This window comes from Mytilus californianus, unplaced genomic scaffold (genome assembly GCF_021869535.1).
Source record: "Mytilus californianus isolate M0D057914Y unplaced genomic scaffold, xbMytCali1.0.p SCAF_9, whole genome shotgun sequence".
NCBI lineage: Eukaryota > Metazoa > Mollusca > Bivalvia > Mytilida > Mytilidae > Mytilus > Mytilus californianus.
Genome location: NW_026262745.1, coordinates 48959134 through 49031222, shown reverse-complemented (window position 1 = coordinate 49031222; position 72089 = coordinate 48959134). Strand labels below are relative to the sequence as shown.

General features: G+C 31.1%; 1 protein-coding gene across 1 annotated transcript; it reads right to left on the bottom strand.

The window, feature by feature from the left end:
• Positions 1–17803: 17803 nt before the first annotated feature.
• LOC127714596 (protein crumbs homolog 2-like) lies at positions 17804–43590 on the bottom strand. The gene is made up of 5 exons (XM_052220672.1): positions 43375–43590; positions 24838–24951; positions 24464–24506; positions 20083–20174; positions 17804–18016 (listed from the first exon to the last, which is right to left on the bottom strand). The coding sequence occupies exons 1-5, from the start codon at positions 43448–43450 to the stop codon at positions 17997–17999; spliced, it is 345 nt and encodes a 114-aa protein (XP_052076632.1). The 5' UTR covers positions 43451–43590; the 3' UTR covers positions 17804–17996.
• Between the last annotated feature and the right edge of the window lie 28499 nt (positions 43591–72089).

Here is a 72089-nt window from a genome sequence, read left to right as displayed (position 1 = left end):
TCTGTATATCTACTACCACTCTGCATATCTATCACAACTTTATATATCTATCACAACTTTGTTTATCTATCACCACTCTGTATATCTACCACCACCCTGTATATCTATCACCACTCTGTATATCTATCACCACTCTATATATCTACCACTACTCTGCATATATATCACCACTCTGTATATCTATCACTACTATGTATATATATCACCACTCTGTATATTTTTCAACACTCTGTATATCTACCACCACTCTGCATATCTATCACCAATTTATATATCTATCACCATTTTGTATATCTATCACCACTCTGTATATCTACCACCACTCTGTATATCTACCCCCACTCTGTATATCTATCGCCACTCTGTATATTTATCACCACTCTGTATATCTATCACCACTCTGCATATCTATCTCCACTCTGTATATCTATCACCACTGTGTATATATATCAAAACTCTGTATATCTATCCCCATCCTGTATATCTACCACCACCCTGTATATCTATCACCTTTCTGTATATCTGTCACCACTTCGTTTATATATCACCATTCTGTATATCTATCACCACTTTGTATAGATATCACCACTCTATATATCTATCACCACTCTGTATATCTACCACCTTTCTGCATATCTATCTCCACTATGTATATATATCACCACTCTGTATATCTATCAGCACTCTGTATATCTACCACCACTCTTTATATCTACCACCACTCTGCATATCTATCACTAATTTATATATCTATCACCATTTTGTATATCTATCACCACTCTGTATATCTACCACCACTCTGTATATCTACCCCCACTCTGTATATCTATCACCACTCTGTATATCTATCACCACTCAGTATATCACTACTCTGTATATCTATCACCACTCTGTATATCTATCACCACTCTGTATATCTATCACCACTCCGCATATCTATCACCAATCTGTATATATCTTCCATCATTCTGTATATCTACTACCACTCTGTATATCTATTTCCGAAATATCTATCTCTCGTTTGTATATTTATCAATACTCTGTATATATATCGCCACTCTGTTAATCTACCACTACTCTGTATATCTATCATCACTCTGTATATCTATCACCACTTTGTATATCTATCACCACTCTGTATATCTACCATCCCTCTTTATATCTACCACCACTCTGTATATCTACAACCACTCTGTATATCTATCACCACTCTGTATACCTATCACTACTCTGTATATCTATCACCCCTCTGTATATCTTCCACCACTCTGTATATCTACCACCACTCTGCATATCTATCACAACTTTATATATCTATCACCACTTTGTTTATCTATCACCACTCTGTATATCTACTACCACTCTGTATATCTATCACCACTCTGTATATCTATCACCACTCTATATATCTACCACTACTTTGCATATCTATCACCACTCTGTATATCTATCACTACTGTGTATATATATCACCACTCTGTATATTTTTCAACACTTTGTATATCTACCACCACTCTGCATATCTATCACCAATTTATATATCTATCACCATTTTGTATATCTATCACCACTCTGTATATCTACCACCACTCTGTATATCTACCCCCACTCTGTATATCTATCGCCACTCTGTATATTTATCACCATTCTGTATATCTATCACCACTCTGCATATCTATCTCCACTCTGTATATCTATCACCACTGTGTATATATATCAAAACTCTGTATATCTATCCCCATCCTGTATATCTACCACCACCCTGTATATATATCACCACTCTGTATATCTATCACCTTTCTGTATATCTGTCACCACTTCGTTTATATATCACCATTCTGTATATCTATCACCACTTTGTATAGATATCACCACTCTGTATATCTATCACCACTCTGTATATCTACCACCTTTCTGCATATGTATCTCCACTATGTATATATATCACCACTCTGTATATCTATCACCACTCTGTATATCTACCACCACTCTTTATATAAACCACCACTCTGCATATCTATCACTAATTTATATATCTATCACCATTTTGTATATCTATCACCACTCTGTATATCTACCACCACTCTGTATATCTACCCCCACTCTGTATATCTATCACCACTCTGTATATCTATCACCACTCAGTATATCACTACTCTGTATATCTATCACCACTCTGTATATCTATCACCACTCTGTATATCTATAACCACTCCGCATATCTATCACCAATCTGTATATATCTTCCATCACTCTGTATATCTACCACCACTCTGTATATCTATTTCCGAAATATCTATCTCTCGTTTGTATATTTATCAATACTCTGTATATATATCGCCACTCTGTTAATCTACCACTACTCTGTATATCTATCATCACTCTGTATATCTATCACCACTTTGTATATCTATCATCACTCTGTATATCTACCATCCCTCTTTATATCTACCACCACTCTGTATATCTACCACCACTCTGTATATCTATCACCACTCTGTATACCTATCACTACTCTGTATATCTATCACCCCTCTGTATATCTTCCACCACTCTGTATATCTACCACCACTCTGCATATCTATCACAACTTTATATATCTATCACCACTTTGTTTATCTATCACCACTCTGTATATCTACTACCACTCTGTATATCTATCACCACTCTGTATATCTATCACCACTCTATATATCTACCACTACTTTGCATATCTATCACCACTCTGTATATCTATCACTACTGTGTATATATATCACCACTCTGTATATTTTTCAACACTTTGTATATCTACCACCACTCTGCATATCTATCACCAATTTATATATCTATCACCATTTTGTATATCTATCACCACTCTGTATATCTACCACCACTCTGTATATCTACCCCCACTCTGTATATCTATCGCCACTCTGTATATTTATCACCATTCTGTATATCTATCACCACTCTGCATATCTATCTCCACTCTGTATATCTATCACCACTGTGTATATATATCAAAACTCTGTATATCTATCCCCATCCTGTATATCTACCACCACCCTGTATATATATCACCACTCTGTATATCTATCACCTTTCTGTATATCTGTCACCACTTCGTTTATATATCACCATTCTGTATATCTATCACCACTTTGTATAGATATCACCACTCTGTATATCTATCACCACTCTGTATATCTACCACCTTTCTGCATATGTATCTCCACTATGTATATATATCACCACTCTGTATATCTATCACCACTCTGTATATCTACCACCACTCTTTATATAAACCACCACTCTGCATATCTATCACTAATTTATATATCTATCACCATTTTGTATATCTATCACCACTCTGTATATCTACCACCACTCTGTATATCTACCCCCACTCTGTATATCTATCACCACTCTGTATATCTATCACCACTCAGTATATCACTACTCTGTATATCTATCACCACTCTGTATATCTATCACCACTCTGTATATCTATAACCACTCCGCATATCTATCACCAATCTGTATATATCTTCCATCACTCTGTATATCTACCACCACTCTGTATATCTATTTCCGAAATATCTATCTCTCGTTTGTATATTTATCAATACTCTGTATATATATCGCCACTCTGTTAATCTACCACTACTCTGTATATCTATCATCACTCTGTATATCTATCACCACTTTGTATATCTATCATCACTCTGTATATCTACCATCCCTCTTTATATCTACCACCACTCTGTATATCTACCACCACTCTGTATATCTATCACCACTCTGTATACCTATCACTACTCTGTATATCTATCACCCCTCTGTATATCTTCCACCACTCTGTATATCTACCACCACTCTGCATATCTATCACAACTTTATATATCTATCACCACTTTGTTTATCTATCACCACTCTGTATATCTACTACCACTCTGTATATCTATCACCACTCTGTATATCTATTACCACTCTATATATCTACCACTACTTTGCATATGTATCACCACTCTGTATATCTATCACTACTCTGTATATATATGACCACTCTGTATATCTTTCAACACTCTGTATATCTACCACCACTCTGCATATATATCACCAATTTATATATCTATCACCATTTTGTATATCTATCACCACACTGTATATCTACCAACACTCTGTATATATAACCCCACTCTGTATATCTATCACCACTCTGTATATTTGTCACCACTCTGTATATCTATCACCACTATGCATATCTATCTCCACTCTGTATATCTATCACCACTGTGTATATATATCACAACTCTGTGTATCTATTCCCATCCTGCATATCTACCACCACCCTGTATATATATATATCACCACTCTGTATATCTATCACCTTTCTGTATATCTATCACCACTTCGTTTATATATCACCATTCTGTATATCTATCACCACTTTGTATAGATATCACCACTCTGTATATCTACCACTTTTCTGCATATCTATCTCCAATATGTATATCTATCACCACTCTGTATATATACCACCACTCTTTATATCTATCAACACTCTGTATATCTACTACCACTCTGTATATCTATCACCGTTCTGTATATCTATCACCACTTCGTTTATATATCACCATTCTGTACATCTACCACCACTCTGCATATCTATCACCACTCTGTATGATCTATCAAAGTTTACTGACTTTGAACATGTTGAACTAGGTTATAAAATGCTAGTACTATCAGATCGTTCTTTTGTGTCCTATTTATTGGTATACTTTTTTTTGTCTGTATTGTGTTGATCTGGCCACCGTTTCACAAAACCTTCTTAACTTACGATCACCGTATCATTTTACGATCCGTTTACGTGTGGTTCTACGTTCCCGTTACGTGTGTTTCACAAAGGCATCGTAAAGGACTACTAAGTTGATCGCAAGTTACGCACTGTGTATCATCGTAAGTGTATCGTAAAACGGAACTCTAGCTGTAAACAGGAGGTGTGAATCGTAGTTTATTTACATCGGAATATGACACACTCTTCTTTCACAGATCGATGAGTCGAGCATGCCGATGAGAGCGGACGTGAAAATGTTTGCAGAGAGAATCCTTCAACATCATTGAAATTGTTTTGCCAAATTGGTTTCATGGATAAATATTGTTATCCTTACATCTTATATTTTATGTTTTGGATTATATTTTTTTGTTGAGGAAAGTTTCTGCAGATATTTTCAGGTTTGTTTGAGACATGTGGTCAGATGGAATCCATAAGAAGTTTCCATGTGGGAAACTATCAGACCAATCTATTTGATGTCTGAGGGTTTTAGCTGTTGTTCCCCTAATGGATCGGTAGTTTCTTTCCGAGATGCTTTATTGTAGGATTTTCGGCTTTCCTCTACCAGGAATACAGCTGGGCATTTAGCGGTATCGGTTTGGAATCCAAGTATGTCCTTTCCGGTTTCTAGTTTGTTGCCTTGACATTTGTGCGGCATCCGGGGTGACCTTATCCTTTATTTTGTATATACAACAAATGTAATTGTTTCTTTATTTTGATTTTTTTATATTTGTGAGGACGAGCGAATCAGGTGAGTGGGTGTGTTCGTATGTTTTTCATTTGTAGACGAAACACAAGCCTTGTATCTTTGATGGGTTACTTCCTTTGATATTCAATAATACTTTTTTTCTTTTGGAAATTTGAAATAATATATAGGAGAGTGACGAGACGTGTTTATATCTGATCAAAGAATTAAACGAATTTTTTAACAATTATTTGATAATATCTAAAGTTATTATAGTACTGCAATTTTAGAGGAGATATGATTGATTGATTGCTGTTTTCTGAACGTACAGTGGCAAATATTTCATGCAGATTTATGAGCAAGAGAATAATTTTCAAACAAGAAATAAGAAGTTGCATGCGTTGTCGTTGAAAAGAATTAAATGAAAGTCCAATAAAAAAAAACAAAACCAGTGTATATAATGTGCGAATCCTGAAATACCATTTTCACTGTATCCGTTATGAATTTCTAATGTAGAATGATAAATAAACAGACGACAAATTCATGATTTTTGAATAGAATAAGAAATAAGATATAATGTGTACTGTTTTTATAAATTCATGATATAGGTATGAGATGCGGACGGGTTTTCATCGCGCCTACAGCCATACAGGTGTAAAATTGATACACAAATAGATAAATATTAAGAATAGTTCACGAACAGAGCGCGCAAGAGATTTAAAAGCAGCAGTTAAGTTTCATTTGCAGAAAAATGTACCTTTTAACATAATTATTAATGTTGTATAACTTAAAACAGGTTTTGTTATTCAGCTTGTTGATATTGAATTAAATTCCACTATGCTGTTTTCATTATGCGATTCATGTTTACTGTCGAATAATGATACTAGACTTTAATTTTCACTGTAGGGGCGATTCATTTCTACTGTACATGCGATGCATTTTCACGGAAGGAAATTAATTAATTTTCATCATATAACGTCTTAATTCAGCCGACTCTCTAACAAAATTTATGAAGTCAGAAGGATTGATTATATGTGACCCGCCGCGACATTTCCAGGCTTATGGAGGTAGAACATCATTGTGAGAAAAACGCTGTTAACTATATGTGACTAGCCACTTCCAGGCTTATGAGGGTACATTGTCTAAACTTTGCTTTTTGTATATTTATCTAGAACATTCTGAAGCAAAAAAAACTCTGTCATGTTATTATGAACTATTTTTTGTAATAACAATGAAACGAGTCATTTCGAATACCGACATGATAATGAGACTGTTCGATGAAGAATTTTTCATTATCGAAGACACAAATTTATAAAATACAAAATTATTGTATTCTATTGGCGCTTAGTAATCTTCAACAGCGTATTTGAATAAAAATTTCAAGCGAATTAAATTTACAACATTACAAACAGTTCTTGGCTCTATTTTAAAAAATGTAATTTAAACTTGTTAAAATGAAGTTAGTATAAAATTTGTCAAAGAAAGCTTTTAAAATTCCTTTTTTTCAATTTGTCTTTTAACTTAGATTTATGATGCATGTCTCTATACATAGTATGCGACGCGTAGCAGTTTATAAGTAGTTGTTCTCATATATGCATTTGATACAGTGCATTTATTATGGATATATTTTAGACTCCATTTATGAAAATCTATAGATCAGAGAATTTTAATTTTTTGTATCAATTTAAAATGTAGATTCAAATATTTATATGTCGTTGATACAGACAAAAAGATCTTATCATGTCAAAATCATGATACAACAGGAAATTTTCATATGCACGGTCTGAACACAAGAATTTACAGAATAAGCATATTTCTTACAGAATAGAGAAAAATGGCCAAAAGAATTACAGAATACAGAAATGTAAAGCCCCCCCCCCCCTCCCCCCCCTAATCCAGACCCTCATATATCATTGTGACGGATAGTTTTGTTTGTTCTATTTAACTGTTTTTATTTTCGAAAAGAATATTTGTACAAGGTGTTGTTAATAAATGTAACGGACAATATATACCATGCCCTCTCAGCCGACGTCGTAATTTCATTTTTAATGAAAGAAAGTATTTAAAAGCTTCTCTCCCTGTGCAATATGATTTATTAAACTCATTAGGCAGAGCATTTTTTATGACTACTTGCATAATTGTTTAATCGTATTAAATTCTGTATCAAATTTATATCAATAATAAAAGTTTCAGATCTTTAATATTGAAAACGGGTTAAAATTATTTACTTGCATTAATATTGATATAAAAACATCCAGTGCGTTTTTTTTGTGTTTTTTTGTAGATCTAAGAAAAAAGCAACTCTGTTACACTAAAACAATTGACTAATTAAAATTGTCACATGGTGTCTTCTTATGTCGTGATCTGTAATTTATATATTCGCCATCCGTAATTATTATCTAAAATGTTTATTTGGCATGCCATACTCGATAGAAGTGCGGACGTGAAAGAAAGCACTCTTCTTCTTCTTCTTCTTCGTACTTCCTTCCAATTAGGAACACCAAGTAGAAACGGAGTTGTTTTCACTTGTATTATTTAAGATTATTTTTACAGTACTATATACATCGGATAGTTTTAAAATGTAAAAATTTGTTGAACAACTCCAACCCCCATGTACAAGATAAAAAGTGTCATCCACTAATATATATACAACTCTATCGTGCAAAGCATGTGCAACATATATACATCCAGACCATATCCTTGGGTTATGCTACAGGAAGGTTAAAATGTTTATAAGAGTAAGCACATTGTCTAAAAGATAGCTCATGTTCAAAGCTAGCAAAATTCTTCTTTCCTTCGGATAAGATTTTGTACAGTTAAAATGTTATTCTTATTTCATGCGGTTCACCATAAAATAAAATTATATTTCAAAAGCACTATTTGGTTTCCTCACAAGTACGTTATGAATGTGGAGAATAGTTAAAACATAGAACAGTTACTTTCATGCAGCATTCAAATATTTAGAAGGATAAGTTGATATTATACTGTTTGTTAAAAAGTAGTATCTTTAATAATGATGTTTTTTAATCGTAATAGATGTGTTTTTCTGACATCATGTAGCAGTATGCAACTTGTGAGCATGTGTATCATATCTTCCTCTTCTAGACCACATAATGGACATGTTGCAGTTTCTTTATTGTTACTGAATTTAGCTATGTTGGTTTGTAGTAGGTATGTTCCTGTTGCTGTACGACAGTGGTTGATAGACCTTTTCACCTCAGTGACTGATGACCCAATAGATTGCCAAATTTGATGCGGTTTTCATATTTCCACTTGATCTACACAGAGATGTTTTAGTGTTGATTTATTGGCTGATTGGTCTTTATAGGTTTTTGACCAGTAGTTATTAATCGCTATCTTATATTGATGTTTCCACTGTAATTTGTTCATTTGATTATTTAGTAAGAATTCTAGATTCGGTAGGTTATACAATTCCAACGTTTTGGATACTATGTTATAAAAACTTCCTGGGTTGTTGATGTTGATAGAGATCTGTCTTTGATTAAGTTGTTGTATACTATCATTTTCATTGTTTAGAAGGCTATATAAAAAACTCAGTTGACGTTTGTGGAGCTCTGCTTCTATGGGTAGTGCACCAATAAGTAGATAGACGGCACAGACGGCTGTTCTTTGAGACAGTGATTGGAATTTTCTTAGGCAGTTTATGTGGAACTTTCTAAGGCGGTCAATATCTATTTGTTTTAGTGGTAGTATTTCAAGTCCAAAAAGAAGTTTAGGTATTACATAGCTCCGATATATTTGGTAAGAGGTGATGGGATTTAAGCCATTTGATCCATGAAGTCCGCTGTTAATTAAAGAGTAGAGTGTCCTGCGGGCTAGGGACAGTCTGTCCTCTACATTTATGTTATTTTCTTTAATTTCAGCTCTTATTATACCTAGATGTTTAGTTTGGTTGGTTGGTGTTATACAAGTGGTGCCGAGATTCCATTGTAGGTTTTTTCTTACAGTTTTGCCTTTATTGATGATAATAGCATTTGCTTTTGTTGGATGAATTGTGACCCTGTCCTGTTTGGCATTTCGTAGAACAGTGTTTAGCATAATTTGTAATTCTTCACAATCATCAGACAGAAGTGCTATATCATCTGCACAAGTTGGTGTGCCAGTGTAAATATTTCCAATTTTCATTCCTACACGGCTTTTCATTAGTTCATTCAGTACGTTGTTAATTTAAACCTTATATAGGTGAGTGGAAAGGACTCCACCTTGTCGCACTCCTTGTTGTTTTGGAAATTTGTCACTTATTTCACCTTTCCATTTTATTTTTGAGGACATGTCTGTATATAGATCTTTGACTATGGACCAAAGCTTTGGATGTATGCCACATAAGAATGATCTGAGAAACCACGTCAAATGCAGTTTGGCTGTCTACTGCAATCATATATAAGGGTTTTAAAGTTACGTGTTTCGATTCTGATTTACATTCTGATACGAGAAAGGCAGCTATTAGCATAGAGAGACCTTCTGTAAAACCAAATTGCATGTCTGCTTGGATAAAGTTTTTGGTAAGACGTGGTAACAGAACATATTCAAATAGTTTGGTGATTGTTGGTGTCACTGTGATACCTCTGTAACTTTCTACTAATGTTGGATCCTTCAGCTTTTTTAGTACTGGGTTAGTAATTCCAGTCTTAAAGAAAAGCGGTATTTGTTTTGTAGCTATGATTTGATTAAAGATGGAGGTGAAAATTGCAGTTTTGAGATGTTCTGCGGAGATGCCAAATTCATCCGTAGCTTTGCCAGTGTTTAGTTTTCCTATTGCTTCAAAAATTTCGGTTTCTGATAGTGGTTCTAAATCAATGTTCATGTTGTCATAAATGAGATCTATGGCATTTGTTCTGACTGTACTTAATTCTAGAAATGTATTGTCGTAGTTGTTATCTTTTGGTGCAAATAAGTCTTCCATATATTGTGAAAAGCGTTTAGCTTGGTTTTTCGGATCAGAAATATCACAAAAACGTGAACGGAGATTATATTATCTGAAGATCTGTATTAAAATTGAATGTTGACACCGATGTCGATCTGTTGGATGTAGAATTTATTTTCAAAAAAGGTGTTTGTTTAGGATATACCATTCCACGGAGATTACATGCTTAACAAATTTCTGCAGTTTTCAACTTTGTTTAGTTTTCAAGATTGATATGATTTGGAATAAATGTCGATTTAACAAAATTATTTATGGTAACCTTATAAACAAAATTATTTATGGTAACCTTATAAACAAAATTATTTATGGTAACCTTATAAACAAAATTATTTATGGTAACCTTATAATCAAATATAACTCATATGACACTCTATGTTGTGCTAAATATTTATTCTTGCTTGGTCTTCTATCCGTTAACGGGAATTACAGGTTTACGAAGAAAACATTATGACGGCCGGTACGATCACTATCGTTGTGCAATATGTAGATAATAAAGAAATATAAAAATCTCAGATATAAGTATAACAAGCTACGGGTATATAACTCGAAGTCGTTAGTTTTGCTTTGTTACGGTGGGACAAAATAAAATGGGCGCTTTACCGGAGAACCAGTGAGTAGCGCAAAGCTAACAAAACCTGCGTTTCAGGAGTAAGTGCATGGGACCTATTTGTATCATGTTTTATATCTGGTTCTATTGCCAATGTTATTTAATTGATACTGTGTCTATCCAGTCTGTATCTGGATATAATATCCATTTCATTTTCAAAATGATCAAACGAAGAAAGTGTGGTTCTAATATTGAAGATTCTTCTTCGTCTTCTAACATTTGCGGCATCTTGATCGAGAATAAAGCCATCTTAGATATGGTTTAATTCATATTCGCGGACAAACTATGATCGAGATACGACTGGGTATAGCTGTAGTAAGTTACGCCAGGATTTACGTATTATTTACGCTCATCTTAACTTACGACGGCTTTGTGAAACGGCTGTAAAACCTACGATTTATTTACGATGAACGTACGTTGACACGTAGACTTACGAAGGCTTTGTGAAACGGTACCCTGGACCTTTTTCAACAAATGTTTACTTTAAGTTCTGACTTCGGTCTTATCCCATGTGTACAGTTTCAGTTTAAGGTATGGTTTGGCACTAGACCTTTTTTTAGCCCCTTCCAAATATGCATGTGCCTTCCTCCGTCATGACATATTGTGTCATTGAGTCTTTGTTCCTGTATTTCATTTTGTTTTTGTTGTAAATATAAATCAGGCTGTATGTTTGCATATTTGCTTTTTTTTTTACACTCGTCGTTTTGGAAATTAAAAAGAAGATGTGGTATGATTGCCAATGAGACAACTCTCCACAAGAGACCATATGACACAGAAATTGACAACAATAGGAGAAGACGTTACTAAGTTGAAAAACTTGTGTCTAATCCATTTGTCATTTTTGAACAATAAAATATGTTTAAACTAACAACTATAGGTCACCGTACGGCCTTCGAAGCTAGAATACAGTGTTGCTGTTTACTGAAGTTACTCTTAGACTAGTAGCTCTGTACTGTTTTCTTGATGTTGGAGGTCCATAATATTTTTTTGACGGTGTTGTCCATGTACCATTTTGTAGATCGTACTTCTTGGGCATATGTTTTATAGCGACACGCAACTAGAACTTTGGCTATTTTTCAGTTTAAGTTGTCGTCAGCTAGCAATTTATCTATTCTTTTTTCGGGCTGATTACAGATGTTGTTCCATAGTCCAAGTACTCGGATATGTAGTTGGGCTTCTACTGGTAGTATTCCGTTTAGGATGTTGATAGTAACATCTGCTACATAAGTTGGTAATGAGAGTATAAGCTTATTAGTAGCTTTTTCTGGAAGTTTTCGATTAATTCTGGTGAACTTGTTTTTGGTAGTTTTAGCTCTTATCCATAGAGAAGTACTGGAGATACGTAACACGAATGACCGAATGACACTTGGAATGACCGTATGACACATGAAATTTTAATCTTAGTTTAAACAGTATTTATTAATGAAAAATTTTACAAGAATAAAGTATTAAAATATTACATGAAGTTTTAATCTAAGCACATATATGTGAATTTTAAACATTGATTTATAAATAATAGTACATTAAAAGTATATGTTATAACTAAAACATGATTTATTTAAGCAGGCAAGTTCATAAAATGTTAATATAATTTCGTGGATACATCTGTTCCTGATTGCATATATACGATCGCTCAATGTGTTCAAGTTGGACTACCAAGGTGGGGCCCTCATTTGTAAAATATATTATAACTCACTAACACTCCATGAATTGAAATGTATTTCATTTAACAGTCAACAAAAATTATTTTAAGTAATAATTTTGCGGTACGTTTAAAAACTGCTCAGGGCCTCCTGAGTGCACTCAGGACATGTAATAGATATTTTAGTGGGCGTTGAGGGTATGCGTCCGATAAATTATTTATTTTTTTATCTTAATATTTTTGTTTGAATAAAATTAATTGAATATTTCAGAAGTTAATGAAGTGTTTATTAACACGCGCCGTTATTTGGAATATGTCATGCATGACCGATGATCATATTCGATACCAATTATCATGTTGATTAGGTCTATACAAATACTTAATTAGGTCGTCTGATCTTTAGTCATTAGTATATGTAAGAGAATGATAATCCCTTTCTTCATGAATAAGTACGAGCGTTAGCGAGTACTTATCATGAAGTAAGGGATTATCATTCTCTTACAAACTTAGAATATTGTAAAGTGCTCAAGGCTCAAATGATCTATTCACTGAGAATTAGTTTCGTTGTCAGTGCAATGTTTATAATTGATGCATGACTTCCTGTTTCGGCATGTCATTTATGGATAAGTTTTAGTGATGTGAGGACTTTCTTATCATTTGGGAAATATTTTTAAAAAAAATGCGTTATAGAACAGTAGAAAGAAAAGGTATGAATTGTATGTTTCCTGATTGTGAGTATGAATGTAAATCATGTAATATTTTAGTGAGGAATTATCCTGTTTTATTTACAGTTTAAATCAATTAATATATTAGAGTTACAACTAAATTTTATTTCACAGCCAATAATTTGGTCCGGCTTTTCACATCAAATACTGTTTCATTATGTCAGGGAAATGCTAAAAAATAATGCCCTTAAAAGTTTTTAATATGTTTAAAATTTAATTCCTGTTTTTTATCGGAATAATTGTATTGGAAATAACTATTCTCCCCAACCACTGATCAAGTAATCAAAATTTTGGAAAGCTAAAGATTTAGGTTATTTTTTATCTGAAAGATTTTTTTCCTTTTTTTTTTTGCATTGCTTTGGTAATGTTTAATTTTATAGTAATTTGAAGTTATTAATATTTTCATAATAAAATTCACGGTACCAATTTTACTGCACCAGTAAACTTCAACTTATTTTGAGATTTTTGTTTGTTTCACAATTCAACTTTTAGTCAGTTTCAATCACTCTGTGATAAATCCTTTCAATCTGATAAATGTGCTTCGGGGCAGTTGTAACTCATTTATAGAAACTCTTTGTTTTGAACTGTAAATAGACCCAAATAATAGGATAATCCCTTACTAAGAACATGATTTACATTCATTCTTCACAATTAAGAGGCATCCAATTCTACAATTTCATTGGTCGAGAGTACTTTGCTATATTCTAAGTGAAGGTAATCAACACATACTAGTTAACCAAGCAAGAAAGGTTTTCTTAGAACAAAAATAAAGATAAAAGTTGCAAAAAATGTTAAATAAACGTTTCGTTTTGTTTGTAATAATATTAAAGCCATTTGAGAATTTTAAGAAATCCATTCAGTTTATTTAATTTGAAAACGTTAACAAATATAGATCTAATTCATTGCAAAGTGTGGCGTCCTTCAGGGATCAAAACCACGTTTTAACAGCGTTTGTCTAAAGGTTAATTATGCATTGGCCACGTGTCGTTAAAAAACAAACTGATTAACAATATAATAGAGTTGTAAGGTAATAAATATTTCAGGTATTGGGCATTTGTCATTATCATGATTAGATTATCTAATTGACAACAAACACTTTATACAACTTACCAAGTAAGTACTAAAATGTAACACAGGTTCATTCCTCCTATTCCCACTTTTTATAAATCTGGTGAGAAAAGTTAAAATTTCATGTGGGAATAGGAGGAAAACTTGTGCAAACAAAGGATTATACTGTATAAACATTGTTTAATCAACTTTTAATTGACCAGTGTTTTTTATGATAGGTAATAGGTTATTTTTGTTTGTGTATGAAATCTGTGTTTTTAATTCAAATAAATATGAAAGAAATGTTAATTATTTAATTTCTTGTATAACACAAATTCAACAGTAGAGTCAAGCAAGCATTATAATATGAAACAAACAATACAAGTTAACAGCACTAAAACAAACCACACATTGTAGCACACACATTAGAAATTCACTGTATATTAGTTTATCATAGTTTATTAATCTATTCAACGTGAATAAGGTGGGAGGCTGCATCACCAAACTGTACTGTTGTGACTTCCTGGTTGAAGTATCTATCCATAAGCTCTTCTAACCTGTTGTTGATTTCGACATACTTTCGTTTTTGGGTCACTCTCTTCCCACCGGCTACATACTGGATCATAGTCAGGGCGTAGCTTCCTCATGTTTCGGTAGTTTTATGATGTTTGGATGTGGAATGTTTCTTCCGCTTGCTTTGCTTTGCCTTTAGATGATGTGTAGTCCGCAGTCCATGTGTTTTGTAATAGTCCCACCAGTATTTTGTTACTTTGTCTGTAAACGGCGTGTAGTTGATTTTAGTATAAATCTGATCTATGTTGGTTAGGGCATTAAATCACACATCTTCGACCTCAGCAGTAGGCATAAGTGGAATGACAGCGGCACGGCGTACTAGTTGATGAATGTTGTTGTCTTTCTTGTATGGACCCTAAATTTGAGTAAAGTCAAGAACCTTGTGTATACTAGTTCGCTCTTGACTGGAAGTAAACTGTGTACCAGTGGATACATTGCGCCGTCAACCATTGCGTGAAATGTATAAAGTGTGAAAAATAGTCTTGGAAAGGAGTAAAATGTACCTTTACCATACTAGTATAAGATATCTGCTGCTGCTAATGTGTTAGATTCTTTTGAGTACTGAAATTAACATACACCCAACTGTGTTGTCGTCCGTTAGCAAGAATTGGTCACCTTTGGTAGTACGTGCCCAAATACCCTCTATGTTGATATCATAAACGTTTTTTTTTGTTCGTTTTAGGTTCGTTTTGCGTTTGTGGTACTTTGAAATCTTGCAAGATGGGAAAGTTTGTTTTTATATTATCTATCATCAATTTATGTGTTCGGATGACCATTTTTTAGGTTTACAAATTCAATGATTTTTTAATCTTATATTACTTATATTTATCTGACTAATATTCTTATTTTAAGGTAATTCTTTGCAGAAGAAAAAACATTTTACAAATAAATTGTATTAATTTTTATTTTTCTTAAATAATATACTTAAACAGTGTAAGAAATATGTTTGTTTTTAAAAAATACAGGTAAAACTAAGTAAATTTTTAATTAACCTTGATTGTTATAAAAAACAAATTATTTATCAAAACATCTATTGTTATTTACATGTGGGAATAGAAGGAATAGTGATTTTTTAAAAGTGGGAATAGGAGGAAGACACCGTAACACTTTGCAATAAATGGATGATAAATTCCTGCACCATATTTTACTCTTTTAATAGGGAAATTTAAGGAAAGAAAAACGGCGCGTGATATTTTTTTTTTTAACGATTATAACTTTCTAAAAGAAAACTCATTAGAACTTCGAAATGGTGTATTTCAACTTTGCTTAACTTATTTCAACATTTTAGTTATTTGTCCTAGTTGATTATGCGGATACCAGATTTATGTAACATATTTCACTATCTTCATAAAGACAAATACGGATATAACATTCAAATTCTCTTAAAAAAAACCTCTCAAGACAAACTTCTAAATTCTAGATCCCTCTGATCTTCATTATTATCGATACACTTGTCATACATGTACATCCTGAATAAATCAATTGTTATTTTTATAAAATTTGGAAATTTAAAACTTCATAAACGTTTCCCGTAAGAGCGTAATCTTTCATTCTTCTCTATCTGTATAGAAGCACCATTGTATCTATATCTTATCCCTTATGACCATGAAATTTTCCTCCAATGTGTCGTGGCTTTCTATTGGCTACTTTTTTTTCAGTTAATCGATTTTCTCAAAATTCTCAGATAATCCCGGATTATCTCAGAATTTTCAGATAATCCCGGATTTTCTCCAGTTAATTATTTATCTAATTTTGTGAGGAATATAATGAATTATCTCAAATATGCATTAAGCCGAGAAAATCCCGGTTTATCTTAAAATTCTGAGATAAACCGGGATTATCTGAAAAAAATCGAGATAATCCCGGTTTATCTGAGCTTAATGTAAAATAGTGAGATAATGCTAGTTTATCTGAGATAATCCTAGTTTATCTGAGATAATCTAGGATTATCTATAAAAGTAGTTCAGGCGTGCCAAAGGCGTGCCATAAGGAATATAATGAATTATCTCAATTTTGCATTAAGCTGAGAAAATCCCGGTTTATCTTAAAATTCTGAGATAAACCGGGATTATCTGAAAAAAAAATCGAGATAATCCCGGTTTATCTGAGCTTAATGTAAAATAGTGAGATAATCCTAGTTTATCTGAGATAATCCTAGTTTATCTGAGATAATCTAGGATTATATCTAAAAAAGTATGTCAGGCGTGCCATATCTGGTTGTATATTAATTTAGATGATTCGAAATCTCATAGAACAGTTGAAATGAATAATCAGACTGATTAAAATGTTAAAAACACAATGTCATGTGCATTGTTGTTTATGTTTGCGCATTCGATAGTTTATAATAACCTCCATTTCGTTTCACAGCTATCCACGAACTAATAAAAGAGGGGCGAAAGATACCAGAGGGACATTCAAACTCATAAATCGAAAATAAACTGACAACGCCATGGCTAAAAAAGAAAAAGACAAACAGACAAACAATAGTACACAAAACACAACATAGAAAACTAACGACTTAGCAACACGAACCCCACCAAAAACTGGGGGTGATCTCAGGTGCTCCGGAAGGGTAAGCAGATCCTGCTCCACATGTGGCACCCGTCGTGTTGCTCATGTTAGTATAAACCCGGTAAACAGTCTAATTCGGTAGGTCACATTCGTGAAGAGGGAACGGGATTGTAGTTACGACCTTAGGAACATATCCGCTATCATCTGTTAAACGGATATGCCATAACGGTCAATTTTATCACACTACAACAATAAGATGTAACAATTTTAAATCAATCATACCAGTACACCATTTTTGTTTGATAATGTATATAACAAATTAAAATGAATAATCAAAATATTAAGAATCTCATATTACGATCACTATATTATTTGCCACGGACGGAATAAGATTTCTTTGACTTGATGACGGGTTATATTGAATTAACATGGAATTGCTGTATCATTACATGGCAACATTTTCCGCTGAAAAAAAAAACAAAACAAATTTGTCAACCATATAATATTTGTTTTTCGTTTATTGTTTTGTACATAAATCAAGCCGTTACTTTTCACTTTTCAATTGTTTTGCATTTGTTATTTCGGGACATTTCGTAGCTTGCTATGCGTTATGGGTTTTGCTCATTGCTGAAGGTCGTACGGTGACCTATAGTTGCTAACCTTCTACGTCATTTATTCTCTGGTAAATAGTTGTCTCATTGTCAATCATGCCACATCTTCTTATTTTTAAATTATCTCCGAAAAAAAAATTCATTGATGCTCTATATATCAGATATTTTTTTGTTTCGGATCCTTACATTGTCAGTAAGATTGTGTCACTTATTTTTATATCTGGTGAATGTTTTTGTCATGCAAAAAGAAATAATTGCAAAACATCATACGTTTCTATATCTCGCCTTCCTCAACGTGTTTGTATACTCTCAAAGTTCTCACTGAACTAAAAGTTGCATTTTATTCTTTCATATATATCCAAAGTAGTTGCTTAATCCTATTAAAACGGAATTTTGGGCCACATGCAAAAAATGAGAAAATAATATTTAAAGATATGGAATTGGATTAAATGCCAATGAGACGGTAACCCAACCGCACAATAAAAACAAAACGACATGTGACTAGCCATGAGATTCTAATGCTTATGGGGTACCGTGTCTAAAATTGGCCTTTTGCATTTTAATCCAGTACACACTGAAACAAAACACTCTGTCATGATATTATGACATATTTGTTGATATAACAATGGAATGAGTCTTTTTGAGTATCGGCATAATGAGACTGTATTCTATGACGACTTTTTATCAACTGCTTGTGCAATTTAACACACAAGAAAGATGTTCATAATAAAAAATATAAATAATGGCAATAATAAGCATGAATAAAATTGACAATTATGTTAATGATTTTTAAATAATACTGATCACAAAAAGAACAAAAAGAAAAATACTATGTGAATCTCTAAATTTCGAAAGATAGTGTTATGACAACACAACAAGATAGATAAAAACAACCCTTTTAAAGCATTTTTTTTATTAAAAAGATTTTATTTGTTTTTGAAACAACCTTTAAATGATGAGTTAAAGTGCCTCCCACACAACCGGATGAATAAAACACCCTTTGAAAACTTGGAATGTGTATAATTGTACTCTTACTATTGGCTGTTCCTATATATCACATATATTCTATATTGAATACATGGTGAGATTGTATTGATCATAAAAATGTTTGCATACAAAATATTTAGCAGAAAATACACCAATGGAAAGCATACGAAAGAAAAAAACAGTACTTTACACAAATATTATGTTTTTGATACAAAGATTTTAAATTATGGTAAAATATACACACTATCTCATCTTCTTTTTAAAGTTCATGGTTCTCTCGTGTTAGCTAAAAGTTTTATAATTATATCAATTTCATATGCAAGTTGAATACTTAAAAGCATGCAAAACAAATAAAATTAATGATTTATTATAGAAATAAACGTGTATGTCCCCATACAACATGTTAGTTTGGTTAAGATCACTTGCATTGATAGGAGGATTTAAAAGTAACGCCTAAAGGGTCTCATTTGTCTAGAAAAAATAAACTATTTATTGACCAATAATGAGTATTTATGATTAACATTAAGGATGTAGTCATGTCAGGTTAAGGAACTTTTTGTCGGATGTTCGGACTCCTTGATTTTTGTTCCTACGATACAGGGTAAAATATTAGGCCCCATATCACCGACTTTTATTTTCTTAGAAGACTTCAATAGCTCATAAAAAAGGTCATTACCAAAATGTAAGCAGATTCTAGATTTCTTTTCTTCCGATTTGAGACCCAAATAATGCCAATGCTAAATATAAGGTAAAAGTCCGAGTCAGCCTTTTCCCGCCACGTTTTAAAAATCAAATATCTCGAAAAGGAGTTCCATAACCTATCAAAAATTTTAGCTTATTTTGCTCCTTAACTAATGCCCTTCTGATTTATAGTATCAATTTTTAAATTCCAGATTTCCCCCTGACTACATCCTTAAACAATTGTATACCTACATTTTTGACAACAAAATTTCCAAATAATTATAGCAATGACAACTATAAGTACTAGTAACACCACACTTCCAACTACGATACCAGCTATTTCTCTACAAGAGAAAACAAAAATGAAATGATTGTTTATACATGTATATACTAGGAATACATGTACAAGCTTAATAAAGACGTGATAAAATATGAATAAAAGCAGATTTGTTATCGTTTTCCTAGATATTTCTATATCATTTCGTGCAATTCATAACCACATTTATTAATATAAACTCTAAGCCGGTTAAATTTTCCCAGGCCGGTTGATGTTTGTTCTCATATTCAACGTGTGGTTCGCTAGATCTCTGTTCTTCATTGGTCAAAATTCAATTGTAACGTCAAATCTTGCATTTCTCTGATTACGCTTTTGAGACATTATGAAAAAGGCGATCGAGCCTGGTGACGTTGAACAAAAAGAACACGGTCTTTTTGAAGATCAGTGAAAAAGAAAGATAAAATTTGCTTCATACCGTATCGTCTAAAATCGTTAGAGAAAACAGATTCCACAACTGTATTTCTTATTTTTCGCCATTTTTTTTTAAATATTTAAAACGTTTTGCAAGCTTATTTTTGAAAATGTTACTGTCTCGAGCGGAGGAATATCATCGATGCTGTAGTTAAATCCATATTAAGGTAGATTAACTGTATACCGCCATCTTGGATTTAAAATAGCAGTTCACAATAGGTCTAGTTCTTTGCTTAAATCTTCAAGTTTTGAGACACATTTGCAATAAAGGGGTTAGACTGTTTATTGGAATAAAGAAAAATAAGTGATTTATTGCATTATTCAGACTGATTTATCAAATAATAAATATTTGTGTTTGTTCGAATCAAATTGTCAACTTAGCAATTTAAGGGGAGGTAGCTCAAATAGTATAACTTTTATAAAGGAATGATAGAGACATTTTCAATTTTTACTTGTAGCAAGAAAACAAGGTATTTCTTTTTAATTCTTAAAGCATATGTTAAAACCTATCTTTTCATATTTTATTTCAAAATTCTATGTCATAGATTACCTTTTATTCACAAAAAAGTGATTTTTCATGAACAATCTATGCATATTTGGGCAATTTTGCACGACTCGTAGCTTGAAAAATAGCACGATAACTCATACTTTTTATTATATTTTTGAAAAAAGCATGAAAAAAATCTTCATTCCGGCAAAGTAAAAGAAAATTCTATCTTATGAACAGAGCAGAACTTCAGAGCGACGTCTCAATGCGAGAATACATTTAGCACAAATTGAAAGCAGAAATAATCCTGCTTACTTCATGTAGGAAAATTTATTTTAGAATAAATAATTGAGGACGGAAAATGACCAGAATCCGTATACGATAAACACATTTTCGAGTTTTCGACACGTTGATATATCAAATACCAACCGCGACTTGCAATACGAGCCTATTTTTGTGAGTTATGACATCTATACTAACAGTACACGACGCTGCAAGGCCTTTTAACAATAGAATTAGTTCAAACTTTATGTAGATAATAAGATACAAATATTAACTGCGTGCGAATTTATTAATCAAGCCATAGCCTAAAGCAGAAAAAAAATCGAAATTGAAAATTTATGTATAACATGAAATAACTTCAATTTTAGTGTTAAGGAAATAATGCTCATAAATACCGGCCATTTTATAGATTGATTGTTGGTGTTTTAACGCCACTTTTAAGCGCCACATTTTGGCTATTTCGTGGCGGCCAGTTTTTATTGGTGGAGGAAGCCGGAGTGCCCGGAGAAAACCACCGACCTTCGATAGGAAAACTGACAATTCTAGTCAATTAAGATTGGAGCCGAGTGCACCCGCACGAGCGGGGTTCGAACTCACAACCTCAGTGTTGACTGGCTAGTGATTACAGTAGTAGAACTACTTAGACCACTTGGCCACCGAGCCCCCCCCCACCCATTTTATAGAAAAAAAGTTTTAACGATGATCATTCACACACTGGCAATGGATTGTTAGGAGTTGAACCAAATTTTACCGACACTCTCTGTTTGACAGTCATTTAGAGTTCCGATTTAGTCATGCAACTTCAATATCACACATGATACTACACGATAATATGGAAGAACTTCATACAAAAATAAGAAATAGTACTATCATAGTTCCATATTCATTTATTGGTTTTAATCTCATACTAACTGATTTTTCTTTCAAATGCAAATGGCCTGACATACCCGAACATACGTCTCGGTTTAAACGTTTACATGTACATTTCTATATTATATATATATGATTTTACTTTAGTTTTATTAAAATCCCAGAGTCAACAAGTGGACGGATATGATCATGCACCTCTGTTATTATGTAGCACAAGGAAGAAAATTGTTCATTTTTCATATTTTCATTTCTTCAATGAAAACAAGATGTTTTAAAAATTTGTTCAGTTTAATAAATATTGTTGAAATAACTCAACATATTTCACGATAAAATACATTTCCTAAGATTTATACCGTTTATCTCTCTTGAAGCTACAACAATGATTTTAAATCAAAAATATTAAGCCTACTTAACTTCTTAGGTTTCAATGAAAGCATTCTAAATATGGAAAATCTTATAGTAGGATATAAAATAAACGATGAAGCTTACAATGAAATTAACTACCTTTTGACTCTAATATTTTTTTCTATCTATAAATCATATTATATCTCTGAATCAAAAAGAAAAAAAAATAGATATCTTTAAAATATTTAAGGCAGAAATACAGTATATTGTTGAAGTCAATAATGTAATTAAAGGAAAAAATAGCAAAATAATTATAAAAACCCTCAACTACATAAAACAATCATAAATTTTTTTAAACGGTTCACAATCCTAAATGAGGCTCTAATGCGACAACTTAACACAGGAGCTTCTCAGAAAGACACCGCAAAGGGTCCCTTGGGAATAGAAATACGGTCACATAGTCTTCTTCGGACTGCAGTAAAAACCCTTGCCAAAGTGGGGCATCCAATTGACTGTGCGGGATGTACAATTACGCAGCCACGTCCGGTCAGAATAGGGACGTTAAATTCGATGCCTCGTGTAAAGAGAGTGCCATTCTCTCTGCACGTATAATATATAGAACCTTTGCAACAACTGTTTGTGGGGTCCGTAAGTGCCCTATTGCAAGGCGAAGTTTCTGTTTCTATCCATTGTACCCTCATTTTCCAGTGGCAGTCCAAATCTCCCAGACTTACTCCTGGGAGGTCTACATTACAAGACCTACCTGTTGTATTAAATGTTCTCGTCCTGAACATGCATGAAATATTTGCCACTGAACATGAAGCAACTGACAATCAATCAATCAATCTCAGGAAGACCAAAAAGAAGTAAGCATTTTCCTTAAACTTCATGTTCCTCTAAATAAGTGATGACTTTGTTAAACGGTTCTATCCCATTGACTTTTAAATAAATGACATCTCAGATAAAATGTACAGTTACATTTAAGTCTGCCTCGAATCCTGAATTTTACATTGAAACACTTACAATGATGGTCGGTTGGAGCACCTTATAAGATCCCCGGTTTATAGTGATGTTCGTGTTGCTCAATCTACAGTTATTTATGCAGTGGTTTTTCTTTTCGTCGCTTGTGTTTTGCCATGGCGTTGTCAGTACTTCGACTTATGAGTTATGGATGTCCCCTTGGTCTCTTCAGCCTCTCTTTTAAAACTAGTTTATACTAAAAGAAACTTATCCGTAGATTGTATGTGTACTTTTCAGGATAAAAATGCAGTAATTATGATTAGGGAAATAAATTTTACGAAAGACCCCTTGAATGAAAATGATTCACATGTGATCACGGTATCCAAATTCTCCGTATGAATTTTAAATAAAACAAAAACAGAAAAGGAATCGCAATGATTTTGCTACGGTCAGGTAAATTAAAACTCTCATATATCGAATACTTGCAATCTTAAATCTTCACCGGTTTCTGAAAAAGGACGATAAAAATATCCCACTGACTCACTAAACCAACCCATTTTGACTAAGCATAGTATTATAAAACTGTTTTAACTCCGATTAATTTAAGAAATTGTAATTTGGAGAAAATTAATTTAAATACACACCGACTTCCTTATTCGCTCCTCAATAATACAGCGTTGTGGGTTCGTATTCGTCGGATGTTGAACAAACGATTTAGTCCGGTTGTATGATGTGTCTTCTCAAAGTTAAATTAAGTTGTTATGTGGTTCTTCATAGAACGGCGAATGTTTAAATACGTCTAGATGGAACGTTAAACATACCTGTGAATATTTTAATTTGAATATTTGCCATTGACAGTACCAAGGTTAAACTTCTCGTTTGCAAATTATACATTTAGACAAGATCCTTAAAATATGTAAGAAAAAATACTTTTAACTTACCCGTCGGACAAGCCTGGGTCAGTTGAGTCAGTTATCTCCTGATCTGCAATTTAAGAAACATTTCTTTAACGTTATTCATGAAAATGTAGAAATTATTAATTTCGTTTGTTCTATCTAAGCCAATGATTGATAATTAAAATAAACTGAAAGCAACATTATTGTAAAAGGAATATGATATCAATATAATTCTACTCTTTAGTAAAAAAACAATAAATGGTTATGACCAAAATAAAATAAAAGTACTTGTTATTTTCCTGTAAATTATAAAAGAAATGTCTTTGAGTATGCTGTTTTGCGTTTGTATTGACACTCAGTATATCGTTAATAGTCTTTTCTTTACAATCAGATTTATAATTTATTTATAAATATCTTACCACACGTTGCTCCGGTATAATTTGCAGTACACGTGCAACTAAATGTGGACTTGTCACCGCCTGACAGGTCCTGGCATGTGCCACTGTTTAAACAAGGATTCGGATAACATGCAGCTGAAATGCATAATTATATACATTAAAAGAAATCATACATGTATATCGATCGATCGAGAATCATGAAAAATGTGATTCATCAGTTGAAAGTCTACAAATGACATTTTTTGATATCTTATTTACATGTAGGATATAAAAGGATCCATCTATACCAGGTGGGATATAAATTATATAGAATGCGTTATAAAACTAATAATGAGGAAGATATTGAAATGCATAAATACCTATTTCAACATATTTTGAAGAAAGCCATGTGATCCTGAATTCCTAGACGTTCGAACATACCCAATCAAGGATTTGTTATGGAACGTAGTCTTTTTTCACTATTGAAATCTCAAAATCTCACGTGATCCCAAGATTTTGTTTAAGTAGAAAAATTGCACAAGCGATCCCGAGGTTTTTTTTCAGTAGAAACACTGCCTCGGGATCCACACCAATCTATTATGGAACGATGGAAAGATTTTGAAACTACATTCAATTAATTTCGTGAGTTCTTTTCTGGATTTACCTTCAGGACCCATAAACCCGAACATTTGAAGGTCAATGATATTTATGACCTAAACATACAAAGAGCTTTATGACCAAAAGAACTTTAAAAACAATAGCTTAATTTATATAAGGTCAACTTTGAATTTATATGCGTTATCGTGTTCGGTTTTATATTTTATTTTCTATATATGCTTATCATAATAAAAAGATGAAGGGCGATTGCAAGTGAGATGAAAACCATCATATGATCTGTTATAGAGAGGATGGTAAAGGGTTATTTTCGTGCAACGTGTTTGCAATTTTTTTTAATATCAAGCTTAATAACTCCGTGAATAAATTATTCCCTCTAAGAGTGGTATTTTAAGAATGACCTTGACAATGGCTCCATCTAAGAGCACCTTTAAACCCAAAAGATAGAGAACAAAACAAAATACTACCGATCTAGACTTACTCTCATTTACAACACACTTCGCACAGCGTACATGTACTGGTATATTTATTAATTCTATGATTAAATAGGAAAATTTAAATATGAAGTTTGCCCAATCAGAGTGTCCTGCACTTTATAACAACTGGGAGTATACCAGTAATGTATAGTTTCAATAATTTGCAATACTTTATAACTAAAAAAATTGCATTACAAAATCATTTTTTTTAACTGTAATATTAACATACACATTTCATAAGAAATTTAATTAAGCGTAAAAAGTAATAAGATACTTCAAAACCAATGATTACTATTAAAAGGCATTAAATTTGCATGCTCTAAACACATTATATGTAGAAAAATGTAAAAATAGACTTTTAATGAACTGTTTAAAGTTATGGTGAATAAACCTTTTTAAAGATATGTTATCGAAATCAAAAGGTAGAAAAATATCTGATAGTCATGATTGTGAACAAACCCCTTTTTATAATAAATGTAACATTGCTATATCACGGCTGTCATTCGTTATATCGAGAAAAATTATCGTGAAAGAATAAGTAATGGTGGTCAAGCATTTCGATCAGATCATGAAAGCAATTAAATAAAATTCAACTGCAACATCTGTGAAAATGTATCCGTTGTATTATCAACAGTCGGAAAAATCAGAAAAAAAAAATTTCTGTCAAATTGGTTCAATTTCCGTAATAATACTGTGCACTAAGGTAAACAAAAAATGCAGTGCTTTTTAAGAAAATTCAAAGGCGCCACATAACCTTATGCAAATGATTAAAGAAGAAGAAAAAAAAAACACATTTAAGATCTACAATGGTCACATTCCAATAAATCATGATATATTTAAAAAATAAAATGTAAGTGATATTTCCTAAAAAAGGTTACATTTTTTTTTTAAGAAGAATTTTATTGATTTTTAATCAAAATTGATCGTGAAAGATCAGGCAACGCGTGATTTTGATCATAAAGCAATGTGTGACCAGAAAAGACTGTAGAGGTTTCGCTAATCGTTGAAGGCCATACGGTGACATATAAATGCTTACATCTACGTAAATTGATCTCTGTTGGATAGTTGTCTCATTGGCAATTATACCACATCGTTTTTTGCGTAAACCCCTTCAGGAGATCACGCTTATATATTGGCGAGTTTTGGAAGCTTCTATGGGGCATTCGATATCCTCGGAAACAAGATTCTCGGAACGTCTCGAAAATGTTCGATCATTTGTACAGGTAGTTATCTATGTCTCTGATACGGTCCCTCTATTGATATGTTACCACGTTACATTGTATTAATATTTTGACAACCAAATTAAAGTTCATTTGTAGATCGGAAAAATGAAAAATTAAAGAATAGATTGTAGTAAGAAAGCCATTTATATATAACAACCTATTTACTTTTGTCTACATATGCGTTTTTATTTGAAAGTGTTTATAATTCATGTTTGAGACGGTCCCTGTACGCATTGTTTTTGTATGTACAATACACATGGGAATAATATACTGACATTAAATTATGTCCCAGAATAAACTGAATATTTATGAACGTTTAACATGTCATATTTGTAATTCCACCATAGCCTGAGCAAATGTCGGAATACAAGAAGAAAATGAACAAAACGATATTGCTGTTAAAAATATTTATCTTAGGTCGGAAAACAGAAAGATAATTTAACAAAACGGTATTGTGTCTAAAATAGTTATTTTCATTAATCGATACTAACAGACCAAAATTATAAAACATTCATTAAAATTATTAAAGTTTAACATGAAACTAAATTCATCATTAATAGAATATAATTAATGTTATATTATCATACCGCGGGTTTTAACAGTGAATACATTTATGAAAATCATATGCAACATATGAGTGCCAATTATCAGGAATGAACACAAATAAATTATAGTATCTAATGTTTAAACTGTAGGGAATGAAAAAAATAGTTGCATGGCTATAATTCACAAGAATTTTGAATCCTTGCATTTCACAATAAACGTAATTAATATTTTACAGTAATCATAATTACTACGTATACGTTACTAATTTTATACCATTCACGTATCATGGTTTGATAAGTCTCTGCTTATATTAAGTTAGAATTGAAAAAGAGATTGATTCGATAAAAAAATTGCCATTAGTATAAATACTTGACGTTTGTGTTTATTGATAGTATATTTTAAATTTCTGGAAAAGATTTATTAACAGTTAGGAATGTATGTTAATTGAATTTTAATTCTTTTTATGTTTTTAATAGTTCAAACTTATAGCACCTAAATCTTTGCAATGATTGTGCGATTTTGAAAATTGTATGCATTGTGTTGACCAGCTACTCTACAAACGTCTGGTCGTTTATTTACATAATATTACTTATTATTACACACTATTCACACGACACAATAACTCGGATTTAAAATCTGGTTTGACAACAATATTGGTTTGCGTTGACACAAATTCCGGATTTAATGGCAAAGAATCCGGAGTCAAACCACTTGCGGTAGGCGGTTTGACACCCGAATTCAACTAACATTAGATTTAAACCTAGAATAAACATACGTGATGACTCAAAAATGCATATTCTTATTCAGAATATCAGTGCGTATGCTTGCCATTTACTATTTCTTGCGCAGGAAAACTACGTGCATGCGTAAACATTGATTTCACACTTGGTAGGTGATTTTTGCATTTCTTAACAAAATCTAGGACACGGCAATAAGAGCTTAACGTTATTTAGTAGCATGCTCATCATTGAGGTACTCCGAAATCTAGTTGTTTTTCTAATCTATTTCTTTCTTTTTGAGTGACAGTCCTATTATAAACTTTGTGAAATTTTCGAAATATTAAGGATAACCCGAGGAATAGATTACCTTGGCTGTATTTGGCAAAACCTTTCTGAATTTTGGTTCCTCAATGCTCCTAATCTTTGTTCTATATTTGGCCTTTTATAATGTTTTGTAGTCGTAACGCATGAGTGCATGTTCGGGTATTCACAAGACTTATGAAAACAAGATATTTTTCAAAACTAAGTTTTCCTGTCGAATTTTTGAATTGATTTAAGTTACTTCAGGAAATCCTTAAAATTTGAAATGTTTTATCTGACCAAATAATTATCAGTATATAAGAGGTCTTAATAAAGCTGGTGTGTTACTCTCAAGAACAAAATACGAAATATTCTTTTATAATGTGTGTCACAGAGTTACACTTCGCATGGAAATTGGACTTTCAATTTCTCTATACAACCTCTTCCATGAGTACAGACAGCTTCAATGAGTATAAGAATAATTTAAAGCATTCAGGAAACAAAATATGAACATATGAAAAATAAAATAAACGCATCCAGATTATGAAGCAAACTGAGTGCTGAACTTTATATCATGATCGGTCTGTACAATTTGCTTTAGACATCCGGTTTGCAGAAATTGAGAATTGCAATCGGATTAGGTCTTTTTACATAAAACACGGAGAAAAAATGATGTACACTCCCAAGTAATAAATAAAATAGTCAAGCCTTAACAGATAATTTCAAATTGTAGCTGTATACAATTTTCTATTTACAACTAAAGTCCAACGGTGCTTTAAATTGAATTGTGCAAGAATCTACACACAATAACATATTTTCATTATAAAAGGTGTTTTAATATCTTCACTACCTCATTCTATTAACAGTCAATTATTTCAAATCAAAAGCAAAAATAAATTCAGCAAAGAATATTTGGTGACCAGTCAGCGCTCTCGGGTTCACGTATTGCTTTTCTTTTTTTTTTTAAAGAAAGCAACTTGTTTTTATATTGATCATCAGAAAGTTAGATTTATTATCCTATTGACGTACTTTAATTGATTTAAATGTTTGGTATCTTGATGAAAACGTAATATTTTGGTGTAATTGACCACCACCTCATTTTCTACAAAATCATTTAAAAACCCCAACTAAATAATAGTACTTCCATGGTAATTCACAGAGAAAAAAAAAATCATTTAATCTGTAAAAATTATAGTGCTTACTTTCATAACTTAAAAACAAACATTTTCATTTACAATACATGATATATAACTAGTCCTATAATATAAGACTTCGTAGGTCAATTTCGTTTGCTTTCAACGTTTTTTATCGGATATTTTTTTTTAATGTTGAAAGCAAACGATATGGACCTACGAAGTCTTATATTATAGGACTAGATATATAACCACATATTATGAACTGTTTTCACTTAAGAGACAAACAGTACTTGACATCATAGATATAGAATAATAGGGCCACAAGGAGCCTCACTTGTCAAAAATAAGTATGTTTGTATTCATAATGTTAATGCATTTGCGAATGTGCGGAGCAATAGAGGGTATTCCCTAAAAATACATTGAATGTGTGCGCATTGATATACGCCATAGTATCCAACTACATGATCTTACATGTAAGTGGTGCACATTTCAACGTACGTACCTCGAGTGTGGTGGGATCGATTTCCTAGTTTGGTCTGTAAATTTATAAATTGTATTCTATTCCCGATCGTAACAGTCTGGATTCGTTTGGATGGTGATGCAAACATAAAGGAGACGATTATCTTGTGCACACATCCGGTCATGTTCGGTTTGGACATAATAAGTTACCAGAAGGTTTTTTCTCATGGTATGTATCTTCAAAAAATGTGTTTACTAAAGGGATAGTCATTAAATTTACACTAAGCACACAGTACTAGTAATAATTATAGCTTAAACTGTCCAACTCTAAGTCAAACTCATATGTCCAGATTAAAATTTAATAATCCTACGAACAATTAACGCCCTTTTCAGCTTGAACGTAAATAACTTAGCTCGGCGTATCTAATACAATACGTGTAAATGGTAATATGACTGAATGTTTTAATGTTGATTCTGGGTTGAAACAAGGTTGTGTTTTATCATCTATAATGTTTAATATATATATAAATAATTTGGTTGATGAAATTAATGCGTTGAATATTGGTATGAACATAGATGAAGACAAATTAGCTATACTGGTATATGCTGATGATGTAATTTTAATGGCACAGAACGAAGAAGATTTACAAAAAATGTTGAATGTGCTTAATACATGGTGTCTCAATAATGAGCTGACAGTTAATATAAATAAATTTAAGATCATACTTTTTAGAAATCCAGCTGTTTTACAAACTAAATGTATTTTTTTCTATTGGTGGTAATGTTATAGAATGTGTAAATTGTATTCTATTCCCGATCGTAACAGTCTGGATTCGTTTGGATGGTGATGCATACATAAAGGAGACGATTATCTTGTGCACACATCCGGTCATGTTCGGTTTGGACATAATAAGTTACCAGTAGGTTTTTTCTCATGGTATGTATCTTCAAAAATGTGTTTACTAAAGGGATAGTCATTAAATTTACACTAAGCACACAGTACTAGTAATAATTATAGCTTAAACTGTCCAACTCTTAAGTCAAACTCATATGTCCAGATTAAAATTTAATAATCCTACGAACAATTAACGCCCTTTTCAGCTTGAACGTAAATAACTTAGCTCGGCGTATCTAATACAATACGTGTAAATGGTAAGATGACTGAATGTTTTAATGTTGATTCTGGGTTGAAACAAGGTTGTGTTTTATCATCTATAATGTTTAATATATATATAAATAATTTGGTTGATGAAATTAATGCGTTGAATATTGGTATGAACATAGATGAAGACAAATTAGCTATACTGGTATATGCTGATGATGTAATTTTAATGGCACAGAACGAAGAAGATTTACAAAAAATGTTGAATGTGCTTAATGCACATGTGTCTCAATAATGAGCTGACAGTTAATATAAATAAATTTAAGATCATACTTTTTAGAAATCCAGCTGTTTTACAAACTATATGTATTTTTCTATTGGTGGTAATGTTATAGAATGTGTAAAAAGTTATCAATACTTAGGCTTGCTACTGACTGAATTTTTAGATTATCAGTTAATGGCTAAAGCAGTAGCAAAGTGAGCCAGTAGAGCTTTAGGATTGTTAATTGTGAAGAGCAAAACACACGATGGTTTCCAGCACACAATTTGTTCAAAACTGTACGATACAATGGTATAATTAGTTATTGGTTATGGTGCAGGTATTTGGGGAACCAGGGACTTTTCATGCATAAATGCAGTCCAAAACAGGGCCATGAGATTTTTCATGGGAGTTGGCAAATACACACCAAATGATGCCATAGCTGGTGATATGGGCTGGAAACCACCATGCGTTAAATAATGGTCAAGTGTCTTGAGACATTGGGCTAGGTGTTCCATAATGGACCCACACAGGATGAATTTAAAATTTTTTAAGTGGTCCATACGAAAGTGTAATACTAGAATTAAGAACTGGAGCTTTAGAGTTATAGAGATGTTTAAATTGTATAATTATGAGCAATATTGTAATTTTGAATTAAATTTATTGAACAAAAATTGTATTAAACAAATTGAGGAAAATGTATTTAATAAGTTTAAGTCAAACTGGTGTACAAGAGTTGCTGCATATGCAGAGGGAAGTAAATTGAGGACTTACAAATTGTTTAAACATAACTATTGTACTAAAAATTATTTGAAAAATATTCTGTCAATAAAAAAACAGAAGTTCTTTTGCAAGATTAAGATGTGGGGTAGCTCCACTAAAAATAGAAACTGGAAGGTATGAAATAAAAGAAGTCCACGAGAGGACATGTTTTAACTGTAGCTCTATTATTGAAGATGAACTTCATATCATTTTAAAATGCCCATTATATGTAGATGTAAGAAAAATCATGATACATGAAGCTATACATTTTAATGAACGTTTTAACCTATTATCAGATAGCGAAAAGTTTATATTTTCATTTAATAACGACAATGTTGCTGCTATAGTTGCCAAAACCTGCAACAATATTTTATTGAGATGAAACAGTATTTTATTTTACTAGTTCTTAAAGAAACAAATGTTTTACTTTCATTTAGTATAAATGTATACTGTAAATTTTAAATGTAAATTTGTAAAAATATGTTTATATGTATATATATATAGTGTGTTAAAAGTCTCTCATAAATCTTTTTAAGATCGGTGCATACAATGCAAATGTTTTAATGTTTTATGTTTATTTCTGTGAATCTCATTTTATGTTTGTATATGGTGAGACTAAAATAAAATATTGAATCTTGAATCTACAATAAAAGCAGGGCTGTCTTTTAATTATTTCCACCGCCGCTATTTAAAAATTGCGTGGCATTGAAACGTTTGAACACAACAAATTAAAACCAGGAATTTTAACGGGATATGAGTAGTTATAAACTGCCTGTCCCAGAACAAAAGAATTTTTTTTACAGAACAAAAGAATCCACTTTGAATCCACCATTATATTTTCCAGAACAAAAGAATCCACCCTAAATCCACCCTATTTTTTTCAGAACAAAAAAATCCACCCTAAACCCACTTTCAAGGTAGAATGAACGTAATCCATCCTATTCTAACACACAAAGAATCCACCCTGAAAAGTTAAGGTATAAAATCCACTTTCATTTAAAACATACACGAAATGCATACTTCTTTACCCGGCCACGTCCACTCTGTGTTTTTGTTAGATGTATTTCTATTTGTATACATCTGATGAGTTAAGATTTTTTCAACTGATTTTTATAGAATGTTCTTATTTTGTACTGTTACACCACTGTCCCAGGTTAGGGAGAGGGTTTGGATCCCGCTTACATGTTTAACCCCACCACAATCTGTATATATGTGCCTGTCCTAAGTCAGAAGCCTGCAATGCTGTGGTTGTCGTTTGTTGATGTGTTACATATTTGTTTTTCGTTCATTTTTTGTACATAAATTAGGCCTTTAGTTTTCTTGTTTGAATTGTTTTACATTTCGAGGCCTTTTATAGTTGACTTTGCGGTATGGGCCTTGCTCATTGTTGAAGGCCGTTCGATTACCTATAGTTGTTAATTTCTGTGTCATTTGGTCTCTTGTGGAGAGTTGTCTCATTGGCAATCATACCACGTCTTCTTTTTTATATATTCTTTAATCCACTCATACATTACTTATGTATAATCGATACACTTGTAAAAGTAAATCATTTCACAAATTTCTACCAATGCAACGTGTCACTTCCACACATAAATTCTATTGAATATATACCTGAAAATGCAAGATTTTAAGACTTATCTTTATCTTCAAGTTATCTAACTTCTATCAATACTACAACAACATTCATATATTAAATATCTTAAAATAGATTAGTGCCATATCTGTATTAGTATTGATAGCATCTACTCTTACTGTTTCTAATATATAACTTTGAAAAATCTCTACCTGATTCATCTAATAGCATAGATGCTTATAATCTACCAAGTTTTAATGTCACCATATGAAGCTACATGAAATTGTTTAGAGATCTTTAAACTTTCTGGTGAATATTTTGTGACCGTCTGCAAATATGATAACAATATTCTTCTATACATTAGACAGCTGCTCAATAACAAACCGACAATCAAAGAAGTGACTCTAACAATGGATCAATTGAAATACTTACAATCTATAAGACAATATATAAATAGAGCCACTGAAGAAGCAATACATCAATAGTTAAATCATTGAAATATTGCATTCATAGTTTGTGTAGGTAAAGATATCATTGGGTTTTTTTTATTAAGTGTTAAAAGTTATAAAAGAGTGTCAATAACATCCACTTATCATAAGAAATATTACCTAACATTTAATGAATGCCAACATACATTTATCTATCATCATTGCAGGTACTTCTGTTACAACACCAAAGGCCTTTGTTAAAATTATAATCTTCTAAGAGATAATAGTAATACATTAGTATTTATTTACCAACTATTATAATATTAATCTCCTTTGCCTTATACTGGAAGCAATCACCCTTTTATTTATCAATAACTAACACTTTCAAATAGGATGCAAGTGTGAGGATTATAATAAACCAAAACCAACACTAACCAACTACATTACTCAACAGGAAACTCATAAAACAATACCTTTATGCATTGTCAAAAAAAAGACTGATTAACCAGTTTTTTTTCACTAACTATTTCTTCTTTTTATCAAAATAACAAACAACAAAATTCAAATTTTAATTTTAACAACATAAAAACATATATACATAACAATGTATTGTAGCACCATATATTACATCTTTTTTGAACACTTCATGCAAATATAAATAAAGTTAACATTTTCTTGCTGCACATTACAAAACAGTTAAAATAAAAACACCAATTGTTTTTGCCTCATTTTAAACATAAATATTCACTCAATTTTTCTTCCTACATATTATTAAAATATATGAATTAAGTTAAGAAAAAACTTCAACATTTGAGAAAGATAAATTTGTAAATAAAAACTTTACTTGAAAGTACTACATACATGACATATAATATGTTAGATAAAAAATAAACTGTATTGAGACAGTAAAACATCTCGTCTAATGAACTATATTGAAGTAGTACTGTACACGTCTGAGATGATATGATAGTACTATAATATAAAAGTATAAATGGAATGATTTGAAACATTATAACCTCATTTAAAAAAAATGCGCATATTAAAATTTATCACCTGAGATATATAGTTTTAACATAAAATTCAAACATTAAAAAGATAATTTAAACATAATAAAAAAAAAGGAATGAAATCATATAATCTTTCCATATGATAATAGAAAGAAAAACAACAACATATAAACATTATATACATATTATTGAATCATCTTTAAAAAGTTTCTTTTGCTTTCAGCTGTTTGTAGTTTCTATTCACAATCATAAATTACAGTGTATAAAAAATAATATCAGATATTTTCTTTTAAATTCATCAAAATCAGACCTAAACATTAACAGGTTTTTATCATCATAAAATTCAAAAATAATGACATAACTATGAAAATAATTATACTATCATTATCTACTAAATATTGGATAAAAATAATCTTTATTGTTCTTCACTGTAATATATCCAACAACAACAAAAATAATAATAACAATATCTATATACCTTATACAAAATTGTATAATTTATACTTTTCTCATTCTCTCTAACTATATAAAATTTCTTATTTAACCATGTAAATTGATTATGATAAAAACGGTTATACATGTACTTGAAAAAAAAAAACTGTTATTATTTTGCACACCTATTTTAATCTTTTAGCCTAGAGCTGGGTTTTTTTAACCAACCCTTTTCAAACATTTTCAATCTAAATAAACAAATCAAGATATGATTTTTACCATATAGAGAGCAACATTTCATGTATTGAGTGAGTTATTTCCAGCGTTATAAGTCTTAAGATTATTTATACATATTTAGTGTGCTTTTTGTACTTTTTCTTTCTGAAAGTACATTTAATATACACAGAAGGATTATTTTCAACAAATACTTCATAAATTTTTATTTGTACAAAATATTTTCAGTTTTATTTCAATTTCATTTTATTTATTTGTTTGTATTTTCCATTATTTGATAAACACTCATTTTCAGGCGCAAACTCATATGGATTAATTGACTTAAAAGAAATCTTATACATCAAATGATTATCTTTTCCTCTCTGTTTTCTATTGTTACATTGATTATGTGGTCAATGCATGGTAGCTTATGTTAAGAACATTTCAAAAATTATTTACATAAAGTATAAATGTCTTTACTCATAGTTGAATATATATTAACATTGTTAACTCCATTATTTTAAAAGGACAATATTCATTCTTTTGATTGCAATTTTGTACCAGTATTAAAAACCAATGAATTTGGAAAATAAGCATTTCTTAGGATAAATTGTATCTCGTATGTTATGTTTTAGATATCTGTATAATATGTCAAGTTCTAAATCTTTTCTGCATATTTAAGGAATGCCAATATCTTCCAATGCTTTTAATTAGAAATCTTAAAGATAGTATATTAAACTTGGTTTCTCAACTATATTACTCAAGATTTGAGCAAAATAAAATTTCCAGTTATTGTTTTTTTTCACAGACAGAAAAAAAAATAACACATTTTCTTATCCTTCAGAAATGCTAAGGATCTTTTAGTCCCACTTTAGTTGTAATTGGGCCTGACCAGTGGATTTCGAAAGGATGATTTAAAAACGTTTATGACCACTTAAACAAACAACAAGTTTAACAATAACTCACGTGTCTAGTATGGTCAGTCAAGATTAAAGATCAAAGTTAACAGTAACCATTATAAAAAGAAATGAGGTTTTGGCTGATTAAAGTTAATAAAAAAGAAAACTTTTAAACCAAAAATTATAAAAAACTGCTATCTTTTTTTTTTCAAGAAAAATCATTTATAAACTTAAGTATAATATATATATACATCGTATGACATCTTCTTAAAATCAGTCATATTAAAAAGAAAGAAAAAGCCTCCAAGATTCTTACATGAAAATGAATATTTAATAGAGAATAAAAATTCATCACAAAATACTTTAATCATAAACGAGTTAACCCCATTAAATGCTATAATCTTTTTTTTTCATACTTAAGTAAAACATTACTCGAAAAATAAAATATCAGTCACTTCAAATTCCTCTCATTTATTTTACATTAACTTATGAACTATTTTGTAAGGAATGTTTTTACCATAATTTTTAATTCAACATAAACATTTATAAAAATATATACATGCATGCATCAAAAATTAAAGAAGCTTCTTAAATACTTACAATGTAAAATGTAAAACCTTTAGATGTTTTTGTAAATGAGATCTGGCTTTGTTGAACGAAAATAAATGTTTAACAGAGATAAAAAAATCATCGCAAAAAATGTTTACTATGAAATTTGAGCAAAATAAAATGTTCAGTTATTGTTATTTTCATAGAAAGGAACAAAATAAAATAGCATACTTTTCTAAACTTCAGATATTCTAAAAATCTTTTAGTCCAACTTTGGTTGAAATTGGATCTGACCAGGGGATTTAGAAGAGATGATTTAAAAAAGTTTATGACCACTTCAACAAACAATAAGTTATACATGTAGCAATATCTCACGTGTCCATATAAAAAAGAAGATGTGGTATGATTGCCAATGAGACAACTCTCCACAAGAGACCAAATGAGACATAACATTTCTAGTATGGTCAGACAAGCTAAAAGATCAAAGTAAACAGTAACCATTATAAAAAGAAATGAGGTTTTGGCTGATTAAAGTTAGAAAAAAAGAAAACTTTTAAACAGAAAATTATTGGCAAATTAATGTCTAATAACACCTTTGGTATTATAGTACGGCATTCGATTTGACAATCAATAAGGCAAAATAATAACAGTTTTTTTTCAAGTACATGTATAACCGTTTTTATCATAATCAATTTACATGGTTTAATAAGAAATTTTATATAGTTAGAGAGAAAGAGAAAAGTATAAATTATACAATTTTGTATAAATGTATATAGATATTGTTATTATTATTTTTGTTGTTGTTGGATATATTACAGTGAAGAACAATAAAGATTAATTTTATGCAATATTTAGTAGATGATAGTATGAATTATTTCCATAGTTATGTCATTATTTTTGAATATTATGATGATAACAACCTGTTAATGTTTAGGTCTGATTTTGATGAATTTCAAAGAAGAAAATATCTGATATTATTTTTTATACACTATAATTTATGATTGTGAATAGAAACTACAAACAGCTGAAAGTAAAAGAAACTTTTGAAAGATGATTCAATTATATGTATATTATGTTTATATGTTGTTGTTTTTCTTTCTATTATCATATGGAAAGATTATATGATTTCATTCCTTTTTTTATTATGTTTAAATTATCTTTTTAATGTTTGAATTTTATGTTAAAACTATATATCTCAGGTGATAAATTTTAATATGCGCATTTTTATTTAAATGAGGTTATAATGTTTCAAATCATTCCATTTATACTTTTATATTATAGTAATATCATATCATCTCAGACGTGTACAGTACTCCCTCAATATAGTTTCGTCATTAGACGAGATGTTTTACTGTCTCAATACAGTTTATGTTTTATTTAACATATTATATGTCATGTATGTAGTACTTTCAAGTAAAGTTTTTATTTACAAATTTATCTTTCTCAAATGTTGAAATTTTTTCTTAACTTAATTCATATATTTTAATAATATGTAGGACGAAAATTTGAATGAATATTTATGTTTAAAATGAGGCAAAAACAATTTGTGTTTTTATTTTAACTGTTTTGTAATGTGCAACAAGAAAATGTTAACTTTATTTATATTTGCATGCAGTGTTCAAAAAAGATGTTATATATGGTGCTACAATAAATTGTTATGTATATATGTTTTTATGTTGTTAAAATTAAAATTTGAATTTTGTTGTTTGTTATTTTGATAAAAAGAAGAAATAGTTAGTGAAAAAAAAATTGGTTGATCAGTCTTTTTTTTGACAATGCATAAAGGTGTTGTTTTATGAGTTTCCTGTTGAGTAATGTAGTTGGTTAGTGTTGGTTTATTATAATCATCACACTTGGATCCTATTTGAAAGTGTTAGTTATTGATAAATAAAAGAGTGATTGCTTCCAGTATAAGGCAAAGGAGATTAATATTACAATAGTTGGTAAATAAATACTAATGTATTACTATTATCTCTTACAAGATTATAATTTGAACAAAGGTCTTTGATGTTGTAACAGAAGTACCTGCAATGATGATAGATAAATGTATGTTGGCATTCATTAAATGTTAGGTAATATTTCTTATGATAAGTGGATGTTATTGACACTCTTTTATAACTTTTAACATATAATAAAAAGAAAACAATGATATATTTACCTACACAAACTATGAATGCAAAATTTCAATGATTTAACTATTGATGTATTGCTTCTTCAGTGGCTCTATTTATATATTGTCTTATAGATTGTAAGTATTTCAATTGATCCATTGTTAGAGTCACTCCTTTGATTGTTGGTTTGTTATTGAGCAGCTGTCTAATGTCTAGAATAATATTGTTATCATATTTGCAGACGGTCACAAAATATTCACCATAAAGTCTAAAGATCTCTAAACAATTTCATGTAGCTTCATATGGTAACATTAAAACTTGGTAGATTATGAGCATCTATGCTATTAGATGAATCAGATAGAGATTTTTCAAAGTTATATATTAGAAACAGTAAGAGTAGATGCTATCAATACTAATATAGATATGGCACTAATCCATTTTAAGATATTTGATATATGAATGTTGTTGTAGTATTGATAGAGGTTAGATAACTTGAAGATAAAGATTAGTCTTAAAATCTTGCATTTTCAGGTATATATTCATTAGAATTTATGTGTGAAAGTGACACGTTGCATTGGTAGAAATTTGTGAAATGATTTACTTTTACAAGTGAAATCGATTATACATGAGTAGTTTATGAGTGGATTAAAGAATATATAAAAAAGAAGATGTGGTATGATTGCCAATGAGACAACTCTCCACAAGAGACCAAATGACACAGAAATTAACAACTATAGGTCATCGAACGGCCTTCAACAATGAGCAAGGCCCATACCGCAAATTCAACTATAAAAGGCCTCGAAATGTAAAACAATTCAAACAAGAAAACTAACGGCCTAATTTATGTACAAAAAAAATGAACGAAAAACAAATATGTAACACATGAACAAACGACAACCACAGCATTGCAGGCTTCTGACTTAGGACAGGCACATATATACAGAATGTGGTGGGGTTAAACATGTTAGCGGGATCCAAACCCTCCCCCTAACCTGGGACAGTGGTGTAACAGTACAACATAAGAACAAACTATAAAAATCAGTTGAAAAAAGCTTAACTCATCAGATGGATACAAATAGAAATACATCTAACAAAATCACAGAGTGGACATGGCCGGGTAAAGAAGTATGCATTTCGTGTATGTTTTAAATGAGAGTGGATTTCATACCTTAACTTTTCAGGGTTGATTCTTTGTGTGTTAGAATAGGGTGGATTACGTTCATTCTACCGTGAAAGTGGGTTTAGGGTGGATTCTTTTGTTCTGAAAAACATAGGGTGGATGTAGGGTGGATTCTTTTGTTCTAGAAAATATAGGGTGGATTCAGGGTGGATTCTTTTGTTCTGGAAAATATAAGGGTGGATTCAAAGTGGATTCTTTTGTTCTGTAAAAAAATTCTTTTGTTCTGGGACAGGCAGTTTATAACTACTGATATGTTTTATTTATATATAAAATTCTTTCAATGAAATATGTTCATACATTTTAACGTCATTTCGAAAATGGCAGCTAACGGATTATTTTTGACAACGGGAATCAATTCAATAACACAAAAAAATGTTTCTCAAATTTTTTGTATTTTTTTTTGTATAAAAGCTCATCTTTTGTTGCAATTTGGACACCGTTAATCAATTTAGAATAGCATAATACACTTAATTTAATTCGATTAAAGTTCTTAAATGAAAGCGTTTCTTCAAATTTGTGATTTTGTTTGGATTGAAAACTATTTCTGCTAAAAAAATTTGCAGAAACGTTTCCCTTTTTTTAATAACAAATCGAAAAAGATCTTCCTCTTATAGATATAAATACTGTTCATACACATTATTGACATCAGATGAGAAATTCGTGACTTTTAATTACGACATAAAAATGTTTACGGACGGATAGTCATACAGTAATTGCTTTAGAGCCCACGGACTAATCGGTATGGTGTTATCTGTAATAGTTATCCTATGAGGACGCGGTGTGTCAGTGTAAGATCACCCGACGGCCGGAGGGTGATCATACACTGACACACCAAGTCTGAGTGGGATAACTATTTTACATCCCAGCTCTTCTACACTAGATGAAAATACATTCACGCTTCATAACATCAAGTTCAGAATGCCATACAATAATTATAATATACTTTATATATTACTATATAGTATATATCCTTTATGAGCCCCGGTTACAACGTTTAAATACGTTAAATTAACAATGAGTTTGTATCCAGTTGTCCCGGTGTAAGGGTATGAATCGTGGCTTCATATGCTAAAGGCCTTGAGTTCGATCCCCTGCTTAGACACTGGAAATTTAGTGGATTTTTCCTACATAATTTTGAAAGTTAGTCTTTATTTCGCTTAAATATTTCTAAGTTTTATTGTGTGTTTGACATTCCCGCCAAAATGTTACAGACCAAAAGAAAGCATGCAGAACAAAGAAACTCAAGGTAGGGTGATCTGGTAGATCCGACTCAGATCACCCCTGTTAGAACAAAGGAGTTGGGATTTAGGACTAAATAACATGATTATTCCCCAACTAAAAGTGAACCGGGAAAAGTCATGGAAGTCCAGTCTCTTGCTATACCAATTACTTAATAAAATTTTAATGTTCATATAATTACAAAATGAATTGAAAAATAAGCGACACCGGATCTTTCACGATCCTTTACACGATCTCATAAAAGTGGTACCCGATCTTTTTAAGCTACTTCAAAATTATTTTTAGAGCCATTGAAACATTAATATACGACATGGTTCAGAGAAAAGAAATTAATTCATTTCTATAATGAAAACACATGTTTGTTTACATTTTGTTTTGTCATTAAAATGTTGGTGAACAATCTGACTATTGTAGATGTTTTAAAAACAGTGATAATTAAACCTGGATTTTCTAAGATGTTGATCATGATGTGTAACCATTTGTACAGACAATGTATTTCCTTCTTCAACATTTGTCCTCATAATTCAATAAATTTGATTATATATTGACCTTGCATGTGTCTTTCCGATAAGATTTCCTTCACGATCCCTTACCAGATCTTTTATGATCCTATCGCAATACTTGACCACCGTTACTTATAAATTCTTTCACGATAATTTTTCTCGAAATACCGAATGACAGCCGTGTATATTGTACCGTTCCGGAGCAACTGATATCAATGCGGTGATAATTTTTTATCAATGTTATTTTATTTAATATTTTGTATTTTATTCTACGTTTAATTTTTAAATTTTATACTTCTCTTTTTAACAATTGGAGAATAAGCCTTGTCGATAATGTAATGAAAAATGTATTAAAAATGATGATATCTATATATTATTCCAAATACTATCTCACGTTCTTCCTTTGTTGACCAGTTGTATAGAAATATGGTCATCTTTGTTAAATCGGAACGTGCATTTGGCTGTGCGGGATGTATATATACGCAGTCACGCCCATTCGAAATGTGGATATTAATTATATCCGATGCTGTATGTTTAAGACCCCTTGTAACATCTATTTGAGGGTCTGTACATGGTGATGGCCTTGTAAAAGGCAAAACTGGTTCCCCTCATCCAAAATATTTTTTTTCCAGTTACAGACAGACTGAGTCCTGACCTTTCCCCGGTAGATACACTTGGCAGAACCTAGTTATTTAAAATATTTGTTAATTCAATGTGTTCTTTTCCTGAATATGAATGAATTATATGCCACAGCAATACTATTTTAATTGAAACATAAAGCTTAATACTTACACGATTCCGCGAATAATGTTAAACAATGTTAAAATAATATAAATAAAGTTCCTTACATATAACACCATTACCAGCATATACCAATGTCAGCGAAATTGAAGCGATTAAACACGTCCAGAATGTTTCATTCATTTTCAGTACTGCAACAACTATCAATGGAATGAAGATGATTAAAAGTGATTAGATTTACTTAATAGCACTATTTTTAAAGTGTTTTTCTGAGGTACTGATTTCTTTCACTTGAAGTAATAAGATTTAAAAAGTGGCATATGCATTATCAAAAAGAACGCCCCAATCTTCTTGATTGATTACAATTTGTTTATGTTCATTTAAATAGTGAAGGCGGAGTGTGTATCTACTAATATATATATTTCTTTTTTTTTGTGCTAATGTGCCGTTTCAAAAAATAAAACGGCGACACGCATGTGAAGGGACTTTAGCTATAGCAAGCCGTTTTATATTTATTCCATTTTCAAGGTATCTTATAAAATAAATAAGTTATCTGATAAACAATTGATATATCCTATAAATAAAATAAGCTATCTTATATTTTACGTTGCCACTGTGGTCTTCGTTTGCTCATGTGTGTCCATGGTTGAACTACAGGTAGAAGTTATTGCATCCGGTTTTTTTTTATATCAACGGAATGAAGTCGTGCAATTATCGTGGCTAGGACGTAGAAGTAACGTAGTAAGGTCGTACTGAGGACGACAATCGCGTAGTAGCATTGTACTATTGTCTTCCTCATCGTAGTATAATCCTATCACTATCGTAGTAGAAGCGTAATAAAGACGTAGTGAAATCGGATAAGTCGCAGTGAAATCGTAGTAAGGTCGCACGAAATCTTTTCCTTTGTCTTTCCGATTGCACCACGTTTCTAATACGATGCTTTTACGCCCATCCCGAACTTACTACGACCTTCCTACGTACGCTTCTACAACGACTAGTTTTGGCCACGACTGCACTACAAATGTTTTGAGCATGTTCAAAGTTGGGCGTGGACCTTCACGACCATAAAGACCTTGGCACGTCCTTACTACGACCACCACAGTTTTACTACGACTTCCAATTTTTTTCATAATTTCTAAGGTCGTAGCGGGATCGTGGTCCTAGTGTGATGGATAAAAGTATGACATATAGTGAGTTTTTTAATAAGGAAAGACATGGTCCTAATCGATTAAAATTATTAAGCTGCTACAGAAATTACTAATATGTAACTGGTAACTAGTAGTCAATATCTATGCCCTACACTTTTACCACATTTTTGCAAGAACAAATAGAAATTTGAATATGTATTGATGATCTCTACTTGAAAGTCTTTTATGCCAACTGCTTACACATGGGATTTGTCAGAATTAGCTTGCATTTTATTAAAATAAAACCAGTCAATTAATTTGGTTGGATTTCCCCACAAAGGTGACTTGGGAATAGAAATATGGTCACCATTGGTCGTTCTCCGACCGGTAGTAAAACCCTCGTCAAAGTGTGGCGTCCGTTCGGCTGTGTAAATCTACATAGTTTTCAAGAACAATATATTGAATTTGTTTCGCAAAGATGGCACAACCTATTATTTCTTGATATGTTGTTCCACCTTCCGTCTCAATAGGTAACCGGTGACTTCCACATCTAAATTTATACAATAAAAATTTACTTTTCAAATTAGCACCAGTTATAAAAATTATATAACATATTAAACATATAGGAGAAGTGTTAATTCAGCTCAGGCAATTCTGCAAAAAGTGGTCTTAAAGTGTAAATTCAATACCTTTAACTGCCCATTTATTTAACAATTGGTTCAACCAGATATTTGACATTCCAAAATTACCAAAAACATGATATCTATTGACATTTAAGACCATAGTATAAAAATTAACCTATATTATTATACTTCATGTCAAAATGCCACATTTTGATTGGTTAATACGAGGGAGACAGTTTACTCTATCCCATGGCAAATACTCTATTACCCTTCACGGAGACGCTTGCTCAAGTGTCCGCTTTAATAAATACGGATGGTTGTTATGTACAAGACGACATAGTTTATTACTTTGAATTTGAAATTTAATAGATAGTAATAACATAACATTCAGTATAAAAAATTAAATAACACATATCTGAGAGGGTGATAGAGCAGGTTGTTACCCCTCGAAAAGACATTGTCAACCTTGGCTTCGCCTCAGTTGACAATGTTTTCTCGGGGTAACAATCTGCTCTATCACCCTCAAAGCTATGGGTTATTTATATACTAGTAATATTTTTATAGTAAATATAAAAATATGAAATGTTACTTTCTTCACCACACAGTAATATGCTTAAGAAACTAACCATAAAAAGATGTGGTATAATTGTCAACGAGACAACTCTCCACAAGAGACCAAATGACACAGAAATTAACAACTATAGGTCACCGTACGGCCTTCAACAATGAGCATACACACTTTGGCATTAAAAATTACAGTATATCTACCCAATTTTGCATAAACTATACAGATAGGCGTAGTCTGTTTTAAGTGTAAAACAAGCTTACAAGATTTTATATGAACACAAATTTCCGAACCATACAGAAGAATAGGTAAAACTATCCTATCAAATGTAGAAATTTAATTTAGCTTGTCAAAATCGATCAGGAATACAGAACAATAATGTGTTGCATCTGCGTAGTTATACAATGAGCTCTGCTCAATAGATTATCTAATATATTTTATCAAAACGTTAAACAAAAGAGGTCCAAGAATACAACCCTGTTCGTGGTACACCTTTCTGGATGTCAGCCCAACTGCTTGGTATGTTGCCGACTTTTATTTGTTGTTTTGTTTTTGATAAATATGAATTTAAAAGGAACGCTGAATGAAAAGCAACACCTTTAAAGTACAATTTGTCAAGTAAATTTCATGAGATAAGCAACCAAAAGCTTCAAAGAGGTGCTTTAAAACTGCGGCAATGCAATGATTTTTATCAAGGGCCTCTCTCCAATCCTTTAAAAGTCTTAGTAGTGTTCTTTGACATCCTTGATCTTGTCTAAACGCATACAAATATGGATTAAAAATAAGGCAGAACAAATCTGACAGTTGAGTTTCTAAAAGTACACCTTTTCGTATAACTTAGAAAAATTGGTAGAACACTTACTGGTATATAATTAGTTTATATTAAAGGATAATTTTTTTTTAAGTGTAGTAACTTGTGTATGTTTTAGTCTATCAGCAAATACACCAGAGTCAACAGATAAATCTATTGAGATAAGAGAAAACTTCATGACTAGACGGTTTCGGTTATAGAAAAAAGTAAAATAACGAAAATACCGAACTTCAAGGAAAATTCAAAACGGAAAGTCCCTTTTAAATGGCAAAATCAAAAGTTCAAACACATCAAACGAATGGAAAATAACTGTCATATTCCTGACTTGGTACAGGCATTTCCTTATGTAGAAAATGGTGGATTAAACCTGGTTTTATAGCTAGCTAAACCTCTCACTTGTATGACAGTCGCATAATTTAGCGGATGTCTTACTATTGGCAGTTACATGTATGCTGTATTTATGTACATTTAGCACAAATTCTTTATATTTATTTTAATGGAAATGGGTTATTTATTTCCCTATATATTTCATAAGTATGAGTAGGCAGATATTTTGTTAAGTTTTTTTTAAATCTATTGTAAACAACCCTTGAAATTTATCATTTTTGTCGCAAGAAAAAAAAGTTAAGATTTTTTGTAAAATTGAAAATTCAAAACGGAAAGTCCCTTTTAAATGGCAAAATCAAAAGTTCAAACACATCAAACGAATGGAAAATAACTGTCATATTCCTGACTTGGTACAGGCATTTCCTTATGTAGAAAATGGATTAAACCTGGTTTTATAGCTAGTTAAACCTCTCACTTGTATGACAGTCGCATAATTTAGCGGATGTCTTACTATTGGCAGTTACATGTATGCTGCATTTATGTACATTTAGCACAAATTCTTTATATTTATTTTAATGTAAATGGGTTATTTATTTCCCTATATATTTCATAAGTATGAGTAGGCAGATATGTTGTTAAGTTTTTTTTAAATCTATTGTAAACAACCCTTGAAATTTATCATTTTTGTCGCAAGAAAAAAAAGTTAAGATTTTTTGTAATGTTAAATTCTCTCTTATTATAAGTAATAGGATAACTATATTTGGTATGTGCGTACCTTGCAAGGTCCTCATACCCGTCAGGCAGTTTTCACTTGACCTCAACCTCATTTCATGGATCAGTGAACAAGGTTAAGTTTTGGTGGTTAAGTCCATATCTCAGATACTATAAGCAATAGGTCTAGTATATTCGGTGTATGGAAGGACTGTAAGGTGTACATGTCCAACTGGCAGGTGTCATCTGACCTTGACCTCACTTTCATGGTTCAGTGGTTATAGTTAAGTTTTGTGTTTTGGTCTGTTTTTCTTATACTGTAGGCAATAGGTCTACTATATTTGGTGTATGGAATGATTGTAAGGTGTACATGTCTAGCTGACAGGTGTCATCTGACCTTGACCTCATTTTCATGGTTCAGTGTTCAAAGTTAAGTTTTTGAGTTTTGGTCTTTTTTTCTAATACTATATGCAATAGATCAACTATATTTGGTGTATGGAAATATTTATGATCTATATGTCAGTCAAGCAGATTTTATTTGACCTTGACCTCATTTTCAGGGTTCATTGCTCAGTATTAAGTTTTTGTGTTTTGTTCTGTTTTTCTTAAACTATAAGCAATAGGTCAACTATATTTGTTGTATGGAAGAATTGTTAGCTGTACATGCCTGTCTAGCATGGTTCATCTGACCTTGACCTCATTATCATGTTGACTATTGGTCAATGTTTAGTTAACTTGGTTAATGTTAAGTTTATGTGACAGTTGTAATAAAGCTTTATATTTAGGACTTTCAACATAATATCAATGATTAGTAAAGAAGGCGAGACATTTCAGCGTGTGCACTCTTTTTTATTTTTATTTCAGAATAAATGTGCATTTAAACTTCAAAGTTTACATTTGTATAGCATAAATTTCATAAAGTTATATGAACTTTTCTTTATTAGATATTAGAGTATGGTTGGGTAGTTATTAAGTGAGGTCTTTTGTCAATATTTAAAAACAACTCTAAAAGTACAATTTTTTATTTCAGAACTAATTGCTAATTTTAAGCTTTAAAGTTAAAACCCTGAATATCATCAATTCGTTTTTATTATGATATTTAAACAAGTATTGCAATTCATTTAATTCACTTGGTTTTTTTTAAATTTCATTCAAGAAGGAAACAGTTTATTTAAAGCTTGAAAGTACAAATATTGTATTATTGACGTCACATTTTGTTAAAAAGAAAATCAACACCTTTACAGATTAAAATATTTTAACCTCAAACTTTCAAGGTTTTATGCTTTCTATATTCTGCTGATGACTCAATTTATTAAAACAAATATTTATTAACTAAATCATAATATAATAAATTTAATTTGTTGACAAATATATCATATAAAATGTAGGCTTTCCAGAAAATGTAATGTACAATAGTTGTAAAAAAAAATTGAGAATGGAAATGGGGAATATGTCAAAGAGACAACAACCCGACCAAAGAGCACACAACAGCTGAAGGCCACCAATGGGTCTTCAACACAGCGAGAAAATCCCGCACCCGGAGGTGGTCCTCAGCTCGCCCCTAAATAAAATTGTGTATTAGTTCAGTGAAGATGGACGTCACCCTAAACTCCAAAACATATAAATGAACTAAAATTTAAAAACATACAAGACTAACAAAAGCCAGAGGCTCCTGACTTGGGACAAGTTAGTCCCCATGGGAATTCCGATAACCTAACGATATACGGAATCTCTATTGCGAACAAAAATGTTATCTAGTAAAAATTCAAGGGCAGTTATAGTATCAAAGCAGGTCCAATTGACATAGTTCTTTTGTTTGTTGTTACTAAAAAATGACCAAAAAAAGTTCGAATGTCATGTCTTGGTAAGAGCTTAAAATAATATTATGAAAGCCTGTGTCGGGAAACCTTCCATACTTCTACAAAGAGTCTTAAGTACAATATGCCATTATTGATAACACGGGGATTGCTCTAAAGTGTTTATAAAAAGAAAGATCATAAAATAATTCTACTGAAGTGTTATAGCAATTAAGTACATACAATAAGAAATAAGCAGTTATCTTTTGATAAAATTATTTCATGTCCGGTCGAAAATCCAAGCTTAAACAAAGTTATTTTGAAAAAAAATATGTTTTTTTCCAGTATGATCATGTTTTTTTTAAATGGTACGGGTGTATTTCAAGCTTGGCTATGTGTTATTAATAATTTTTTATTTAAATTGACTTTCATTTTGTAATGATGCATGTCATTCCTAAAATATATCATGCGAAGCATAACCGTTATCAATCGTTTACAGCATGACATCTAATATAGACATTTTATACGATGAGTTTATTTACATGACAAGGTAAATCTATTTAAAATCCATAGAGCAGAGCATAATTTTCCATCTTTATAAACCACTTAACCTAAAACCCTAATTTAAAATTTAAAGGAGTAGGGGCTATAAGGGCCTAAAATGGCCCCAGATTTACAAAATAATAAAAATTCAAACAGAGCAGATCTTTCTCCATAAATTATTAGAATATGAGTCTATGATTAAAAAAAAACTGTTTTCATCTAACAAAAAAAGGTTCAATGACGTCACAATGGTATGTGCAAATGACGTCATAAACGGGAAAATAAGCAAAAATATAGAAATTGGGATGGTTTTTCTACATTTTGACCACCGCACCATGCTTGCACCAATTAGAAATTTTAACATTTTGACTAGTTCATACATATCAAACTTCAGATAAACAATCTTTTTGGTTTAAGGTTGGTGCGATAGTTTATTATATATTTTTCATAGCCAAGCGGAGCAATAAAAAGCTGAAATTTGCCGTCAAAATTAGACCTGTTTCTCTGACAAAGTTTAATTTATACATTCTTATATCCATAGGAATTTTACTTTTTTGCTTATGAATCAGTAACATGTACATTTTATATTATTTTCGTAAGTGTACCTAGTTTAACTTTAAAAAAACAGAAAGCAATGACCTACATATTGTAAGGGAGTAAACGATAACTTTGAGGAAAAGTTTTTTCTTGAAATATGAAATTTGAGATAGACATGCAATATAACACAATCTGTACATTTCTTATTTTTCTGCTAATCTAAATTCAAAACGATATGCTACCCTGCCCGGATACATTTTTGCCTGATATTCAACCATTTATGAAAAGGCTTTACATAACAGAATCTGAAAAAAATTAAAAGAAAGTTATTGATTTATTAGGGATACAATTTTTGACTTTTCGTTCATCGCCTGAAAAAAAGAAGCTTCATCAAATACTAAAACAATTTATTTATTTATTTATCTATTTTTATTTATCTATTTATTATTAATTAATTAATTAATTAATTAATTTATTTATTTATTTATTTATTTATTTATTTATTTATTTATTTATTTATTTATTTATTTATTTATCTACAAATGTATTTATCTATCTATTTGAACTTATGATATGAAGAAACATTAAAATACAAAGTAGATTTATTCTTCTTCAACCTTTCGACCTCAATACAACTGTGACCTTCAATAAAAACCCAGAAAGAAAACAGAAAATTACAACATATGTTAAGGTCGCGAAAGGTGAATAAAAATGAGATTTGATTTAATATGAATCTTTTTCACTGATTGACCCTTTCATTTTCGTATTTCGTATTTTAAAAAGTCTATCGCTGACGAAATGCATTGCTGTTAGCTTATCCTTGTTTATAAGAACATTTATATATAATCATGGTGATGGTAAAACATGTTTATTATTTAATTATGGCGAAATCCAGAAATAGACAGGACGAACGAGCCATTTTATAAATCATTGAAAATTCCAAAAAACTTGAAACTTTAAAAACCTAAGGAAACTCAGCGTCTCTTGAATTAACTCTTGATCGACTAATTACTGCAAAATGTTTAACGACAAAATGTCAAAATATCAAATGCATATTCAGGTTACTGCTATATTAATGTAGTATATCGATTTCATTTTACTTATCGGACACATCGAGTCGGATTTTTAACATGCTGGCTGGTGAACACAGTTAACAATCGAAAGAAGATATGGTACCTTGTCCGTATACATTTTTGCATGATATTCAGCCATTTATGAATAGACTTTGCATAACGGAATAGTAAATTAATCTTTCCTCAAACTTTCGACCTCACTAGAACTGTGACCTATAGAAAAACCTAGAGAAAACCAGAAAATGACAACATATTTTAAGGTCATGAAAGGTGAATAAAAAATTAAACCTTTTCCCCTGAATGACCCGTTCAGCTTTGTATTTTGTACTTTAAAATGTCAATCGATGAACAAATGAATTGCTGCCAGCTTATCCTTGTTTATTAGAACATTTTTAATGGTCATGGTGACGGAGCATCATGCTTATGAATTGATGTAGATAAACGCTTCACAGATACCAGGATTGACGTGCGTTTCGTCTACAAAAGACTCATCAGTGACGCTGGTCGAAGTTGAAGAGTATTTAGGACCCAAATTTCTGAAAGGTTTTCTCAGATACAACTTAGGTACAAATGTAATTTATTCTTGGGGTAGAAAATCCTTAGTATTTCAAAAAATTAAAAGTTTTGTAAACAGTTAATTTATAATTATGACAATATCAATGATAATTTATGTCAACACAAAAGTGCTGACTACTAGGCTGGTGATACCCTCGGGGAGACAAACTCGACCAACAGTGACATCGACCTAGTGGTTGTGAATAAACTCATCATATATACAAGGATTGAAAATGTGAACGCCAGAAACGCGTTTCGTCTACAATAGACTCATCAGTGACGCTCGAATAAAAAACACTGATATTTTAAAACGACAGAAGACAGAAATGCGTTTTTCCTTGAATTACTGACTTATAGGCTATACTTCTTGAACAGTTTATTAAAACGCTTTAAATATAAGATCAATTTTTGTATGAAAAACGAATAAACATAGATGATAACCATTGTGTCAGTCAGGTTAAACATTTTGGATGACGATATAAACCGTGAAAACCAAAAAAAATTTATTGAATAAAACATGGAATTGAATCGTTTGCGATTAGGGCTGGTATAAATGTTTGTAAAAATAAAATGCCTGGAGATGACGACAGAAAATCTGCTCTAGAATTAACAAATTTTTGAGACTTTTTAACCAACTATTGCAAAATAAAGGAGTAACTTATTATACAAGTGTTTAATAGAGAATAAAACATGGTCACAAACAAAAACTGAGAAAATCGCAAAAAGGAGCAAGACCGGATATGTTGAAATGGTAAGAGTATCAGACAGAAATATATATTATAACATATTGCTAATTAACAAAGTTGTAGAGATAAACTAGTTTCCACAATAATATAGCATAGCAATACGTACTTCAGATAAAAAAAAAGGAAATAAATGCCACAAAGGTTATACAGTTACATTGGTTTGAACTATTTTGTGTAAATCGATTTTTAAATCATTAGAAATTAAAACATTGTTAAAGGTACATTGTTCTTACCAAATATAATTTACTGTACCAACTTAAAATCCATAGAATATTTTAATAATTTGTCAAAATGTAGTTTTTATCATGCTTTTTTCCAAAATATGATAAAAAGTATGGGTCACCGGACTTTTTTTCACGCTAGAGGTTGTGCAAAATTGTGAGATTTTATATAGATTATGCCAGGAAAACCCAATTTTGAGTGATATAAAGAAAACTACACCATAGAATTTTAAGATAAAACGTAAGAAGATAGCTCTTATAACATGCTTTCAGATAGGAAAAAGAAAAAAATAGGTTATTTCACAACACTTTCTATTATAAAAATTACTTTATCTCAGTTATTTCCCCTACTATCTGAGTTATCTCCCCTTATGTGGCAAAGTTGGAAAAAAAGAAATCAAACAAACACATTGTGTTTTTTTTAGAAAATACAGCCGTAAATATTACAAAACAGATAATTTGCTATATTAACATGAACAGTCTTACACATGAATTACATATTACTCTAAAAATTTGCACATTTCATTAAAGATCTAGACCAATTATTATCTGCTACTTCAAAATCCAAGAGGGAGGAAGTCACCCCCGCCACCTTAATTGATTTACTAGATTTGAACTACTGTAATTTGCATTTATTTACCACAGGGGCATATAGGATGTGGCGGGGTTAAACATCTGGAGTACATCTGAAATACATCAGAGACTACTATGTGTTATAGAAGTCTCAGAGCATATTATGATTTCTTAATCCATGCGTGTTTTAATTGCTACTTAGTGAAGTAGATGTTGCTGGCAGATCCTTTTATCAGATATGATTTACCATGCATGCAACAATTTGTATGTTACTGTATACCGGTAAATTTCATTGATCTTTAACAATGTTTAAGTAAATAACTAGTTACACCACATTTTTCTATTCATTTCAACTAAAAATTCAATTCAAATAAAAACAGTAAATACACATCAACAGCACTAGATGAACCTTAATTGCTTAGATGAAGTACACATACAAATTAAAATGAAGCACTGAGAACAAATACTGTTCAATACATCAATTTCAATTTATTGCATTGTCTTTTTGGTGGTGGACTATCAACACTGGAACATTCTTATAGGAGCTTAGGTACAGAGATGGTGTTATTGCAGTACTGTTCCTAGAATGCAAATAGTCTGATCATGATCTGTCTACTGTGTGATGTCAAATTCACATTTAATGGTATACCAACACTGAACCAATATAATTTTTGGAGGGAGACTTCAACTTGGAAAAACTACAGTCCTCCGTTTAAATATATGATAAAGAGATTAAATCATAATGAAATCCGTTTCACATGCTGTATCCCCCCTCGACCAATATCGGGATTAAACATGTTTTATTCTCTATTTATCACTTGTATAATTAGTTACTCCTTTATTTTGCAATAGTTGGTTAAAAAGTCACAATTTTTTGTGAATTCTAGAATAGATTTTCTGTCATCATCTCAATGCATTTTATTTTGACATACATTAACATCTGTCCTAGGTGTTGTTCTTTCATAGACGCAAACGACTCAATTTCATGTTTTATTCAATCACTTCGTTTTTGTTTTCACGGTTTTACAGTTTTTTCCAAAATGTTTAAACCGGCTGGCTCAATGGTTATCATCCATGTCTTTTTGTTTTTCATACAAAAATTGATCTTATATTTAAAGCGTTCTAGCAAACTGTTCCACAAGTATAGCCAATGAACCATAATATATACAAGGAAGAAGTGTATTTTCTGTCGTTTTAAAATATCATACAAATGAGCAAAACGACGAAGTTCCAGTTGTTAATAGGGAAACTCGTTCGTTCGTACTGTTGGTCGAGCTTTTCCCCCCGAGGGCATCATCAGCCTTGAAGTTAGCACTTTTGTGCAGACATGAATTATCATCGACATGGTCATTATTATAAATTAACTGTTTACAAAAGGTTTACGAAATACTAAGGATTTTCTACCCAAGGAATATATTACATTAGCTGTATTTGGCAAAACTTTGAGGAATTTCGGTTCCTCAATGCTCTTCAACTTCGTACTTTTTTTTGTCTTTTTAACTTTTTTTATTCAAGCGTTACTGGTGAGTCTTTTATAGACCAAACGCATGTCTGGCGTTCAAAATATCAATCCTGGTATCTGTGATGAGTTTATTTACATCGATTCATAAACATGTTGTACCGTCACCATGTTCATATATAAATGTTCTATCAAACAAGGATAAGCTGGCAGCAATGCTATTGTTCATCGATGGACTTTTTAAAATACGAAATACAAAAATGAAAAGGTCATTCAGTTAAAAAGGTTCATAGTTGATTAAATTTAATTTTTTTATTCACATTCATGACCTTGAAATATGATGACCAAGCACTAAATTTAATGGAAAACATTTTTGGGAATTTCCTTCATTTTCTTTTTTTCTGGGTTTATCTAAAGGTCACAGTTCTAGTGAGGTCGAAAGTTTGAAGAAAGATCAAGTTACTATGCATCGTTTTTTCTTCCTATCATTAGTTGAAATAAATAATTAGATAAATAAATAAATAAATATATAGAAAAAATAGTATTTGTTGTTGAAAACACTTTTTTTAAGGATGAAGTTTTCAGACGTTGAATAAATAGTCAAAAATGGTAGCCTTAATACATCATGCTTTACTACTTTCCGATTCTGTTATGCAAAGTCTTTTCATAAATGGTTGAATATCAGGCATAAATGTATCCTGGCAGTGTACCATTTCTTCTTTCGATTGTTAACTGTTTTCACCAGCTAGCATGCTAAAAATCCGACTCGATGTGTCAGATAAGTGAACAGAAATCGACATATAACATTAATATGGCATCAACCTAAACATGCATTTGATATTTTGACATTTTGTCGTTAAACAGTTAGCAGCAATCGGTCAATCAAGCTTATTACCGAAAATAAAGAGAATTACCGAAAGACTTTTCTGGATTTACTTTGATGAAGAAGATAAATGGAAGCCAAGTTGATTGATAAAAGTTAAGTTGAAAGATTAAAATGCTTTGTCTGATTTTCTTGTCTGTCTTATTATGAAAACAAAACTCTAATAATTTTGCATTCTGTCGTAAAGGGAACAGAAAAAAACCCCATTGCAATCACACAACGAAATGTTTCACTGAAAGAAAAAGCTGGTATATCAATTAAAACATTGTCACCAATGCCGATACTAGGGGCGCCATCATTATTTTTCGGACATGTTAAGTTGAATAAATGCTATCCAACCAATTGGACTATACTTTTTAGATAAAATTATTGATTCTTCAAATATCTTTAATGGATTATTTTTTCTGATAGTCTGACCTAAATTGGATCATGTTAAGAAGAACCAAAGAAACAAGGGGTTCATCCCAGTTCTCCAATCACAGTGTACCTGTAAAATGTTTATACACAATTTGACATGAAATTTTCAATAACCGAATCTTTGCACATTTAAAGAATAATGATTCCCTCTTGATTGCAAATAATTTATAGAGAACTGGCCCCAAAGTTCTGAGCCATGTAATACAATTGGCTTAATTGTGCGGCCAAAAAGATGCAAAATAGTTTTAACATATTGTTTTAAATTTGAAAAGGTTTTCATTGCTTTATTATATTGTGGAAGGGTGAAATTTCAGATTGTATTTTGATCTGTTTGAAATTACTGTTTTGATAATAAAATATTTATTGGAACATATTTATTGGATCGGCTTTCTTTTTTACAGAATAGAATCTTATTTCAATAAAAAAAAAAGAATGAAGCATGTTGTTTTGTTTATCTTTATATGCTGATTAAGGTGATGACCTAAGTTCTGGTAAGTGAACCCTTTAAATGTCTATTTTATGTATTGATGCTCAGTTGAGGTCACTTCATTTTTTTCATTGTTCATTTAAATCACACGTTTGTCTGTGGGTGGAAATCTCTTTATTCTTTAAAATATTCTTTTTGATTTGTACTCGGCATGAAGACAGACATTTTAAATTGTACACCATCGTTTATATTCTAATGTATATTTGATGCTTTACCATGTTTTGATGAGTAATGTTTGATTCCATCCTATGAAGTGATTATATTGATTTGACCTTCGCATCACAGTGTGAGGTAAGCATTTAGTTGGGTTTTATATGTTTTTCTATTAATGCTTATATTTGTTGCCTAAGCTTATTTTTGTTTTGTTTTTGCTTAACATTAGCTATTAAGTTTTTTTCGTGTAGAATCCAGTTTTTGCATGTAAGTATATTATAAAGACATTATTACTTAACTAAATAGTTTGTTTAATCAGTAAGTGATTTAATTCAATTAGATTACATTAACATATTTTGTAAGAATACTGAAATAGAGAAAAAGGTTCAGAACTTGTATGATTCATTTTAATTGGAAATTTATTGAGTTCTCATTGTACTCATGCTATTATTCTTAAACCAGTGTTTATAATTTTATTTTTCATTACAGGGATTTTTGTTACCAACTATATTTTTCGTATTATAATAAAGCGAATCAAAAACCAGAGACTCTTTATTTGTGTTACTAAATACCTTGGAAAACCACTTAACTCCATATGAATTGAATATACCATCTGTAAATCTTCCAGAGACAGTGATTATCTGGCCAAAATAATTATATATTTTCTAACTATTTATAGATTTATCATTTCTTTGGATATTTTACCTGTATTATTAGAAATTAACACTTTATTATTTCATATTAATTTCAATTCCCCACTCATTGCAATAATCCCCTAAGTTGTACCAACAATTTTGTTTAATAGAGGATAGGTTTCAAAATTATAATGAGGTCATCTGAATACATTACATAAATAAAGGTACTGTTACATAAATGGCCAACATTTATATACATGGTAAATAACTTTAAAAAATAGTTTGAGCAAAGTAGGACTAAAGTTATCCATCCCCTTGACGAACACAATATCTGAGTGAAAAAATTCAATGGTTTATTTAATTAAATTGTTTTCATTGCTGGTTAACATAAAATATATGTGTAGCTATGTTGTCAGCCGATACAATGAAGAAGTTGAATATTTTAATGTTATTGTTAAGAAGTAGCGGAGATGAATAAAAAATCATTTTGATATATTTATATTTCAGAATTGATTCTGTTTGTCATAATTCATTTTGTATAACATATAATAGATCTTTATTGACTATTGTAAACTGGCAATGTAAAACAGGCTGAAAGTCACATGTTCCAAACCCGGATTGTTGAGTATTCTGTGTTGCCTAAGAAAAATACCTTTCTAGACTTGATTAAAGTGACACTGAGATACCTCAAGTTTTTAAAAATTTCTAAGTTATTTAAGGGTTTCGCCTTGGATTGTTTAATAAACATGTTGTACCGTCACCAGGATCATATATAAATGTTCTTACGAACAAGGATAAGCTGACAGCAGTGTATTTCGTCATCGATAGACTTTTTAAAATACGAAATACCAAAACGAAAGGGACTTTCACTGAAAAAGATTCATATTTAACTAAATCACATTTTTCAATAACCTTTAGCGACCTTAAAATATGTTGTCATTTTCTGTTTTCTTTCTGTTTTTTTTAAAGAAGGTCCAGCACGGTTGTAGTGAGGTCGAAAGGTGGAAGAAGGATGAACCTACTGTTTCTTCATATCATCAATAAATAGAAAGATAAATGAATAAAATAAATAAATACATAAATAAATAAATAAATAAATAAATAAATAAATAAATAAATAAATTGTTTTAGTATATATTGATGAAAATACTTTTTTTCAGGCGATGAACGAAAGGCCAAAAATTGTGTACTAATAAATCACTCATTTTTTTAAAACTCTTTTCAGATTATGTAATCATAAATGGTTGAATATCAGGCAAAATGTTCAGGAATATCAGGCAAAAATGTATCCGGGCAGGGTAGCATATCGTTTTCAGATTGTTACACTCTGATTATCAGATAACACGTTCAAAATCCGACTTGATGTGTCTGATTATTAAAAGGTTAAGATCGGCAACAGGGTTCTTTATAACCATTTTAATCAACCGGACCACTATCTTTCTTTATCTATGAAAGTACGCATCATGGAAAAAATGTATCACCACACCAATAGCCCTATACTAAGTACTCCTTTCCGAAAAGATAGAGAACATTTCTGGATTAGGGAACTAGGTACTGCAATGCCATATGGTTGCAATGATAACATCAAAGAAGTAGGAAATTTGTCAAATCCAGCCTGCAGTGATGTAAATGTAATGAGCTTATTTGATACTACTTTAAGACACCAGCGTAGTCATGGGCAAAAACATTAACATCGGCTCAGTGTAAAAAAGTCTTTCAAATCTAGATCGCCCTCCGGGAGCTTTGATGGCCATCTTTCACATCCTTATCATCCGCTAGGGTTACATTACATAAAAAACTATTTTTTTACTGCCTGTTAATTTTCTAAAATGTTTGAGAGATTATGACACTTGACAAGGGATGCATACATACATTTTCTCCAATATACGGACTGGTCAGTATGATTTGTGATGTAGCTCTTTTCCGTCTTTTTAAACTAGAAAGATCGGAACCCTTACATGATGACAAGCGGAAATTCATAACAGTTCAGTTTTCTAATAAAGGAATTGATGCAATCAACATCAGCAACGTTCTTCATCACAAGGAGGTAACATCTTAAATTCCACTTTATTTCAAAAATCAGTCTGTTGTATCCTATAGATACACCAAAACCATTGCACCTTAAGCATTTAACTATAAGCAAGCATTGCAGGACCTTTTTTTCTGTTTCATAATATTTTCATAATGGATCATAAACATCCTTATTATCACAAAAACAATTGAGAAAGGTGAATTGTGATCAGGATCTACTTACCCTTCCGGAGCATCCGAGATCACTCCAATTTTTGGCAGGGTTCGTCTCGCTCAGTCTTTAGTTTTCTATGTTGTGTTTTGTGTACTGTTGTTTGTCTGTTTGTCTTTTTCTTTTTTAGCCATGGCGTTGTCAGTTTATTTTCCACTTCTGAGTTTGAATGTCCCTTTGGTATCTTTCGCCTCTCTTTTGAATGTATCAAACATACTGTTTACTGTCAAACACAAAAACAAAACTGGTTTCATTTGATAAAAAATTTCTTTATAATAGTCCATACACAACAAAATTAATTTTTTTTTCAGGTATCGACCACTCTAACCAGAATATGTGTCGCAATGGTGGTACTTGCATTAATGGTGATGACGGTTTCACTTGTGAGTGTGACCTAATGTATGGATTTGGTGAGCCCACCTGTGAACAGAAATTAGGTTTGTAACGAGATTTAAAATATAGATATATAAAAAAGTAAAACAACAAAAATACAGAACTCCAAAGAAAATTCAAAACAAAAAGTTCCTTATCAAATGGCAAAATCAAAAGCTCAAAAACATCAAACGAATGGAAAACAACTGTCATATTCCTGATTTGGTACAGATATTTTCTGATGTAGAAAATAGTGGATTAAACCTGGTTTTATAGCTAGTAAATCTCTCACTTGTATGACAGTTTCAAAGAACAATGTGTGGGCAAAATGAACAGACATAATAGGTGAAGATGTCAAAAATTGCAGTACAGCAGTCAACCATTTAAGATTGACTTCCAATGACACAATTTATGTTTCTGTGAAATTGAAAACAATTGTTGTACAAATTAAGTTTTTGTTCAAGAATCTAAAATTTTGATAAAATCCTTTTGTTAGAATTGTAATAAGATTTGATATATATATATATATATATCCAGTATACTATTTCAAATTGATTTCATGTCCTAGATTTGCAGTAAAAACTTGTATTGTAAATAAATCACACATTTTCAGATACATTCGTTCTAGGATTTCAATCAACATTGATAAAAGACATAATTTTGTATTCCATTTTGACTTCCTTTTTACATATTATCCATGGAATATATAATATGAAGATGCTGTGTGATTGGTAATGAGACATCTCTCCACAAAAGAAGTCACATGTTCCAAACCTTGATTGGTTGAATTTGTTGTGTTCCCCAAGAAAAGTTCCTTTGTTAAAGCGTCTGAGCTTCCTTGTGGTTTTTAAGGTTTATAATTTAAGGAGTTTTCAATAATTTAATGCTTTAATGGTTTAATAATAAGAAATGGTATCCTCAATACATCATTTTTTATTTACTACTTTCCAAATCTGTTATGCAAAGCCTTTTTATAAATGGTTGAATATCAGGCAAAAATGTCTTTTCCCGATTGTTGCACTGGCATGTTAAAAATCCGACTTGATCTTTCAGAATAGGAAAAAGTAGAATATAGACATATAACATTAATATGACATCAACCGAAATTTTTGTCGCTGAACATTTAGCAGCAATCAGTCAATCAAGCATAATTAAGTAATTAAAAAAAGCGCTTTCGACCGTTTATAAACTGGGACAAGTTGCAAATATCTAATTTAGTGGATCAGAAATCTTACACGAAATAGAATTAAATATAAACTATAATGTTTTGAATACTAAAAAAAATGTAATCCTATTCACTTAAACCTTTCACTTGATAAAAAAAGTGTCAACTTAAGTTCAAGAGGTAAACTTTTGACTTTGTATATAATAAACTAATATGAACAAAAATATATTTATTGTAAAATTATCGGAGAGAGGTTTATACCTAAAATTACAAAAATGAAGAATCTAATCTGGACCTGTTTTCTGCTGGTTGCAGTTTTCTGTAAATGTTCCAGGGCAGATGGTAATTTATTTTATTTCAGTCATTTCACATTATATTTATGTATAAGTATCGAAATTTGAAAAAAAAGCGTACGCTTTCGTTGAGATTATTAGATTTGTGAGAGCTTACTAATTATCTCCCTGAAAATGTAAACAATGTGTACACAGAATTGACCAATACGACGAATGATCTAGTTCATAATGGGTTTTTCCATTTTAAAAGAATTTATTTCTCTACAGTAGTGCCAAATTAATAGACAATTGTTAACATTTTGTATTCAACCGACCATCACTTTCAATTTGTAAATGTTAGTCAAGATATAAGGCAGGCTAAATCTGTTGTATCGTGTATTTCAAGTTCGATGGGATACATGTAATGTTTAGAAACATTGCCTTAAAAAAACGGGTACTACAGAACAAAATATCACATTTCACAAAATTGAATCAATTAAATAGTATAAGCTGTTTATCTTTACAATACAAGGTTCATACGTATACAGTCCTCTGTTTCGTATTCTAGTTGATAAAAGTATCTCTCTAATAAACGCTATGCATTTCCATTTAATTCCATTCTTAACATTCCAAATATACTCAAACTAAGACAATACCTGCCTTTCAGATATTTAAAATAACAGTATTAAATGAGGTTAATTGTAAAGATAGGCTACTTGAAACTGACGGGTTATTTTATTTCTTTTCTCAAATTATTGATTTTTAAAACAGTCCTTTCATGCAAGATAGCGATTTTGAAGGTGTTTGTCCTCATTCACACGCAATAAACTGAACGAAATACAATCAACTATCTGCATAGTAACTGTGAATATTTTAAAGCTGGCTTCAAAAAATCACATTTAGTTTTGTGAATTATATATTATATTTTTTTGGTAGTTATATAAATAATTGAAAATGTAACGACTATTTGATCCTGCAGAAAATAATGGAAATAATTGTTAGTACCTTATTAAATCCATAGTACATGTATAGTGTTCACTAAGCTTATGTCGAGAAACATTACTTTAAAAAATCGGGTACTATAGAACAAAACATCACATTTCACATCATTTTATCAAATAAAATGGATATGCTGTATTTATTTACAATATAATATATCATGGACAGATTCAGACGTTTACCGGCATATGTTTTTTATTCTAATTAATAAGACTATCTCTCAAATAAATGTTACAATTCTTAATATGTTCAAATTATAAACAAAAACGTCTGTTTCGGAAATGAAAACAAATGTTTAACTTGACTTGAACAAAATCTGCCTGTGGATGTTACATTTATTTTATAAATGTACCAGAAGCATTTCTTCAACACTATTCATTTAATCAAATACCTTCTAATGTTGCTATTCGCATTACATGCGTTACCAGATTGATATAAAAAAATATGAACATAGAATTGAATTATTCATCATTTGTTGAAAATAGTTCAAAGGGAACATGGTTAAGACTATGATAGTTTAGTCTTTTAACATATATGTAGCATAATTGATCACAGGTGCGTTAAGTTTTGTAAATTCTTATTTATTTTTAACAACCTCACAGCTTAAACCAAAGCGTAAAAAATAACATGTAAGGTACATAACCTGTAATGAACTAAGCATTATGGTGACGTTCCCTTTGGTATCATCATACAATGTTTATATATCTGAACTTGTTCGATTCGCTCGTGTATGTAAACACGTATTTTATAGGGTCTTTGTATTGGAAATTAGGACATTTAACTGGAGAGATTGTGGTAGATTTTCATATGATGTATGTTTCAGAGTTTAGTTGGCGTCACTTTTACTCAACTAGTATATATTATTGTTTAGGGGACAGCTGAATCCCACTATCCGAGTGCGGGATCTTCTTGCTGCAATGAAGACCCATTGGTGGCTTTGGGCTGATTTTTCTGCCCTTTAGTCATGTTGTCTCTTTGACACATTCCCCGTTTCCATTCTCTATTAAATGTTACATATATATATATTCCTTAATTATGTACCAACCACCTATCTAACAATAACTTTAAACTTAAAGCTACTGGTATATACAGAATATGTGTAGTACAAACAGAAAGCAACCGTTATAATTTTATTCACGTACATACGTTAAGATAATTGTCATATCAACAAAAGAACAACATTATCTAAATACCAGCAGTGATATTGACCCTGTGTTACCAAAAAAAAAAAATTATAGCATTTTGCATCGACCTTGGAACTGTTTTATCTGGTATTATCTTCAACAAAATGGCATAACTCTAAAATAATAAAACCAACAAATGTATAAACAGTAGGATCGGTACGTTTTTTGTAAGTTGTTTTTGTGCTTTCTGCTTTTTATCGATCTGATGCGCCAAGCCCTTTTCAAATGAGTTTGAACAGTTTTCTCTTATGTTGTTACATCACCATCCCATGTAAGGGAAGGATTGGACCTTCACAAACATTTATATCACCGTCACCTTAAATGAATGTGCCTATCCCAAGTCAGGGTTCTTAAATTCAGTAGTTCTCGTTTGATGCTGTATATATAATTCATATTTCGTTTATTTTTTTGTAGATAAATAAGACCCTAGTTTTGTCGTTTTTTTTTTCGTTTTTTTTTTGTTTTTTTTTTGTTTTTTTTTAAGTAAATATCTTTTATTACATATCTGCTGTTTTAACAATTTACTCGGATTACAGCGTTAGCCCGAGTATCCCTGTAATTAGATTGTTGTTAGATTTGCTCATTTCAGAAAGCCGTATCATGATCTTTAATTGACAACATCTACGGCATTTGGTCTCTGATGGATAATGGCTTCGTTTGCAATCATAATGCATATTGTTATATTTTTATTGAGGACTTATCGGACAACAAGGGACCTACAATGAATTGATAATCATATCAACTTTTATTTGATTTGCCGTCATCAGGAATGTTTAAGTCCCCAACATGTAACGTCTATGTCATCCTTTAATTGTAGGGTCAATCGAATATATTTTCCTCAATACATTTATTAAAGAAACAATTCGTACTAACCATTATATCTATCCGATTTTAGTTCTAAAAGGTAGTTACAATCGATTTTTTTTTAAATACTTTTACGTACTAACCTTTATATCTATATAATTTTAGGAACAAAAGGAGATAAGGGAGACAAAGGAAATATCGGTAAGCAAAACAACATACAAAATATAAACTTTACTTTATTTTGCCTTTTTTTTATTTTTTTTTATTCGAGCGTCACTGATGAGTCTTTTCTAGACGAAACGCGTGTCTAACGTACACAAGTTTAAGTGTGGTTTCTATGAGGAGTTTATTTTTACAAACATTTAGTCAAAGACACAACAAGATCTTCTCATGTTCCTACCAGGATCAAAATAAAGAAATCAGTTACAGTGGGAGTTATATCAGTCAATTATCCAGAAGTTGCATACATTCCTCCAGTATTCTGTAGGGTGATCAACAGAACATGAGTATATATCCTTTCATTTAAATTGATAAATTAGAGACCCTCGTAAGATATAATCATTACTAGCTGTTGTCCGTTCTTATCCAAAACGTTTGTGAATACAATGATATGAAATAGCTTTTCTTTTAGAATGCAAAACAATTACTCCTTCTACCTTTGTAATGCATAACCGAACTTAATCATAGTGTTGAGGTTTTGCAACAATGATGGTTTTTAGCTGATACAAAATGTCTGTATCTGTTTTCATAGAGATATATCGTTTTATGATCAGACATATCATTAAATTACATAAGTACGGCTTTCATATAATGACAATATCACGTTATAAAATTGCAGAACACCAGCAGTGGTACTGACAATGTGTTACATAAACAGAAATCTTTTTTGGTTCGATCATGGAACTTTCTATCTGGAATTGTCTTTAACAAAAATATATAAATCTAAAATGATATAACCCAAGAATGTATAGACAATAGGATCGGTACTTTTTGTGAGTTATTTTTTGCTTTGTGCATTGAGGTTTGTATCGATCTGATGCGTCACAGCCTTTTCCATCTGATTTTTAACAGTTCGGTCTTATGTTTGTCTGTTATACCACATTTCAATGCAAATGAAGGATTGGGCTTTCACAAACATTTGAAACTCCGTCACATTTAATGAATGTGCCTATCCCAAGTCAAGAACCTTTAATTCAGTAGTTGTCATGTATTGCTGTATATATTATCTTGCTTTCGTTTATTGGTTTGTACATACAATAAATTAGACTTTGTTTTGTCGTTTATATCGTTTTACATTGTGTGATGCCTTTATAGCCGGAGATTTGGTATGTGTTTTGTTAATTTCAGAAAGCCGTTTCATGATCTATAATTGCTAACATCTACGTCATTCGCTCTCTGGTTGATAATTGTTTTTTTTGCAATCATAATGCATACTGTAATATGTATATTGATGACTTATTGGACCACAATGGACCTACAATAGATTTTCAATCGAATCAATTTCTATCGATTTGCAGTCAAGAATGTTTAAGGTCCAAAATTAAATGTCAATGTCATTCTTTAATTGTAGGGTCAATCGAACGCCATGTCTTAAATACATTTATCGAAGAAACAGTTCGTACTAATTGTTATATCTATTTTATTTAGGAGACAAAGGAGACAAGGGAGACAAGGGAGAAAAGGGAGAAAATGGCAAGTAAAACAACATACAACATTTAAACTTAATTTTGTAACCTTCAAACTTTATGGAATACACGTATAATGTTTGGCTCAACAATGTGTTTCGTGTTCGTACTGTTTTTTGCCTTTGTAACGTTTTTATTCGAGCGTCACTGATGAGTCTTTTGTTGACGAAACGCGATCTAGCGAACTCATTGTTAAGCGTGACATTTATGGTGAATTTATTATACAAACATATGGTCAGAGATAGATTAAGATCTTGTTGTGTTCTTAGCTGGATCAAAATAAGGACATCAGTTCCAGTGGGAGTAATATCAGACTTTCGTCCGAAAGCTGCATACATTCCTTCAGTTTTATCTAGGGTGATAACCGAACATGAGTATATATTTTTACATTTAATTGATAAATTTGAAACCCTCGTAAGATAAAATCATCACTATGTAAAGAATTTCGTCAACATTAAACAGATGCTAAAAATTTGTCAATGAATTTTTGGTTGTTAAAACTAAGTTACGTTATCACGGATTCTTATACGAAAAAATAAGCATCTTTATGATCTCTGTTTTGGAGGTCCATTTGTTAGAATAAATTTTCCCGCAGAGTAGCATGTTCTTTCTTATTAAAAACATTATTTACTTCAGAGATATTTACTTTCATATCAAAATTTAAAGTTATATCAGCAGTCAACCTAATCATATCAAAGATATTTTGGGAATTTCTACTAAAATCGTAAATTGAAATAAAAAAATAAACTGTATAAGACATATACAATGTATGAATAAAAACAACTGTTTAATGTACAAGATCTTTATGAATAATATACGCACAATTAATCGTCCTACACTTGTAACGCTTTTCTTTTACTTCCAAAACTAAACTAAATGTTCAAGTTTTGCAACAATCAAGATTTGCAATACATTATTGATGTATATTTATTTTTTTCATTTATTGGTTTGTACATGTACAAATTAGGCTGTTGGTTTTGCGCTTTGAAATGTGTTTTGCTCATTTCATAAGCCACGATTGTTGATCTATTATTGCGCTAACATCTACGTTATTTCATTTGTAGGGGATTCTGGTTTTAGTTATAATTGTATTGATGGCCAATAGGACAACAAAGGGACATTAAATGTATTGTCAATCAAACCAAACATTGTAGTTTCAATTGAATGCATTTTCTTAACTACATTTATCAACAAAACATTTCGTAATAACCATTATGTTTTTATAATTTTAGGTCCGAAAGGAGACAAGGGAGACCACGGATATACCGGTAAGTTAAACAACTTCAACCTTTATGTAATACAAGCATTAAGTTAGACTCCTCATTGCGTTTCAACTCATTTTTTGTTGCGCATTTCAAAAGCCGGTATGTTGATCTATTATTGCTATCATCTACGTTATTTCATCTGTGGGGGATTATGGTTTCATTTGCAAGCATAATACATATTCCTAAAAGTGTATTGAGGATCAAAAGAACCACAAAAGGACATTAAATGTATCGTCAATCAAATCACACATTCTTCAACTTTCTATTGATTTGACTCTTTCGGGAATGTTTAAGTCCCCAAAATTGAACGTAAATGTCATTTTTGTTCATTTAACAAATTAAAGTAATCTGGTTATTACCATCATGAAAAATAAACTATCAGAAGGAGAAGCTGAGAATACGTTCAATTGTTATTAAAATCAAACGCATTTTTTTAAAAAGATTTCGTATACTACCCATTTTATTTTTATTATTTTAGGAAGTAAAGGAGATAAAGGAGACAAAGGAAATATCGGTAAGTTTATCAACATTTTGCTCATTTCAAAAGGCCGTATGGTGATCTATAACTGCTAACATCTATGTCATTTGGTCTCTGATGGATATCTGTTTCATTTGTAATCATAATATTGATATTCTAATATGTATAGTGAAGAACTGTAGGACCTGGATGGACTTTAAATGAATTGTCAATCAAATCAAACATGCTTCATCTTCCTATTGATTTCCCGATATTAGGAATGTTAACGTCCCCAAAATTGAACGTCAATATCATCCTTTTTCATTTAGCAAGACAAATCTAGTAAAAAACACGTTATAAAAACTATTTCAGTTGCAGACGCTAAAATTTTAAAAACATGTTTTTGATAGTAGTAATGTTACAATCGATTTGTTTAACTACTTTTACGTACTAAACTTTATATCTATATAATTTTAGGAACGAAAGGAGATAAGGGAGACAAAGGAAATATCGGTAAGCAAAACAACAAACAAAATATAAACTTTACTTTATTTTGCCTTTTTTTATTTTTTTTATTCGAGCGTCACTGATGAGTCTTTTCTAGACGAAACGCGTGTCTAACGTACACAAGTTTAAGTGTGGTTTCTATGAGGAGTTTATTTTTACAAACATTTAGTCAAAGACACAACAAGATCTTCTCACGTTCCTACCAGGATCAAAATAAACAAATCAGTTACAGTGGGAGTTATATCAGTCAATTATCCAGAAGCTGCACACATTCCTTCAGTAGGGTGATCAACAGAACATAAGTATATATCCATTTATTTAAATTGATAAATTAGAGAACCTCGTAAGATATAATCATTACTAGCTGTTGTCCTTTCTTATCTAAAACGTTTGTGAATACAATAATATGAAATAGCTTTTCTTTTAGAATGCAAAATAATTGTCAATTGAATCGAATTATGATTAGAGCCGAGTTTACACTGCACAAACACTGTCACTTGCAGTATTATAAGTTCAGTTAAAGCAAAATATATAGCATGCTCCTAGTTGGGCGATTCTGTTAATTTGCACACCCTTTCAAGTGATGCCTCTATATTCATCCCCATAACGCAAAGAAAACATAAATACCTCTAGCATAATCATTGCAAACTTAATTTTACATAACCCACACGTCAGTAATTAACATAAATTAAAAGGAGCGAGATTACAATCTCAATAAAAGTCTTTCAAAAACTTTTTCTGAGTAGTATAAAAGGGACGTGAAGATAATATCATTGTATCGAACAAAAGTAAACTTTTCTTGTGAAAGATTGAATCTTATGCGAAAACATAGATTAAGTATGATATATTTTTTCTCTTTCAGGACCAACCGGAACAATAGGATTTCCGGGTAGGCCCGGTATGTATTTGTTGCAATTAATTGAACTTTATTTACTGATAAAAATTAATTAAATTCATATTAGTCAATTATATGTACTGAATGTTTATAGATTTCAAAACGGATTTGCAGAATTAAGTCAAAATTAAGAAACAAAACAATATCAGATAAAACGATGCTTTTTATAAATATAGTTTGACTATTGTGAACGATGTCTGAGGCATTTGAAAGACGCAGAAACTTGTTTTGTAAGAAAACATTGTGGTTTTGATTTCCAAAAGTATGAAAATAGAAATAAATTCTTCCACACTGGTTAGAAATAATTCAACAGACAGTGGAAAAGACTATGAAAGTTATGTCTGTGTACATAGTTATATAATTATATCATGTATATAGATGAGGCTAATTTGTCAATGTTTTTCCATCAGATTTGTTATTTCTTATTGATTTCAACAACTTCGCAGCTTTAAGTAATGGCAGCTAGATTTGAAATATTTTTTAAGGTTCTCTTTTATATAAATATTTCATTTTATTAATAGAAGGAAACTGTTATCATTTTATTCACTTCGAAGATATTTACTTCCATATCAAAATCTAAAGTCATATCAGCAGTTATCTTTCTCATGGAAATATTTTTGGGAATTTCTATTGCAGCTGGAAATAGTATTAAAGAATTAACTGTTTAAGACACATAATAATGTTTGATAAAAAATATTGAATGTTTATGATCTTTATAAATAATTCGCCTACTGTTAATCGTCCCACATTTGGCATGCTGTTCTTTGACATGCAAACCTTAACCAAATCATTGCGTTGAAGTTTAAAACAATGATGTTTTTTTGATGATAGAAGATGTCTGTATCTGTTTTCATATAGATATTGCTCTGTGATTAGATCTGACTGCTATATTATGAAAATAATACGTTACAAATTTGTAGACGTACAGCAGTGGTATTGACACTGTTAAAAACAGAAAACTTATTACATTTTGAATCGATCATAGAACCTTCTATCAGGAATTGTCTTCAACATAATTACATACATCTAAAACGATTTAACCCTAGACTGTAAAGACAATAGGATGGGTACTTTGTGTGAGTTGTTATTGATGCTTTTTGCTTTGTTTCTATCTGACGCGTCAAGCCCATTTCAACTGATTTTTAAGTTTGATCTGAAATACACCACAATCCCATGTAAAGGAAGGATTGGGCGTTCTCCAACATTTGCATTCCCGTCACATTAAATAAATGTGCTTATACCAAGTCTTGAGCCATTTAGTCAGTTGTTGACGTGTCTTGCTGTATATATTATTTATTTTTCGTTTATTCATTTGTACATCAATATGGTTATGTCATTGAATTGTTTCAAATTTTGTTAGGCATTTTGTACGGGTTTTGCTCATTTCAAAATGCTGTATGGTGATCTATAATTGCTAACATCTACGACATTTGGTCTCTGATGGATAAATTTTGCATATGGAGTCATAATGCATGAAAATGCAACGTCATAAAAAAAAAAAAAAAAACATTAAGAAGCAAAAGCTGTGAATGTATAGGAGTAGGTTCGATAAAACCCTAAAATGGCCCCTAATTCTAGCTGATATTTGAAATTATGATTTATTGACCAATGTCACAAGGAATCATAGCTAATATAATGACTAGATTGGAATAACGTCTTTTTGTTGAAAATTTATGTTTTTGCGTTCTATTCATGACGTCACAAATAGCACTCTTTTTGATTTTTTGCGAAAAAATCGATATAAAATGATTAATTTACACTAATTTTTTGAAGAGGAAACATGGAGCGCATGCGTCGACAACAAAGATATTTATACCTGATGTTTGTTATGACATTTTACATATCTGCCTTGAATATTTTGTTTGTCGACGCATGCGCTCTATGTTTCCTAGGTCTTAATTTGGTTGAAATCCAAACGATTTTCTCCAATTTTGCAAAAATCTTTATTTTTAACTTATTTGGGATGTCAAAATCAATGCTTAAAAAGAAAACTCTGTCTGGCACATGTGGCAATAATTGTTCTATATAACTTTCTCACATGTCTTTTCGTCAACTTAAAACACGTTTTATCCTAAAACATGGAACCTAATAATAGGGGCCAAATTAGGCTCTTACGGAACTTACTCCTTTACGTTAAGTTTAAGTTTCAATCTAACGTATTTTTTAAATACTTTTATCAAAGAAATAATTCGTACTAACCATATCATCTATATGATTTTAGGACCGAAAGGAGATAAGGGAAACACAGGCTACCCAGGTAAGTTAAACAATATACAGCATTATAGCGTCACTGAGGAGTCTTTTGTAGAAGAAACGCGCATCTAGCGTACATATTTGTAATCATGGTATCTATCATGAGTTTATTAAACAAACATCTGTTGTCTGTTCTGTGGTTGGGTTGTTGTCTCTTTGACACATTCCCCATTTCCATTCTCAATTTTATTTGGTCAGAGACACAATTATATTTTGTCGCGTTCGTATTGGGCTCATAATAAAGAATTCCTTTGCTGTGGAGGTTATGTCAGGCTATTATCCAGAAGCTCCACACATTGAACATGAGTATATATTAATATATTACAATTGAAAAATTAAAGTCAAATAAAACCATCACTATGTCAATAATTCTACAACATTTAACAAATGTGTAAACTTTTTCAAACGTTGTTAGTCGTTAAACTTTATTCATCATAACGTTATCACGGAACGATATATGACAAAAATAAGTAGCTTTAA

Bases quoted from the DNA above. Each gene is read 5' to 3' on its own strand.
- LOC127714596 (XM_052220672.1), bottom strand. From the start codon at position 43,450: ATGAATGAAACATTCTGGACGTGTTTAATCGCTTCAATTTCGCTGACA. The intron at 24,507-24,837 runs GTAAGATATTTA...CTTAAATTGCAG, and splicing joins TTATACCGGAGCAACGTGTG to ATCAGGAGATAACTGACTCA. The intron at 20,175-24,463 runs GTAAGTTAAAAG...TTTCTCTTGTAG, and splicing joins GACCCAGGCTTGTCCGACGG to AGAAATAGCTGGTATCGTAG.